We start from the raw sequence: 72089 nt of genomic DNA on the forward strand, positions 1-72089 counted from the left end.
CATCTTGAAGAAGGCACACACTACAGCCATGGAGCGTCATCATCGCTCACCATCAACATCCTGGGGGTCACCATTGTCCAGAAACTTATCTAGACCAGCCGCATAAATACAGTGGCAATAAAAGTAGGTCATAGGCTGGGTATTCTGCGGCGAGTGTCTCATCTCCTGACTCTACAAAGCCTTTCCACAAGGCACAAGTCAGGAGTGTGATGGAATACTCACTATTTGCCTGAATGAGTGTACCACCGGCGCTCTGTGACTCTAGTGTGTGCCATCTTCAAGATGCACTGCAAGCCCGTGACCTCTACCACCTAGAAGGACAAGGACAGCAAGCGCATGAGAACATCATCACCTGCAAGTTCCCCTCCAAGTTGCATACCATCCTGACTTGGAAGTATATCGCCACTCCTTCATCATCAATGTCCAAATCCTGGAACTCCATACCTAACAGCTCTATGTGAGTACCTTCTCAAGGAATGCATCAGTTCAAGAAGGTGGCTCACCACCACCTTCTCAATTAGGGATGGGCAATAAATGCTGGCCTTGCCAGCGACGCCCACATCTCGGAACAAATTTTTTTTTAATTGACTATTTTGTGTCCCCATAAATGAAGCTAGAAAATGTTCAACAAATGGAATAAAGTAAAAGATTACAATTTTAACTACTATTTTGCATGAATTGTATCGATAGACAAGACTCAGTCTGGATACATATTTCACTTAAATTTCTTCCCAATCCCATGGGAACCTTGCTAAAAGTCTCTGCGGTGCTGAACGGCAGCCATGGATTGATGGATTAGAGAACGGTAGCTGAATATTGCAATTTGCCATGTATGCTGTTCCCTCCCCTTCCCCCTCCCCCCAGGACAGTTTCATTTACAGTCCAGCCCAATTCCCCTTCTCTTTCTCTCCCAGCACAATGGAGTCTGTGAACGCTTTCATGCTGAAATCCTGGACGCCGAAAGGCCGAATCTTCGCTGTCTTCACATGCATGCTGGTCTGCCTGGCGTTATGTGTCCTGCAGTTCAAACTGTTCAAAGACAAAAACAAAGACTTCTATTCTTTCCAAGTCCTGAATTCCAAAGGGAAGCCCGTCTCCTTGGAAAAATACAGAGGCAAAGTGAGTTGCATCAGAACCTTGGCTTCTGCATTTTTCAACGAGTTAATCGTTTTTTTTTAATAGAACAATGTGTAATTTAGGCATTCGCTTATATTTTAAGACCGTATATGTTTAAAGTGTATATGATTGAATTGTCTGAATGAAATTAATGTCTGCATTTCATCCTAGCCCCACCCAAGAACTTAACTTTTACTTTGTTAATACGGTTTATCTTTTCTTTTGTTAGTTAAAATGATCCCATTTTCCTTTCGGATCGGTTGCCGTGCATTGGCAGCGGGTGTTACTCTGAACGTGTTTGTCCATCAGTACTGAGTGGAGGGTTTTGTTTTGTGCTACGTCCCAACAGGCGTCTCTGGTTGTAAACGTGGCGAGTAACTGCGAGCACACGGAGAAAAATTACCGGGGCCTGCAGGAGCTGCAGAGAGAGCTCGGGCCCATGCATTTCAACGTGCTGGCATTCCCCTGCAACCAGTTCGGAAAATCTGAGCCCAGTAGTAACTCCCATATCGACAGCTTCTCCAAAACAAATTACGGAATCACTTTCCCCATTTTCGGCAAGATCAAAGTCTTAGGGAACGAGAGCGAGCCTGCATTCCGGTATCTCATAGGTAAGATAACTTCGATTGTTTTATTTTCCCATACCAAAACTTGTCTTAACTCGTGTGCCTATATTTATGTTGGGTGAAGAACTTAAAAGCAAACAATTATTTAATTACACATTTCCTTCCCCTATCTCTTCACAAATGATGCTCTTAAACAATTTTTTTAAATTTCTGTGTTGTATTTACAGGCATAGCTGTGCAAAAGCAATGTATTGAACTTTCAAATCCATTTGACCGTGGCCGGATTTTACATAAGAACGTAAGAAATCGGAGCAGGAATAAGCCATTTGGCCTCTCGAGCCTGCTCCGCCATTCAATAAGCTCATGGCTGATCTGATCCTGGACTTAACTCCACTTCCCTGCCTGCTCCCCATAACCCATGATTCCCTTATCATTCAAAATCTGTCTATCTCTACCTTAAATATATTCAAAGATTCAACCCCCACAGGTCCCAGGGGTAGAGAATTCCAAAGATTCACAACTCTCTGAGAAGAAATTCCTTCTCATTTCTGTTTTAAATGGGCGACCCTTTATTCTGAAACTATGCCCCCTAGTCCTAGATTCCCTCATGAGGGGAAACATTCTCTCTGCATCTACCCTGTCAAGCCCCCTCAGAATCTTACATGTTTCAATAAGATCACCTCTCATTCTTCTAAACTCCAATGAGTATAGGCCCAACCTGCTCAACCTTTCTTTATATGACAACCCCTTCATCTCACGAATCAACTTCGTGAACCTTCTCTGAACTGCCTCCAATACAAGTACAGGTTGGACTCCCTAATCCGGCATCACCCCTTGTCCGGCAGGATTCCGCTGGCCGGAGGCGCAGAATGCGGCCGGCCTCCACCCCGACTTCGGGGCCTGCCGACACTCAGCCCGCCAGGGGCCCATTGACACTCAACCCACCGGGGGCCCATTGACACTCGGCCCGCTGGGGCCGCACCAACACTCGGCCTGCTGACACTTCAGGCCCGCCCGGGGCACCGACCTCCTCCCCCCCCCCCAGCCTACCCCCGACCTCGGGTCTCCTTCCCCGCCTCCGGGGCTGACCTTCCTTTATCTGGCAAAATCCCTTATTCGACACAGGCCAGGTCCCGAGCGTGCCGGATAAGGGAGGCAAAACTTTGGCAGATGGAGTATAATGTTGGAAAGTGTGAGGTCATGCACTTTGGCAGAAAGAAATCAAAGAGCAAGTTATTATTTAAATGGAGAAAGATTGCAAAGTGCTGCAGTACAGCGGGACCTGGGGGTACTTGTGCATGAAACACAAAAGGATAGTATGCAGGTACAGCAAGTGATCAGGAAGGCCAATGATATCTTGGCCTTAATTGCAAAGGGGATGGAGTATAAAAGCAGGGAAGTCTTGCTACAGCTATATAAGGTATTGGTGAGGCCACACCTGGAATACTGCGTGCAGTTTTGGTTTCCATATTTACGAAAGGATATACTTGCTTTGGAGACAGTTCAGAGAAGGTTCACAAGGTGATGGAGTATCGCTGTTTAAAAAAAAATTATGCCTTGTTGAAAGAGGTGTAACTGGGTATTTAATGGCGTACTGACTGCAACGAGACCTGGGTGTCATGGTACATCAATCATTGAAAGTTGGCATGCAGGTACAGCAGGTGGTGAAGAAGGCAAATGGCATGTTGGCCTTCATAGCTAGGGGATTTGAGTATAGGAGCAGGGAGGTCTTATACTGCAGTTGCACAGGGCCTTGGTGAGGCCTCACCTGGAATATTGTGTTCAGTTTTGGTCTCCTAATCTGAGGAAGGATGTTCTTGCTATTGAGGGAGTGCAGCGAAGGTTCAGCAGACTGATTCCCAGGATGGCAGGACTGACATATGAGGAGAGACTGGATCAACTGGGCCTGTATTCACTGGAGTTTAGAGGAATGAAAGGGGATCTCATAGAAACATATAAAATTCTGACGGGATTGGACAGGTTAGAGGCAGGAAGAATGTTCCCAATACTGGGGAAATCCAGAATCAGGGGTCACAGTCTAAGGATAAGGGGCAAGCCATTTAGGACCGAGATGAGGAGAAACTTCTGCACTCAGAGAGTTGTTAACCTGTGGAATTCTCTACTGCAGAAAGTTGTTGAGGCCAGTTCGTTAGATATACTCAAGGGGGAGTTAGATATGGCCCTTACAGCTAAAGGGATGAAGAGGTATGGAGAGAAAGCAGGAAAGAGTACTGAGGTGAATGATCAGCCATGATCTTATTGAATGGTGGTGCAGGCTTGAAGGGCCGAATGGCCTACTCCTGCACTTATTTCCTATGTTTCTATGAATAACCTTTGTGGCCCTGAAAAACTAATTTTATATTTGTGGAATGTCAAATTTTTCCATTAAAATAATTACAAGTTTTTAATTAATTATTTTTAAAGTATGTTTCTGATACTTAATCTGACACTTAATCCTATGTATATGACCCAATCTTTATTCCGCTTTCTGCAGAATTTATAAAGAGTGAATTAGAATCTGTGCATTTTACTTCCTAGTTTGCTTTCTGTGAGAATTCTTCAAAGTGATTGGTTACTTAGCCAGCTTGATGACATCACTGTTTTGGACGCTTCGGATTGGCTTGATTTGGCACCAGATTCAAACAGAGGTCGGGAAAGCTGAGTTTCACGCCACAGAGATCACTAGATCTTTGTGGGCAGATTTCTTCAAGATCAACGTGAGCGCATCGCTTTGTCGCTGACCGCAAAATCTGGGCCAATGTCACGGCGTGAACTTGGGGTGCTTACCCAATAGTTACCCAGTAAGCTCCCCAGAAATAAGTTAGGGCTGGTGCATTTTCTACTGAATAACCAATTTGGCCCTAAAATCTTAATTTTACAAGTGTAGAGTCCCATTCATTCAGAATTTATTCTCCTCCAACTCCAAACTCTCTTGCCGGCGTGGACTGGTTGGGCCAAATGGCCTGTTTCTGCATAATATATCCTATGTAATCATCCATGAGACTTCCTTCCTGTTCCCTCCACTAAATTTCTATTAAATTCTTGATCACCCAATTTATCTTCTTGGACCCCATGCTACCTGATATAGTTTCGGGCCGCGCCTAAAACGGCGCAGCCCAGACCTGGACGCCCGTTTTTCGCGCCACAAAGTCCGCCTAAAAAATACTCACCTATCCTCCGGCTCCCTGCAGGTCCTCTAGAGCTGGGCACGGTGCAGCATGAGCTGTGGGGGGCGGAGCCAGGTCCCTGCGCTAAAAACAGTGCCGGGACCTCTGCTCATGGGCGCTACAGTGGGCGTGCATGTGCAGTAGCTCCAGGCGCCCAAAACTGTGGGAGGGGCCCGAAGCACGCAGCCCCTAGCCCTGGCCGAATGGCCTCACTGGGGCTGCGTGGATAAGGCTCACCTCCCACCCAACCCAACCCGACTTGACCCCCGCTCCCGGGACCGGACTCGACCCCCCGCTCTCTTCCCCCCCCCCCCCCCCGGGTGACCCGCCCCCCGCCCCCCCCACCCGGCCTCCGCTCCCCTCCCCTCCGCCGCCCCCCCCCCCCCCCCCGGCGACCCGACCTCTGCTACCCGCAACCCAACCTCCGCTCCCCCCCCCCCCATCCTGGCGACCCGACCTCCGCTCCCTCCTCCTCCCCCCCCCCCCCCCCCCCTGGCCTCCGCTACCCCCGGCGACCCGATCTCTGCTCCCCTCCCTAACCCGACCTCTGCTTCCGCCTCCGCCCTGGCGACCCAACCTCCGCTTCCCCCCCCCCCCCCCCCCCGATCTCCTTGACTCCTCCCCCCCCGACCCTCCCCCCACCGACCTGCACGACTCCCCCCCGACTCTCCCTCCGCAAACCCCCCCCCGCGCGACTCTCCCCCCCCCAACCTCCTTGACTCACCCCCCCCGACCCTCCCCCTCCGAGACTTCCCCCCGACTCTTCCCCCGCCCCCCCCCCCCCCGATCTCCGCAACTCTCTCCCCTCCCCGGACCCGAGACCCGACGCCACCTACCTGTAAATCAAGTCTTGGGCCCGACCGTTCAGCCTCCTTCTCTCCCTTGCTCCCCTCCCCTCTCTCCTTCCCTCCCTCCTCTCTCCTTCCCTCCCTCCTCTCTCCTTTCCTCTCTCCTCCCTCCCTCCCTCCCTCCTCCTCCCCGCTTCCATATCCCCCCTCCCTTCTCCACCCCCCCTCCTCCTCACCCCTTCCTCCCACCCCCCACTGCCCTCCTTCCTTCCCCTCTTTCCCCCACCCCCCTTCTCCCCCTCCCCCACCCCCCTCCTCTCACTGTCAGAAACGCAGACACTGACAGACAGAGAGTGAGAGACACACAGACAGACAGAGAGATAGAGAAACTGACAGAGACACACTGTGGGGGGGGCCGTCCCAGCACGCTGTTGGAGGACTCCCGGTGCTGCAGTCGGTAAGTAGAAAATGTTTTATTTAATTGATTTTTTTTGTTTTTTTTATTTTTTATTAATTTTTTTTGACTGATTTATTGGTTGATTTATTGATGTATTTATCATTTATTATTGATGATGGCTCTTTATTTTTAAAACTGAAGTGTTTAATGTTTGTAAACTTCCCTTTAAACCCCCCCCCCACTTCCCTACGCCTGATTTGTAACCTACGCCTGATTTTCTAAGCGTAGATAAGGTTTTTCTGAGCGTACAAAAATCTACACTTACTCCATTCTAAGTTAGTTTGGAGTATGTTTTCACTGCCTAAACTTTCAAAACGGGCGTAAGTGGCCGGACATGCCCCCTTTTGAAAATAAAAATCTGTTCCAAAGTGAAACTATTCTAACTGACTAGAACTGGAGCAAACTAAATGCCAAGAATTGCAATTTCTAAGATACTCCGTTCTAAACCAGTTGCTCCAAAAAAACAGGAGCAACTCAGGCCGAAACTTGGTCCCAGTAAATGGTTCCCTCTGTTCGGGCATTGCCTCCACCATTCAAAACTACTATCGTCACGCTCCTCATTTTAAAAAAAACAATCTCCAGGCTCTCTGTCTTCACTAACTAGAACCCCATTCCCAACCTCTCTTTCCTGTACAGGTATTTGAACGTGTTGTTGACTTACAGATCTTTGTCATCGCTCTTTGTTTGAATTCCACCAATCAGGTTTCCACTCCTCCCACAGTACTGAAAAAGCCTGAACTTAAGTGACAAATGATATCCGCTGTAACTGTGACCAAAGTACACTATCCCTCCTTGTCCACCTTGTTCTTTCCACAGCCTTTGATACGGTCACCCACACTATCCACCTCCAACACCTTTCCTCTGATGTCCAGCTGCATGTGACTGCTGTGGCTTGGTTCCAGTCTTACTATCCGATTACAGTCAGACCATCTCTAAAGATGGCTTCAATTCCCATCCCCAAATAGTCACCTCAAGAGATATTCAAAGACCCTTCCTCATGCTCATCTTAATGCTGCCCTTTGGAGATATCATCGGCAGACATGGGGTCAACCTCCAAATGCACGTTGATGGCACCCAGCGCTACATCTTCACTGCCTAATCTCTCCTTTGGCTTAGTGTTGTTTCCTTCAAAGCTATGAAGCTCCTTGGGATGTTTTTCCACGTTAACGGCAAATTGTTACATGCCACCATTTGCGGCGGTGCCTTAGCTCTGGAATTCCCACCCTCAACCTTTCTGCCTTAAGATGCTCCTTAAAATTTACCTCTTTGACCAAGCTTTTGTAAGTACTCATTTTGTGGCTTGGTGTCACACTTTGCCTGATAATCGCTCCTGTGAATCACCTTTGGGATATTTGACTATGTTAAAGGCGCTGCATAAATGCAAGCAGTTGTTATTCTTAGCCAATTTATATTAAATGGGTAGCCCCATTGTTAAAATAGTGGAGTAAGGAATTTGGAACAAGCACTTTTGGTATTTATACAAGGACATTGCTGACAGTAATATTTTATTTTAATATTTTTGATGTAATGTGAGAAAATGTATCAGAAAACACCGCGATTTAATTTTAATTTATGTGTCTGACCTACTGTATGTTACAGTCAGTTCTGGAATAACTGCAATTTAGTAAACAGCATGTGAAAAACACTTTAGCAAGACCACAGTGGACAGTGTAGCTTTTCAAATAACTAGCACCTTGAATCATAGAATCATAAAATGGTTACAGCACAGAAGGGGGCCATTCGGCCCATCGAGCATATGCCAGCTCTCTGCAAGAACACTTCAGCTCGTCCCACTCCCCCGCCCTTTCCCTGTAGCCCTGCAATTTTTTTTCCTTCAGGTACTTCTCCAATTCCCTTTTGAAAGCCACAATTGAATCTGCCTCCACCACCCTTTCAGGCAGTGCATTCCAGATCCGAACCACTCGCTGCGTAAAACATATTTTCGTCATGTTGCCTTTGGTTCTTCTGACAATCATCTAAAATCTGTGTCCTCTGGTTCTCGACCCTTCTGTCAATGGGAACAGTTGCTCTCTTTCTACTCTATCTAGACCCTTCATTATTTTGACACCTCTATCAAATCTCCTCTCAATTTTCTCTGCTATAAGGAGAACAACCCCAGCCTCTCCAGTCTATTCACGTAACTGAAGTCCCTCGTCCCTGGAACCATTCTTGCAAATCTTTTCTGCACTCTATTTAAGGCCTTCACACCCTTCCTAAAGTGTGCTGCCCAGAATTGGACACAATACTCCAGTTGAGGCTGAACCAGTGGTTTATAAAGGTTCATCATAACTTCCATGCTTTTGTACTCTATGCCTCTATTTATGAAGCCCAGGATCTCGTATGCTTTTTTAACCACTTTCTCAACTTGCCCTGCCACCTTGGCAGAAAAAAATCAAAGAGCAAGTTATTATTTAAATGGAGATAGATTGCAAAGTGCTGCAGTACAGCGGGACCTGGGGGTACTTGTGCATGAAACACAAAAGTTTAGTATGCAGGTATAGCAAGTGATCAGGAAGGCCAATGGAATCTTGGCCTTTATTGCAAAGGGGATGGAGTATAAAAGCAGGAAGTCTTACTACAGCTATATAAGGTATTGGTGAGGCCACACCTGGAATATTGTGTGCAGTTTTGGTTTCCATATTTACGAAAGGATATATTTGCTTTGGAGGCAGTTCAGAGAAGGTTCACTAGGTTGATTCCGAAGATGAGTGGGTTGACTTATGAGGAAAGGTTGAGTAGGTTGGGCCTCTACTCATTGGAATTCAGAAGAATGAAGAGGTGATCTTATCGAAACGTATAAGATTATGAGGGGGCTTGACAAGGTGGATGCAGAGAGAATGTTTCCACTGATGGGGGAGACTAGAACTAGGGGGATTAATCTTAAAATAAGGAGCGCCCATTTAAACTGAGATGAGGAGAAATTTATTTTCTCAGAGGGTTGTGGATCTGTGGAATTCGCTGCCTCAGAGAGCTGTGGAAGCTGGGACATTGAATAAATTTAAGACAGATATAGACAGTTTCTTAACCGATAAGGGAATAAGGGGTGATGGGGAGCGGGCAGGAAAGTGGACCTGAGTCCATGACCGGATCAGCCAAGATTGTATTAAATGGCGGAGCAGGCTCAAAGGGCTGTATGGCCTACTCCTGCTCCTATTTCCTTTGTTCTTATGTTCTTCAACGATTTGAGCACATACACCCCCAGGTGTCTCTGTTCATGCACCCGCTTTAAAATTGTACCCTTTAGTTTATATTGCCTCTCCTCGGTCTTCCTACCAAAATGTATCGCTTTGCACTTTTCTGCATTAAATTTCATGTGACATATGTCCGGCCATTCCTTCAGCCTGTCTATGTCTCCTTGAAGTCTGTCATTGTTCTCCGCACTATTCACTATACTTCCAAGTTTTGTGTCCTCTACAAATTTTGAAATAATGCCCTGTACACCCAAGTCTAAGGGCTGGATTTTGATCAAAAGCCGCCACCACCGGTTTATCGCCCAAAAAACCGCTATGATTATTCAATTAAGAACGGCAGAAAATTAATCAAAAAATAGAAAACAATCCGCCCGGCGGAAAAAATTGGCGTCGCACGTGAATTCTCGGTGGAAACGCGATCCTCGTCAAATTTATTCCGAGGCTATGAGTTGGGCCTAGGGAGGGGCGGGGCGGGGGGGTGGAAACACAAAAACTATTTTTCAAAGAAACAAAAAATAAAACATCTCAAAACATTCACAGGACCCTTTTCCAGTGAATCGCTGCAAAATAATTTTTTTTAAACTTTAACTTACCTTTTTTTGCAGGGTTTCATACCTGCCGCCGATCGAAGGGCTCCTCCGGCTGGTTTCTCCTTGGCGTTTTTTTTTTTCACCAACTACAGATCACCGCCACCACTAAACGCGGGCAGAAGCATTTCTTTCAGTGTTGCATGCCAGCGGTCCGCTCCCCAGCGGTATTTCGAAACTGCCGGCGGAACACTGATGAAATTCCTACCGGGTGGTTTTCTCCCAAAAACGAGGAATACCGCCGAAAAGCGCAGCTGATCAAATTCCAGCCCCTAGTCATTAAAATATATCAAGAATATCAGTGGTCCTAGTACCAACCCCTGAGGAACACCGCTATATACCTTCCTCCGGTCCAAAAAAACAACCGTTCACCACTACTCTCTTTTTCTTGTCACTTAGCTAATTTTGTATCCATGCTGCCACTGCCCCTTTTATTCCATTGGGCTTCAACTTCGCTGGCATACCTATTATGTGGCACTTTATCAAATGCCTTTTGGAAGTCCATTTATACCACATCAACCGCATTGCCCTCAACAACCCTCTCTGTTACCTCATCAAAAAACTCAATCAAGTTAGATAAACACAAATCCGTGCTGGCTTTGCTTAATTAATCCACACTTGTCCAAGTGACTGTTAACTTTGTCCCTGATTATTGTTTCTAAAAGCTTCCCCATTACTTGAGGTTAAATTGACTGGTCTGTAGTTGCTGGGTTTATCCTTACATTTTTTTTGAACAAGGGTGCAACATTTGCAATTCTCTAGTCCTCTGGCACCATCCCCGTACCTAAGGAGGATTGGAAGATTATGGCCAGTACCTCCGCAATTTCCTCCTTAACTTTCCTCAGCATCGTAGGATGCATCCCATCTGGTCCTGCTGATTTATCAACTTAAAGTCCAGACATCCTTTCTAGTAACTCCTCTTTATCAATTTTTATCCCATCCAGTGGCGAAGACCGATGCAAAGTACTCATTTAGTACCTCAGCCATGCCTCCATGTGTAAGTCTCCATTTTGGTTCCGAATCTGCCCCTCCCCTCCTTTTACTGCCTGTTTACTATTTATATGCCTATAGAAGAATTTTGAATTCCCTTTTATGTTATCTGCCAATCTATTCTCAAAGTCTATCTTTGCCCATCTTATTTTCTTTTTCATTTCCCCTCTGAACTTTCTATATTCAGCCTGATTCTCACTTGTATTCACTCCTTTTCTGCTTCATCTTACTCTGTATCTCTTTCATCATCCAGGGAGCTCTGGCTTTAGTTGTCCTACCTTTCCCCCTTGTGGGAATGTACCTCGAATGTTCCTGAACCATCTCCTCATTAAAGGCAGCCCATTGATCGATTACAGTTTTGCCTGCCAATCTTTGATTCCAATTTAGCTGGGCCAGATCTGTTCTCAACCCACTGAAATTCACCTTCCTCCAATTAAGTAATTTTACTCTAGATTGCTCCTTGTCCTTCACCCCTCTTCGTTCTGCTCTCCCACTACTTCAATCCTCTCTCCTCCCCCCGCCCCATCTGATCCCATGACTTTCTCCACACAGTACCAAACAGGAGCACATGCTCAGAGGGACCAGAATACCATGGAAATAATCAGTGTCATTTTGTTGCCTTTTGTCGCACAGCCTGGACACCCTTGCCGTCAGTGTTCCCTCCAATTTGTTTTTCTGCACAGTGCCTTTAAGTGGCTGCGCGGCCCATTCAAATTTTGGAGAATGCGCGGTTTCTTCCATTTAAGAGCTGGTGAACAGCCTGCGCGGGACCTCCAGAGCTTAGCAGGAATGTTGCTTGCCATGGTACAGTACCGAGAATTGTATACACTACTCCAGATGTGGCTGTACCAGTGCCTTGTACAGACTCGCTTTCACCTTGAATTTATGTTTTGTTCCTCTGGCTGTACAAGATCAGATAGCTGGCACACTGCACTGTTACCTTCAGTGAGTTCTCTACAAATACCTCCAGATCCTGCTGTTGTACGTTGTTATAGCCTAGGGCCATTTAGTTTATATTCGCACTGTTTTATTTCCCTTCCATAGTTTCATTAGCTTGTGTTTGTTGACAGTAGGTGCCATTTCGCACTCATCAGCCTCATTCAGCTCACTGAAAGGAGCACTGCAGTACACTAGCTGTCTGATCTTGTGTAGTCGGAGACACAAAACATGAATTCAAGGTGAACAAGGCACTGGTACAGCCACATCTGGAGTACTGTGTACAGTTCTGGGTACTGTACTACAGCAAGGGTATCTGTTATAATCAATTACTTAGATGAGGGGACCGAGTGTAACATATCCAATTTTGCTGATGATACAAAGTTAGGTGGGAAAGTAAGCTGTGAGGTGGATGCAAAGACGCCGCAAAGGGAAATAGACAGGCTAAGTGAATGGCAAAGACATGGCAGATGGGATATAATGTGGAAAAATTTGAAGTTATCCAGTTTGGTAGGGAAAAAAAGCAAAGCATAATTTTTCAAACGTGAGACACTGCGAAATTTTGATATTGAAAGGGAACTGGGAGTACTTGCACACAAATCACAGAAAATTAACATGCAGGTACAGCAAGCAATTAGGAAAGCAAATAGAAACATAGAAAATAGGTGCAGGCATTCGGCCCTTCGAGCCTGCACCACCATTCAATGGGCCCAAGTTTCGAGCCACGCCTAGAACAGCGCAGTCCCGACCTGGACGCCCGTTTTTCGCGCCACAAAGTGCGCCTAAAAGAACCCTCCAGATTCTCCACCTCCCTGCAGGTCCTCTGGCCCTCAGCGCAGCAGGAGCTGTAGGGGGCGGAGCCAGGTCCCTGCGCTGAAAACAGTGCCGGGACCTCTGCACATGCGCGCTACAGTGGGCGCGCATGTGCAGTAGCTCCAGGCGCCCAAAACTGTGTGGGAGGGGCTGAAGCACGCAGCCCCTAGCCCTAGCCCTGGCCGAATGGCCTCACTGGGGCTGCGTGAATAAGGCTCCTCCCACGGCCAGCTCCTGCTTCCTCCTGACCCGACTCGACTCCCGCCTCCGGAACGGACCCGACACCGACCTGACTCCCGCTCTCTTTCTACCCCCCCCCCCCCCCCCCGGACCCGACCCGACCCGACCTGACCCCCCCCCCCACCTCCCCCCGGACTGGACCCGACCCAACTCCCGCTCCCCCCCCCCACCTCCGACCCCGACCCGACTCTCCCCCGTGCCTGACTGGACCCGACCCGACTCCCGCTCCCGCCCCCAGACTGGATCCGACCTGACCTCCCTCCCCCCAACCTGACCTCCCTCCCCCCGACCCGAACCGACCTCCCTCCCACCACCCCCCCCGACCCGACCCAACGCCACCTATCTGTAAATCTGGTGCTGGGGACGGGCCCTGCCCGAAGTCTCGGGCCCGGCCTGTTCAGCCTCCCTCCCCCTTCTCCTTTCTCCCCCCCCAATCTCCTTTCCACTCCCCCCCCCAATCTCCTCCCCCCCCCCCCAATCTCCTTCCCCCCCCCCAATCTCCTTCCCCCCCCCCAATCTCCTTCCCCCCCCCAATCTCCTTCCCCCCCCCCCATCTCCTTCCCCCCCCCCCATCTCCTTCCCCCCCCCCCATCTCCTTCCCCCCCCCCCATCTCCTGATTTATTGGTTGATTTATTGATGTATTTATCATTTATTATTGATGATGGCTCTTTATTTGTAAAACTGAAGTGTTTAATGTTTGTAAACTTCCCTTTAAACACCGCCCTCACCCACCATTCCCTACGCCTGATTTGTAACCTACGCCTGATTTCCTAAAGTGTAGACAAGGTTTTTTCGAGCGTACAAAAATCTTCACTTACTCCATTCTAAGTTAGTTTGGAGTAAGTTTTCACTGACGAAACTTTGAAAACAGGTGTAAGTGGCCGGACATGCCCCCTTTTGAAAAAAAAATTCTGTTCCAAAGTGAAACTATTCTAACTGACTAGAACTGGAGCAAACTAAATGACGAGAATTCCGATTTCTAAGATACTCCGTTCTACACCAGTTGCTCCTAAAAATCAGGAGCAAATCATGTGGAAACTTGGGGCCATAATGATCATGGCTGATCATGCAACTTCAGTACTCCATTCCTGCTTTTTCTCCATACCCCTTGATCCCTTTAGACGTAAGAGCCACATCTAACTCCCTTTTGAATATATCTAATGAACTGGCATCAACAACTTTCTGTGGTAGAGAATTCCACAGGTTCACAATTCTCTGCGTGAAGAAGTTTTTCCTCATCTCGGTCCTAAATGGCTTACCCCTTATCCTTAGACTGTGACCCCTGATTCTGGAATTACCTAACATCAGGAACATTCTTCCTGCATCTAACCTGTCCAGTCCCATCAGAAATTTATATGTTTCTATGAGATCGCCTCTCATTCTTCTAAATTCCAGTGAATATAAGCCTAGTTGATTCCGTCTTGCTTCATATGTCAGTCCTTCCATCCCAGGAATTAGTCTGGTGAACCTTCGCTGCACTCCCTCAATAGCAAGAATGTCCTTCCTCAGATTAGGAGACCAAAACTGAACACAATATTCAAGGTGTGGCCTCACCAAGGCCCTGTACAACTGCAGTAAGACCTCCCTGCTCCTATACTCAAATCCTCTCACTTTGAAGGCCAACATGCCATTTGCCTTCTTCACCGCCTGCTGTACCTGTATGCCCACTTTCAATGACTGATGAACCATGACACCCAGGTCTCGTTGCACCTCCCCTTTTCCTAATCTGTCACCATTCAGATAATATTCTGCCTTCCTGTTTTTGCCACCAAAGTGGATAACCTCACATTTATCTACATTATACTGCATCTGCCATGCATTTGCCCACTCACCTAACCTGTCCAAGTCATCCTATAGCCTTTGAGCATCCTCCTCACAGCTCACACTGACATCCAGCTTAGTGTCATCTGCAAACTTGGAGATACTACATTCAATTCCTTCGTTTAAATCATTAATGTCTATTGTAAATAGCTGGGGTCCCAGCACTGAATCTTGCGGTACCCCACTAGTCATTGCCTGCCATTCTGAAAAGGACCCGTTTATTCCTACTCTTTGCTTCCTATTTGTCAACCAATTCTCTATCCATGTCAATACATTACCCCCAATATCATTGCTTTAATTTTGCACACTAATTTCTTGTATGGGCCCTTGTCAAAAGCCTTTTGAAAGTCCAAATACACTACATCCACTGGTTCTCCCTTGTCCACTCTACTAGTTACATCCTCAAAAAATTCTAGAAGTTTTGTCAAGCATGATTTCCCTTTCATAAATCCATGCTGACTTGGACTGATCCTGTCACTGCTTTCAAAATGCGCTGCTATTACATCTTTAATAATTGATTCCAACATTTTCCCCACTACCGATGTCAGGCTAACCCTGTTTTCTCTTTCCCTCCTTTTTTAAAAAGTGGGGTTATATTAGCTACACTCCAATCCATAGGAACTGATCCGAGTTTATAAACTGTTGGAAAATGACCACCATTGCATCCACTATTTCTCAGGCCACTTCTTTAAGTACTTTGGGATGCAGACGATCAGGCCCTGGGGATTTATCAGCCTTCAATGCCATCAATTTCCCTAACACAATTTCCTGACTAATAAGGATTTCCTTCAGTTCCTCCTCACTAGACCCCCGGTCCCCTAGTATTTCCGGAAGGTTATTTGTGTCTTCCTTAGTGAAGACAGAACCAAAGTATTTGTTCAATTGGCCTGCCATTTCTTTGTTCCCCATTATAAATTCACCGATTCTGACTGCAAGGGGGCTACATTTGTCTTCACTAATCTTTTTCTCTTCGCATATCTATAGAAACTTATCCAGTCGATTTTTATGTTCCCTGCAAGCTTACTCTCGTATTCTATTTTCCCCCTCCTAATTAAACCCTTTGTCCTCCTCTGCTGAATTCTAAATTTCTCCCAGTCCTCAGGTTTGCTGTTTTTTCTGGCCAATGTACATGCCCCTTCATTGGATTTAACACTTTCCCTAATTTCCCTTGTTAGCCACGGTTGAGCCACCTTCCCCATTTTATTTTTACGCCAGACAGGGATGTACAATTGTTGAAGTTCATCCATGTGATCTTTAAATGTCTGCCATTGTCTATCCACCGTCAACCTTTTAAGTATCATTCGCCAGTCTATCCTAGCCAATTCACGTCTCATACCATCGAAGTTACCTTTCTTTAAGTTCAGGCCCCTAGTCTCTGAATTAACTGTGTCACTCTCCATCTTGATGAAGAATTCTTCCATATTATGGTCACTCTTCCCCAAGGGGCCTTGCACAACAAGATTGCGAATTAATTCTCTCTCATTACACAACACCCAGTCTAGGATGGCCAGCTCTCTTGTTGGTTCCTCGACACATTGGTCTAGAAAACCATCCCTTATACACTCCAGGAAATCCTCCTCCACCGTATTGCTGCCAGTTTGTTTAGCCCAGTCTATATGTCGATTAAAGGCACACATGATAACTGTTGTACCTTTATTGCACGCATCCCTAATTTCCTATTTGATGCCATCCCCAATCTCACTACTACTGTTTGGTGGTCTGTACACAACTCTCACTAGTGTTTTCTGCCCTTTGGTGTTCCGCAACTCTACCCATACAGATTCGACATCATCCAAGCTAATGTCCTTCCTTACTATTGCGTCACTCTCCTCTTTCACCAGCAATGCTACCCCATCTCCTTTTCCTTTCTGTCTATCCTTCCTGAATATTGAATACCCCTGGATGTTGAGTTCCCAGCCTTGGTCACCCTGGAGCCATGTCTCTGTAATCCTAATTACATCATATCCATTAACAGCTGTCTGCGCAGTTAATGCATCCACCTTATTACGAATGCTCCTCACATTGAGACACAGAGCCTTCAGGCTTTTTTTTTTAAACACTCTTTGTCCTTTTAGAATTATGTTGTAATGTGGCCCTTTTTCACTTTTGCCTTTGATTTCTCTGCCCTCCACTCTTACTTATCTCCTTTCTACCTTTTGCTTCTGCCTCCATTTTACTTCCCTCTGTCTCCCTGCATAGATTCCCATGGTATGTTAGCTCTCACAAAGGGATTGGAATATAAGAATAAAGAATTCTTACTACAATTATATCGGGTCTTGATGAGGCCATACCTGGAGTCCTGTGTACAGTTTTGATCTCTTTATCTAAGGAAGGATCTACTTGCTTTAGGGGAAGTGCAATGAAGGTTCACTATACTGATTCCTGGGATGAGGGGGATTGTCATAGGAGAGATTGAGTAGACTAGGCCTATGTTCCATAGCATTTAGAAAAATGAGAGGTGATCTAATTGAAATATATAACATTCATAAGGGGCTTGATGGGGTAGATGCTGGGAGGATGTTTCCCCTGACTGGTTAGTCTAGAACTAGGGGTCACAGTCACAGAATAAGGGATTGGCCATTTAAGACTGAGATGAGGAATTTCTTCATTCAGAGAGTTGTGAATCTTTGGAATTCTCTACCCTAGAGGGCTGTGGATGCTCAGTCTTTGAGGATATTCAGGATAGGAGATCGATAGATTTTTGGATATTAAGGGAAGCAAGGGTTATGAGGATGGGGCGAGAAAGTAGAGTTGAAATAGAAGATCAGCCATAATCTTATTGAATGGCGGAGCAGACTCAAAAGGCCGAATGTCCTGCACCTGCTGCTAATTCTTATGTTCCCAACCTACCCAGATCCCTCTGTATTTGGCTTGCCTTTTCCATATTGTTTGAAACACCACCCCCCACCCCCCTCCCAATTTGGTGTAATTCATAAACTTAGCTTTGTTTCTGTCCCCTTCTTCAGATCATTTATATATACTGCAAGCAGCAGTGGCCACAGCATTGATTACTGTGGCACCCTGCGTATGTCCCCATGACATTTCAACACTACTCCATTGCATTTTCTGGTTTAGCCAATTGTAAGTTCTCAGAAATTTGCCACCTGGTCCATACCTTCATAACCTCAAAAACGAATTTGCGCATTACCTCCATTATTTTGTGTTTTTTTAAACTTTAGATATTACAAAGATGGAACCCCGATGGAACTTTTGGAAATATCTGGTTAACCCAAAAGGTCAAGTGATAAAGGTCTGGCGAACTGAAGAGCCCATGGCATCCATCAGACAAGAGGTGTCAGAATTAGTGGCAAATATTATAATGAAAAAAAGAGACGAATTCTGAAACAGAACAGCAGTGTCTGACAGCTTGCTTTTTTGAATTTCAAGAGTCACCCGTCTTAAAGCTCATACACCCTCTTGCAGTTTAACTTGGCAGTGAACCTCCCTTAGATCTGAAATATCCAGCTACATGGAGGTATTGTGGGATCTGACATTGAATATTTCAATCTAAAACTATCTGAAAAGCTGATCGCCTGACTAATCATTTACTTCCAAATATTTATATGTGCTTAAGTTACAATAGAAACAAATCATCATTTAATAATGAACTAAAACCTCTTGAAGTTTATATGACCTGCTTTGCTAGTTATAGACATGTCTTAATATTTTTGAAAGATTACAATCCAGCATTGCGGGTTAATGTGAAATACTATTACATGTACTCACATGCTGTGGTAATCCTAAAGTCGATTTAAATTGTTTATAGGTGTAAGATAAAATAACCACTAAGACTGAACAATTGGTTTACAATGTATTTACAGTAATATAAATCAGATGTGATTTAAAATGAACACCTTTCTGGTCTCACATATGGAAATGCATTGTATGCCTTTCATTTACAGATGCGTTGGAGTGTTTAGTACATAGGCTCAGATCCTGGATCGGACAAAATCATTGTCACAAAAACCCAGATTCCGAGTCACCATGTTGGCTGTTGGAAATGTTTGCATTGGAGCAGATGTGCTACCTGCTGTAGAGCAAATGGCTGCGCTGCTTATTTGACATAATTACCCACATCTTTGAAAGAAAAATAGTTTAACAGCATATATTAGTTGGTAATATGGTTGCCATCAGCGAATGCGTCATTGTACACTTCTGTTTACAAACCTGACAAAGCAACACGCAAGTCATCTATTATTTTTAGGATGACAATGCCCCTTCAATATCTAGATACACCAGTTAAGTTAAAGTGATAGTTGTTCACAGTTTTTACACATGTCAGCATCACACCTGTACAATACACTGATCTCTGGTTTGAGTTCATGTTTTCCACTGCAACATTAACTTGCAATTGTACTGTCATATTTTTAATTCAGGTGATCTAATTCATTCGTACTTCTGCACTATTACTGGTTAGTGATACTGCGATGTTGTAAAATAAATCTTTGTGATACGCTCCTTCTTGCACTATCGCAATGAGAGCACTTTTTTCATCGTAACGCTTGTTTTGTCCTTTTTCCTATGTGATGTAATTCCCCAACAAATAATTGAGTTATGTTGTATATTATATAAACAAGCAGCTGGCCAAGAGTGTGTGAAAAGATTAACACACATTCCCAGTGTTCTGATGATTTTCATAAAACTGCTCACATTTCACTCATGATTTATGTTGAGGACCTATTTCTACCTAGCATGTACTTCATATCACATGGCCTTAGGACTTTTTCATTGATTGCAATTGGACCTGATTATTCTGTCACATGATACAACTGCAACATCACCAGTTGTCAGTGTGGGTAATGGTGACCTTTTGTTGCTTGTGAAACACTTTTGTTACTCTTCCATTTCTATTTTCCTTTTTATTAGTGTCTGTTACTTTTCTGTGTCAATTATTTTCTGTCTCTGTACTTCTCTCTTCATTACTCTCTTCTGGACCAAAACGATGAAGGAGTGCAAGCAGAAAGGAGAGCTACAAAGAGAATAAGTATGGAGTGGTTGTAACCAGCATTGGATTGAGCTACGGAGTCATCAGTTATGTGCCTGCTATTGATCTGCTACATGTGCACATGTATTGTTCACATTGACCCTGGATTACAGAGATGAGGATATGATCTTCATTGAGAAATTACTTCCTGATGAAATTTTCTAGATGTTTCAATAACTAGCACATTTCAATCAGATGCTTCTTATTTGAAACAGATTATTTGAAATAGTTGGAATGTAACAATTTTATTCCAAACTTCCTTGGACTTGTACATTCTCGTCCCTGGACCAGTTTACAGAAACATTATACAAAATTCAGGTAAGGATGCACAATATTTTATGCTACTCACAAAATAGGTCTTATGTGCCTGATAAATGGCACCACTGTTAGTTCCTTTCTAAAGATAGCGTTGTCCTTTCTATCTGATTTTAATCACTCCACCATTGATGGCTGTGCCTTCAGCTGCCAAGGCCCTATCTAAGCTCTGGAATTACCTCCCTAAACCTCTCCACCTTTCTACCACTTTTTCTTCATTTAAGATTCTCCTTAAAACCTATCTCTTGTCATCCATCCTAATATCCCCTTATGTGGCTTGATGTCAAATTTTGTTTGATAACGTTCCTGTGAAGCACCTTGGGATGTTTTACTATGTTAAAGGCGCTACATAAATGCAAGTAGTTGTTCTGATTTAAGCACACCAGAGAAATTACTGTGGCTAAGTTATGTACTTTTACTATATTGAATTTTGAAAGACCCATTGATATTTTAAAATGCGAGAGATTTAGTTCATGTGCTGTGTGTTCGAGAACTTTCACTGCTTCTGTTCAATGACAGTAATTGTCATTGACATTTCAGTATTCCAAATGCTCACATTATATAGCTGTGATGATCAAAATAGAACAAGAACCAAGAAGGGCAATACATCTCCAGTTTATTAAAGGATCAAATATTTGATCTAAAAAAAAACTCTCAGAGCCCTGTTGCGCATGATTCTGTTCGGAGAAATTGTATATTTGTGTGTATCTCAATGTGACTACAATCTGTGAGCTTTGAATACTGTCTCTGCAAAAAGTCAATAAAGATACTTTATTTTGGATGCTTTTTGTGTTTTGAGTACTAACATGGATTTAAATGTTTCCCTTGACCAAGGGAAACATTTGTACACTTACCAATACACTGGTAGATGTGTACTATTATGTTGCAGTTTGCAGTAACAAAATTGATCCCACAACTCGCCGTACTATCAAACTGCCTATCCAACATCAAGTTGTGGGTGAGCCCAGAGTTTCTTACTACTCAACAGAGGCAAGGCCAAAGTCATCCTATTCAGCCTCCAGCTGAAATTCCATGCCCTAATCCATGATTGCATTCCTCTTCAGCAATGTCGCTTAAACTCAGCCTAATAGTATACAACTCCAGCATCATGCTCAACCTTTATCTGAGCTTCTAACCCCACTCAGACTATCATCAAGTCTGCCAACTTCCACCTTAGATACATCACCCATCTTCCCATCTTTTCTCCTTCAACCCCACTGTTGCTGAAACCCTTATCCACACCTCTGATATATCTACATTCAACTTTTCCGATAGCCTCCTCACTGGCCTCCGGAGTTTCACCTAATATAAATCAATTATCAAGACCTCCACTACCCACATCTATTCCTGCTCATAGCCTGGAATGTTGGGGGATCAGCGGGCTGGAAACGCACTGTGAACCCACCGCCATGCACCTTTCCCATGGTCGGGTCTGTAAGCGCTGAGCAGACCCGACAAACAGCGGCGGGGGGCCTAATTCTGGTAATTAGTGGCTTGTTTCGAGCTACTTAAAAATTATTTTCAATTTACCTTTTGCATTTGACAGCTCGTCTGACCTCATTATCTCTCTCACGGTTGACAGATCGCTTCTGTCATCTCTACTTCACCTGCCATCTATTCCATCAGTATGGGTGCCCTTTATACTCTCTCACTTTGATCCTCCATATGATCAGCCCCAACATCAGCAGCACCAATAACAACAACCTTCTCCGCAATCAACTGATGCTTCACAGGACAGAGGGCATCAGCACCCAACTACATTGCTGCCCAGGAATGGCCTCACCATGGCTGGATTTACTTCACTTGAGGCTGCCACATGATGCACCAGGTTGGCACCACACCAACACCATAAAGCATTCCTACAATGCCCAAGCTATTTCTTTCACACTCATGACCATTGCAGGGGATACCGTTGCATCTCACCATTCACTGCAACTCACAAAGCCACTTCCAAAGGTGCACACAAATTTGTCCAAGAACACAAAGTGTTGAAAATAAAGGATTCAATGTTTGAATCCACATTAACTGAAACCTGACGTGAACATTGCATAAAACACCCAGATGCCCCCTTATGTGTTAGTTGGTATGATTGATAAGTGTGAGGGGTAGCTAGTGAGATGGGAATGTGATAATGTAGATAGCGAGGAATGGATGCAGGTGCAAGGTATGTTAGTGTGAGGCAGCAGCAGCCAAGTTCATGGCACCATGGGTGGCTCTGCTGCACAGGAGGGCAGGAAAAAGATTGGGAGAGCTATAGTGGTAGGGAATTATATTTTAAGGAGAATAGATAGGCGTTTCTGGGGTCGCAACCGAGACTCCAGGATGGTATGTTGCCTCGCTGGTGCAATGGTGAAGGATGTTTCGGAGCGACTGCAGGACATTTTGGAGGGGGAGAGTGAACAGCCAGTTGTCGTGGTGCATATAGGTACCAACGATATAGATAAAAAAACGGGATGAGGTCCTACAAACTGAATTTAGAGAGCTAGGAGTTAAATTAAAAAGCAGGACCTCAAAGATAGTAATCTCAGGATTGTTACCAGTGCCATGTGCTAGTCAGAGTAGGAATCACAGGATAGCTCAGATGAATACGTGGCTTGAGCAGTGGTGCAGGAGCGAGGGATTCAAATTCCTGGGACATTGGAACCGGTTCTGGGGGAGGTGGGATCAGTACAAACCAGTCGGTCTGCCCCTGGGCAGGACCGGAACCAATGTCCTATGGGGAGTGCTTGCTCGTGCTGTTGGGGAGGGGTTAAACTAATATGGCAGGGAGAAAGAAACCTATGCAGGGAGACAGAGGGAAGTGAAATGGGGGCAGAAGCAAAAGATAGAAAGAAGAATAGTAAAAATGGAGGGCAGAGAAACCCAAAGCAAAAATCAAAAAGGGCCACATTACAGCAAAATTCTAAAGGGACAAAGTGTGTTAAAAAGACAAGCCTGAAGGCTCTGTGCCTCAATGCGAGAAGTTTTCGTAATAAGGTGGACGAATTAACTGCGCAGGCAGCTATTAACGAATATGATATAATTGGGATTACGGAGACATGGCTCCAGGATGACCAAGGCTGGGAACTCAACATCCAGGGGTATTCAACATTCAGGAAGGATAGACAGAAAGGAAAAGGAGGTGGGGTAGCGTTGCTGGTTAAAGAGGAAATTAACGCAATAGTAAGGAAGGACATTAGCTTGGATGATGTGGAATCTGTATGGGTAGTGCTGCAGAATATCAAAGGGTAGAAAACGATAGTGAACCAAACAGTAGTAGTGAGGTTGGGGACAGCATCAAACAAGAAATTAGGGATGAGTGCAATAAAGGTACAGCAATTATCATGGGTGACTTTAGTCTACATATAGATTGGGCTAACCAAACTGGTAGCAATACGGTGGAGGAGGATTTCCTGGAGTGTATAAGGGATGGTTTTCTAGACCAATATGCCGAGGAACCAATTAGAGGGCTGGCCATCCTAGACTGGTTGATGTGTAATGAGAAAGGACTAATTAGCAATCTTGTTGTGCGAGGCCCCTTGGGGAAGAATGACCATAATATGGTAGAATTTTTCATTAAGATGGAGAATGACACAGTTAATTCAGAGACTGGGGTCCTGAACTTAAGGAAAGGTAACTTCGATGGTATGGGACGTGAATTGGCTAAAATAGACTGGCGAATGATACTTCAAAGGGTTGATGGTGGATAAGCAATGGCAGACATTTAAAGATCACATGGATGAACTTCAACAATTGTACATCCCTGTCTGGTGTAAAAAATAAAACAGGGAAGGTGGCTCTACCGTGGCTAACAAGGGAAATTAAGGAAAGTGTTAAATCCAAGGAAGAGGCATATAAATTGGCCAGAAAAAGCAGCAAGCCTGAGGACTGGGAGAAATTTAGAATCCAGTAGAGGAGGACGAAAACAGAGAATGAGAGGATGCTTGCTGGGAACATAAAAACTGACTGCAAAAGCTTCTATAGATATATAAAGAGAAAGAGATTAGTGAAGACAAACGTAGGTCCCTTGCAGTCAGAATCTGGTGAATTTATAATGGGGAACAAAGAAATGGCAGACCAATTGAACAAATACTTTGGTTCTGTCTTCAGGAAGGAAGACACGAATAACCTTCTGGAAATACTAGGGGACAGAGGATCTAGTGAGAAGGAGGAACTGAAGGAAATCCTTATTCGTGAGGAAATTGTGTTAGGGAAATTGATGGGATTGAAGGCCGATAAATCCCCAGGACCTGATAGTCTGCATTCCAGAGTATTTAAGGAAGTGGCCCTAGAAATAGTGGATGCATTGGTGATCATTGTCCAACAGTTTATCGACTCTGGATCAGTTCCTATGGACTGGAGGGTAGCTAATGTAACACCACTTTTTAAAAAAGGAGGGAGAGAGAAATCAGGGAATTATAAACTGGTTAGCCTGACATCGGTAGTGGGGAAAATGTTGGAAGCAATTATTAAAGATGAAATAGCAGCGCATTTGGAAAGCAGTGACAGAATCGGTCCAAGTCAGCATGGATTTATGAAAGGGTAATCATGCTTGACAAATCTTCTAGAATTTTCTGAGGATGTAACTAATAGAGTGGACAAGGGAGAACCAGTGGATGTGGTGTATTTGGACTTTCAAAAAGCTTTTGACAAGGTCCCACATAAGAGATTGTTGTGCAAAATTAAAGCACATGGTATTGGGGGTAATGTATTGGCGTGGATAGAGAACTGGTTGGCAGACAGGAAGCAGAGAGTTGGGATAAACAGGTCCTTTTCAGAATGGCAGGCAGTGACTAGTAGGGTGCCGTGGGGCTCAGTGCTGGGACCCCAGCTATTTACAATATACATCAATGATTTAGATGAAGCAATTAAGTGTAATATCTCCAAGTTTGCAGATGAACTAAACTGGGTGGCGGTGTGAGCTGTGAGGAGGATGCTAAGTGGCTGCAGGGTGACTTGGACAGGTTAGGTGAGTGGGTAAATGCATGGCAGATGCAGTATAATGTGGATAAATGTGAGGTTATCCACTTTGCTGGCAAAAACATGAAGGCAGAATATTAACTGAATGGCAGCAGATTAGGAAAAGGGGAGGTGCAATGAGACCTGGGTGTCATGATATATCAGTCATTGAAAGTTGACATGCAGGTACAGTAGGCATTGAAGAAGGCAAATGGCATGTTAGCCTTCATAGCTAGGGAATTTGAGTATAAGAGCAGGAAGATCTTACTGCAGTTGTGCAGGGCCTTGGTGAGGCCTCATCTGGAATATTGTGTTCAGTTTTGGTCTGAGAGTGACTTAGCTTATTCCCTGAGTCCCGGAGAGAAATGCAACAGCAGCTTGTGAAGCTATGTTAAAGGTGCTATATAAATATAATTGTTTTTGTTGCTGTGAGGACATCAGCTGATGTGGTAGTGCATGTAGCTGCTGATTCCTATTTTGCAGCCAGCTAACATTACACTGCCTAATCAACACACATACTCCTAATTACCTCTCATTCACTGTTCTTGATGAAGCCCCAGCAATTGTAAGTAGTTTGCTCTTTAGCTGGATATCTGTCAGTGACAGACATCTGCAGACAGGCATCCAGCTGACAAGAGACACAGGGACTTTATACAAAAAACAGTGAGTAAAAGAGGAGAACATTTAGTTCTAAAACAGTTATCAAACTCTTGACTGAAAATATTTACTAAACTACCAAGCAATTCTTTCTGTTCTTAACGTAAGTACTGATCTGCCATAAATGCAGGTTGTACTCTGAAATCTCATTTGAGTTAGAATTGCACTGTGATATTAGTAATGAACACACTAATGCATAGTATGAATCACCTTCAAACATTATATTAATGAAGCCACTAAACAGTTTAAAATAAATGGGTTAGCACTTTATTAAAGTAGCCATTGATAGAATTGCATGCTAACATGTTCACTAATGTCATATAGAACAATTTCAATCCAATTGAATTTTCAAATGTAGGTGCCTTCAAGGAATGAGGGTAGAGTAAGCATGCACGGTAGGAGGGCAACAGCAAGTTAACCGGTGTCATAGATACAACCAGCTAACGTTACACTGCCTTACCACCATGCACAATAAATATAAAGCACCATTTGTTCTTCTGGTAGTTTCCTTCCCTTGTTTTGAAACAGCAGAAGCATTGACCATGGGGCAGGTGGCGGGGTACTTAGCGGCTGCTGTCCAAACAATATGCAGCCAGCTAACAGTACACTGCCTACCTGACTCAAGCATTTAGGATAAATATTCCAGCTTAAAGATACTATATTTCAGAGATTTGTGTAAAATAAAATATATCACGGTCATACTCCTCCAAATAACATAAAGGCCAGTGTTGGGCCAGATTAATAAACTGTACTTGTATTGATGGCAGGAAAGCAAATCAGTAGAATAGTTCTCAGTCTAGATACGTATGTGTATGTACAATATATTAGATCATGTAAGCACTTTCTTATAGTATCTATGTGAAAGATTTTACAGAAATGTCAACTCCAGCAAACAAAATGTCATATATACAAACATACAAATAAATAATCCAGCCCATCAACGCTTACTCTATCCATTAGATGGGCAATCTTGTGCACAACTATCCTCAACCACAAGTAATGCAAACTATTTGAGGAGACGAAAAATGCAGAGAAAAAAAAAGTTGGGGCAAATTTCAGGAAAAACGCTGGAAGATTCCTCCTCAACTCCTATGGCAATCAAGCAAATTATTCATGAAGCATCATTTGACATACGTAAACTAATCCCTACATTCCTACGCCCATATATCCTAACTTCCTCAGGCACATAGGACTATGCAGGACCAGAAATTACTATTTCCATCCACTGGGCCAGCCCTAAAGGTCACAAACTTCAAATCCTATCTCATCTGTGATACCCTTCAATAGCCCAGTCTGCCAAAAATGTATCCATCATCTTCTTAAAATTTGTGATATCCTCCACTTCCAGTGTCTCTTTGTGTAGGTTATTCTACCTATTTGCTACCATCTACATCAAGAAGTTACGCTGTAATTGTGTATTCACCATTTCTCATCTAAGGTTGAATCCAAAAGTCCCCTTGTCCTAGAGCTGGTGTTAATATTAAACATCATTTTAGGATCTAGTTCATCTATTCCCAGCACAGACACAATGGGCCGAATGGCCTCCTTCTGTCCTGTAAAATTCTATGGTTCAATCACTGCACATTGTGTTATCTTAAAATATATGGCCCTGAAATTTTATAAGGGTTCTCCTGATCTCCTACCATAACCCCCACCCCGGAGAAAGGGTGTAAAAGGCTGAAACTGGCCATTTATACCGTTTCTCCAGCGATTCTGGAACTCTCCCACAGAAGCTGATGGCAAGAAATCAGGTCAATCCACCTGCAGAAATTCAGGGCCCATACATCGTCTCTTATACTTAAGACTTTACTTCCCAATTTATTTGATGCAAATGTGGTTCAATTGGATTTTCTGTGGTTAAAAATAAAATGGAATTTAAAATATATTGGGTACATTGTTGGTTTAATTATTGTAGATAAACACTGACCATAACAGGTTCATGGGGTTCCCTTAGGTATACAGTGCTAGCACATCTGGGGGAAGAAACCCTGATCATGGAAGACCTTTTTTCATAATCCAGCTTTTGGTGGGATGACCAAGGATGGGCTTTGATGGTATCTGTGGAGATGTCTACAGGTTGGACAATACCGTCTAAGGAAGATAGCATGGGTTCAGGGGAGATAAATAGGCACAGGATTGTAAAACTCAGCTTTAAAATGTTGACTTTTTTGTTCCTAGTGCAATTTTAGGATGCAATAGGATGATAATTATATAGGAAAATTACTTTTGTTGGAAAGTATTAAGAGTTGGACTGTAATGTGGATCTGAAATCATCAATAAGACTAGAAAATTAAGGGTTGGAGACATTGATTGGTTTCACACTACAAAACTGCCCATAAATAATTAGCAGTCTCTCTCAGGCCTTATATAAAATATTGGATATTTTGTTCTGACTTTTCCATAAATGACATGAAGCAGCCAATGTAATCAAAGAATGTACTTTCTATGTGGAACTTACTATACCTCAGATGATGCCCCATTTTTGTGTTGGTGAATGAGGCCCTAGTCAAAATATTAGGCGCAAAGGCAGGTATATGGAGTTAGGGAACAGATCAGCCATGATCTTACTGAATGGTGGAAAAGGCTCGAGGGGCTCAGTGGACTACTCCTGTTCCTATGTTAGGTTCCAATTGGAGAACGTATTTAAATTGCATGTGAACCTGGATGACAGGATGGTGCAGTGGGTTAGAGCATGACCTTTTCATATCTCACAACCAGATTGAATCCTGTCCAATAGGTTGGGGGAGTGTAGAAGCAGCTTTGTTCTATAATGAACCAATGCTATACCTACCTCCTCCACCTGTGTGTTTGATGATCACATAAGGTTAGAAAAAGTGTTCCATTCCTCTTGATTGAGATTGCTCAGTTTGATATGATTAAATTCACTGAAATCAAAATTGCTTGAATCCCTGGCTATAAATAGACTGATTATCTTAGAAATGCTTTTGTGCATTGCTTATAGGCCAGTACATACTACTTGTAATCAAGTCCAGGTGATACAATTTCAGAAATTCTATTATACTGAACTGGTCAATAGATGGCCTCTGGGACAAAATGTATAAAGGATTATTTTGAATTGTATTGTGGTCAAAATGCTACCAAAATTCTCTGAATAATCTACCCAATTGCATTTAAACACAAAAGTCCAGCAGTCAATGTGCCTTTGAAGACCGCTGATGATGAAGTGCTCTCAGATGCAGCAGTGTGGAGTGTAGCTAGCAGCTGCTGACCTGTCAGACACAACAGCCAGCTAGCAGTACACTGCCTAACTGCCACATCCTTCTCATTTTTCTTTTCTTTCGTTATAAATGTGACACTTGACAATGTCAGCTGAGGCTCAGTTGGTAGCACACTCACCTCTGAGTCAGAAGGTTGTGGGTTCAAGTCCCACTCCAGGGATGAGCACATAAATCTAGGCTGACACTCCAGTGCAGTACTGAGGGAGTGCTGCACTCGGATGAGACATTAAATCGAGGCCCTGTCTGCTGGAAGTAAAAGGGGAGTTATCCCCAACGTTGTGACTAATATTTATCCATCAATCAACATAACAAAAACAGATTATCTGGTCATTATCGTACTGTTGTTTGTGGGAACTTGCTTTGCTGTGCGCATTTTGGCTGCCACGTTTCCCACATTACAACAGTGAGTACATTCCAAAAGTTCTTCATTGGTTGTAAAGCGCTTTGAGATGTCCGGTGGTTGTGAGAGGTGCTATATAAAGGCAAGTCTTTCTTCTTTCTCTAGAATTGAGTAAAGAACTTCACAAATGTTGTATTTTTAGCCATTCAATGTTAAAAATTTAACACACCTACTTGCAACATTCCATCTTTTTAATTTGTCAGTTAATTAATAAATGCTGGCTATAATAAGCAAAGGATATTTGGTACACCATGAATTTTACACTGTGGGTGAAGCTGAAGCACTTTATAACTCATCTGAGCATCAAACTGAGAATGCTACCTTGAATCATTTGCATATATTCATGTTTAATAATGACCCTGAAATTCTAGCCTCCCCGGGTCCGTACGGAGTGTGTACGGACCTGGGAAGGCATCGCAAAAGCCAGTTTTCGGCATACGCCAAAAAACGGCTTTTCCAATCTGTCAAGTTTCTGGCTTGACAGAACCAACACATCTCGGGAGAAGGACATTCCCACGGCAGAGATGCGCTATTTGCCCATCTCTTGCCCTGCAAATGTCCTTAAAACGCTTGTGCCTAGTAAAAGCAGGCGCATTGCCTACTTTTACCAGCATAAGAGTTTTGAAACATATCAAAAAATATAAAAATTAAATTTAAAAATATATATTTATGTTAAAAACCCTGCCCACTTAAGTAATTTTATTTTAAACCATAATTAAAACTTTTTTTAAAAAATTAGCAAATTTTTTTTTCAAAAACATTTCTATCAACTTTAATTTCTATAATGTATTTATGTGAGGTGTTTTTTAAAATGTTTTATGTAGTGTTTGGGCATTTGAGGTTGTTTCTCATTCATAGTAATAGAAGTTTCGGACTTACGAAATTCTATTACAATGAATGAGAAAATACTTTACCACGATTGGGTGTCCAGGCCCACGTGACTCCTACGGATATCCCAACGTGAACGCACTCCGTTGCACAAGAAGAGGAAGCCTTGAGTCCAAGATTTCTGGTGAGCGTTCGACCAAAAGGTAAGTGCGCATCTTTTCTCTTATTTTTAGTCGAACGCCCGTGGGAAGAAGAAACCAGGATTTCAGGACCATTATATATAAACTGCAGACTTGGCAATTTCATTCAGCATTTGTTTCATTTGTCTCGTGGCCGGTTTAATGGCAGGTATGAATGGCCTTGAGGCTTCATGTAGTTGCTACATGAGGGCATCCATCTTTCACCTTCCATAAACTTGGACTCATCCAAAACTCTGCCGTCTGTATCCTAACTCGAGCCAAATCCCGTTCATCCATCACCCCTGTGCTCACTGACTTACATTGGCTCCCGTTCACGCAACACCTCGATTTTTAAATTCTCATCCTTATTTTCAAATCCCTCCATGACCTTGCCCCTCCCTATCTTTGTAACCTCCTCCAGCCCTACAACCCTGTAAGATCTCTATGCGCCTCAAATTCTGACCTCTTGTGCATCCCCAATTTTAATTGCTCCAAGATTGGCAGCTGTGCCTTCAGCTGCCTGGGCCATGAGCTCTGAAATTCCCTCCTGAAGCCTCGCTACCTCTCTCCTCCTTTAAGACACTCCTTAAAACCTCTTTGACCAAGCTTTTGGTCACCTATCTTAATATCTCTATATGTGGCTCAGTGTCAAATTGTGTTTGATAATGCTCCTGTGAAGCACCTTGGGACGTTTTACTACGTTAAAAGCACTATATAAATGCATGTCGTTGTTGTTGAAGGATTAACAACAATAATGCAATCCTTACAAGCTGATCAAGTGATGCTATGCAATTGATTACTATTATAATAACTATTATTATAGTCTGTCTGTAATCTGAATGTTTTTAGTGGCAACTTGTTTAAGCAATCATTTTCGGTCCCAGTTCTGAAGATATGGCTAAGACGTTTGACATTATAAAAAGATACCTTAAACAGTCGGTGTACGTATTGCTGTGAACTCCACTTTGTTTCATTGGCAAGTTTCTTCATTATTTTCTCCTGTAAAATATAATGGTAATAATTTACAAAATACGGGCTTCTTTTGTGTACTTTGCACAGGTTAGAGCACAAATAGACCAAGTTTTTTCTCATTCAGCAACCTGCTTCCTTTTGTAGTTTTAAACTAGGGTTATTTACTCGCAGACTGTAGTAAATTTGATTTCTTAATCCAATCTGTAAATGAATGTGTAATCAGATAAATTAATGTCATTAGATACTGTCCTGTTAACAGCAGCCTGTTACTTTCGTTGATACTTACCTTGTTTTTTTTAACATTAAGATCGCTCACCCGAACTCCCATCTTCACTTTCAGCCCAGTTTCCTAAATATTCATTCCCCAGTCATTACCGTGCTCAAATGAGGAAGGTTAAAGCTAAGCGACACTTACCCATTGCGTCTCCTCGCCTGTCTTGGTTTTACGGGGGAATTTTTTTTCTAATTCCCACTCCATTCTCCAACATAGAAAGTTAACGAGGGTTGAGCTACTACATTTAAAACAGATCAACAGAAACGCTATTCTTGCAATTTATCTCAAAGCGATTCCTTTTCTCTGCCCTTTTCTTTCCAGTATAACCAAGTACTCTCACTGACTGACTCTAGAAGTACTTGTCTATGCTCAGCCCTGGATCAGTTCCTTCTTCTCTGAGTTTCACTGCCTCACAGCTTTTGTTTTTAAAGCTTGAACGAGCGCCGTGGCGAGCGGGAAACACCTAGCCTCTCACTTGATAGGTGGAAAGTGGGGAACGCCCTCTGTTCTGTGACGTCAACCGAAGGGATTCCCTCACCGAAACCCGCGGCATTAGGTGTGGAAATGCGCCCTGATCGATAGACAGTCGCGGGCCCGCCACTGGCAACAGAGGAATGGCGGGGATTGAGAAACAGAAATAACTGACAGGATCAGAGGGCAGTTTAAGGCGGGAATAGGGACGGAATGGGAGGAAAAAAAGTATCAGATCATTTAAACATATATCAATTTAAGATTAATTAAATGTATCAATATACTGAATATAGGAAGTAGGAATTATTGAAATAGTGATAAACCTCAAAATGCAGTTACTCAAACTTTTTGATTTTAAAGTCATACAATTAATAAATCCAATAAATAACCTTCCCTTACACAGACAGAATAAAACTATTACTATCGTTGTATATCCCCCGCGCAAATAATACTATAGTAGTTTCATTGTTTATAGATGAAAAATATGCATTCATCAATGGTTTTAACACAAAACACGAACCAGAGCTCATCTGTAACTGACAGTCTGTTCCCATAAAGACACACTATGATAAAGTGACATGACTTTACTAAAACTAAAGTCTGACAGTATTTTTATTCAAAAACAATATACCTTTTTTCAGTGTATTGCTTACAACGAGGAGTTTGGACTAAACAAGAAAATAACTTGTTTCCGGAGAGGAAATGTGAGTGCAAGTAATGAGTTCTGATTAATATTCTGAATTGAATTCTATTTTAAAGTGTTCATTGAGCACGTTTAAAACTGAAAATAGAAAATGGATGTTATGGAAAACGTTTTTTTAATTTTTGATGGTAACTGATTTAGATAATTGGAGTTATAACTGTTCTGGTGTCATAGGTTACACTGAACGCCAACAATATATTTTATTTATATTAAAGTGAAGTCACGCGATTCAGTGCCGCTGCCCCAATTGGATTGAATAAAGATGTGATCACTGCAATTTTAGATAAATAATTCTGGTTGCTGCGGATTAATGTATGCTTGAATTAAATGGGGATTGGGGATGAGCGCGAAGTTGAGTTCCAGGGGCGCCAGATTTTTTAATAGTTCACCAGAGACCAACACCATGTCCATAGCCGGGTCTGATTGCAGCAACACATGGAACGTTGTAATGCAGTTTGAGATAAGCTTGACTGCGCATTGTATATAACCCTCCAACGCGGAATGGCTTGCAGTAGCTTTTAATGCTTTGTTTAAGGAAGTATATAAATTCCCCTTTGTTTCAATTATTCATTTTCTTAATTACTTAGATACATTTAATGCCACTTTAGTTAGTTACTGACTCTCCGATTTCTGAACTAGCCTAATACTCGCAGTGATTGCCTTTGAAACCTCTGGCATTGATCTAATGACAGAAGTACAACAAATGCAAAGTCTGGACATCTGAAATAAAAGCTGAAAATGTGCACAAGAAATACACAGCAGGGCCATCTTATGGCATTATGTGGTCACCAAGGACCGCGACTCAGTCAAGCCACATACACCTTCCACAACTTTGATTTGTCTTTTCAATCTTGCTGAATTGCTAACTAATTCTACCTGCTGCTGTCAGTATTGCCGAAGCCTCTCATTTTGTTGGAAAGTTGCAGTACAGGCCACCTTCAGAGTATTGTGTGCAATTTTGGGAACGCCGTTATAGAAAAGACGTGGTACAAGTGGTATGGTTTCTGTACCTGTTAGCATCATAACTTATTTGAATATTATTGCGTTTCTATAATATTAGCAAATCCTTTGCAGTCCCTTGGCCAACATTACTGTGTTGCACTAGGTCACTGTCGGGGTCCTCAGACCCGGGATGATCTGCAAGGAGATACCAGGCGAATTTGTGGTCATCCTATTTCTGTTTGTCCTGTCGACAGCTTTCTGTATTTGTTGACTTTTTATTGATGTACTGTTATTGTTGTACACTAATAATCACTGTTTTTCTTCCATGATGGCATCTTTTCTTTTGGGTAACTGCCACTGCCTTTCAGAAATAAACACAGGTACCCGAGCAGTGACAGGATCGGTCCAAGTCAGCATGGATTTATGAAAGGGAAATCATGCTAGACGAATCTTCTGGAATTTTTTGAGGATGTAACTAGCAGAGTGGACAAGGGAGAACCAGTGGATGTGGTGTATTTGGACTTTCAAAAGGCTTTTGACAAGGTTCCGCACAAGAGATTGTTGTGCAAAGTCAAAGCACATGGTATTGGGGGTAATGTACTGACGTGGATAGAGAACTGGTTGGCAGACAGGAAGCAGAGAGTCGGGATAAACAGGTCCTTTTCAGAATGGCAGGCAGTGACTGGTGGAGTGCCGCAGGGCTCAGTGCTGGGACCACAGCTCTTTACAATATACATTAATGATTTAGATGAAGGAATTGAGTATAATATCTCCAAGTTTGCAGATGACACTAAACTGGGTGCCGGTGTGAGCTGGGAGGGGGACGCTAAGAGGCTGCAGGGTGACTTGGACAGGTTAGGTGATTGGGCAAATGCATGGCAGATGCAGTATAATGTGGATAAATGTGAGGTTATCCATTTTGGGGGCAAAAACACAAAGGCAGAATATTATCTGGATGGCGGCAGATTAGGAAAAGGGGAGGTGCAACGAGACCTGGGTGTCATGGTTCATCAGTCATTGAAAGTTGGCATGCAGGTACAGCAGGCGGTGAAGAAGACAAATGGTATGTTGGCCTTCATAGCTAGGGGATTTGAGTATAGGAGCAGGGAGGTCTTACTGCAGTTGTACAGGGCCTTGATGAGGCCTCACCTGGAATATTGTGTTCAGTTTTGGTCTCCTAATCTGAGGAAGGACGTTCTTGCTATTGAGTGAGTGCAGCAAAGGTTCACCAGACTGATTCCTGGGATGGCTGGACTGACATATGAGGAGAGACTGGATCAACTGGGCCTTTATTCACTGGAGTTTAGAAGCATGAGAGGGGATCTCATAGAAACATATAAGATTCTGACGGGACTGGACAGGTTAGATGCGGGAAGAATGTTCCTGATTTTGGGGAAGTCCAGAACCAGGGTACATAGTCTTAGGATAAGGGGTAGGCCATTTAGGACTGAGATGAGGAGAAACTTCTTCTCAGAGAGTTGTTAACATGTGGAATTCCCTGCCGCAGAGAGCTGTTGATGCCAGTTCATTGGATATATTCAAGAGGGAGTTAGATATAGCCCTTACGGCTAAAGAGATCAAGGGGTATGGAGAGAAAGCAGGAAAGGGGTACTGAGGGAATGATCAGCCATGATCTTATTGAATGGTGATGCTACCCCTTTCCTGCTTTCTCTCATACCCCTTGATCCCTTTCGCCGTAAGGGCCATATCTAACTCCCTTTTGAATATATCTAACATGCCCAGTGAATGTCCTTCAAACTTTTACGGCTGGTAAAAGCAGGTGCATAGCTTACTTTTACCAGCGTAACACTTTTAAAACATATAAAAATTAAATGTAAACATTCATATTTATATTAAAAACCCTGTGCATAAAGGTAAGTTTATTTTAACATTATTAAAACACATTACAAAAATTCCCCAAAATATATATATTTTTTAAACATTTAATGACATTTAATTTCAATTAATTTTAAATATGTGAGATGTTTTATTTATTATGGTGTGTTTCGGTGTTTTAGGGGGTTATTCTCATTGATAGTAATGGGACCTCATACAAACAATGAACCATCCCTGGCTAACTAAGCAAGTAAAGGATGGTATCAGGTTGAAAACAAAGGCATACAATGTTGCAAAGGACAGTGGAAGAGCCAGGGATTGGGAAATTTTTAGAAACCAGCAAAGGATGACTAAACAAATGATAACGACAGAGAGGTAGCATATGAGAGTAAACTAGCAAGAAATATAAAAATAGACAGTAAGAGCTTCTACAGGTATATAAAAAGTAAACGTTGGTCCCTTAGAGGATGGGACTGGCAAATTAATAATGGGACTCCGAGAAATGGCAGTGACTTTGAACAAATATTTTGTATCGGTCTTTATGGTAGAGGACACTAAAAACATCCCAATAATTGATAATAAAGTAGCTATTGCTGGGGGGGGGGGGGGGAAACAGGACTTAAAACAGTCACTATCATTTGAGATAAAGTACTAGGCAAACTAATGGGATTAAAGGTGGACACGTACGCTGGGACTGATGGCATGCATCCTAAAGTCTTAAAAGAAATGGCTGCAGGGATAGTGGATACATTGGTTGTAATCTACCAAAATTCCCTGAATTCTGGAGAGGTCCTAGCGGACTGGAAAACTGCAAATGTAACGCCCCTATTTAAGAAAGGAGGGAGACAGAAAGCAGGAAACTATAGACCAGTTATCCTAACATCTATCATTGGGAACATGCTGCAGTCCATCATTAAGGAAGAAGTAGCAGGACATTTAGAAAATCATAATGCAGGCAAGCAGAGTCAGCATGGTTTTATCAAAGGGAAATCATGTTTGACAAATCTGTTGGAATTCTTTGAGGATAAAATGAGCAGAGTGGATAAAGGAGAACCAGTTGATGTTATATATTTGGATTTCCAGAAAGCATTCGATAAGGTGTCACACAAAAGGTTACTGCACAAGATAAAAGCTCATGGGGTTGGGGGTAATATATTAGTGTGGATAGAGGATTGGCTAACGAGCAGAAAACGGAGAGTTGGGATAAATGGTCATTTTCAGGTTAGCAAACTGTAACTAATGGGGTGTCACAGGGATCAATGCTGAGGCCTCAACTATTTACAGTTTATATTAATGACTTGGATGAAGGGACCGAGTGTAGCGTAGCCAAATTTGCTGATGATACAAAGATAGGTGGGAAAGCAAGTTGTGAGGATGCTGCAAAGAATCTACAAAGGGATATAGATAGGCTGAGCGAGTGGGCAAAAATTTGGCAGATGGACTATAATGGGAAAATGTGAGGTTATCCACTTTGGCAGGAAAAATAAAAAAGCTAATTATTATTTAAATGGGGAGCAATTACAAAATGCTGTAGTACAGTGATCTGGGGATTCTTCAGCATGAAATGCAAAAAGTTAGCATGCAGGTACAGTAAGTAATCAAGAAGGCAAATGGAATGCTGGTCATTATTGCAAAGGGGGTGGAGTATAAAAGTAGAGAAGTCCTGCTCCAATTGTACAGGATGTTGGTAAGACCATACCTGGAGTACTGCATACAGTTTTGGTCTCCTTATTTAAGGAAGGATATACTTGCATTGTAGGCAGTTCAGAGAAGGTTCACGAGATTGATTCTTGCAGTGAAGGGATTGTCATATGAAGAAAGGTTGAGCAGATTGGGCCTATACTCCTTGGAGTTTAGAAGAATGAGAGGTGATTTTATTGAAACATGTAAGATTCTGAGGGGGTTTGACAGGGTAGATGCAGAGAGGATGTTTCCCCTCATGGGGGAATCTAGAACTAGGGGGCATAGTTTCAGAATAAGGGGTCGCCCATTTAAAACAGAAATGAGAAGGAATTTCTTGTCTCAGAGGGTCATGAACCTTTGGAACTCTCTATCCCAGAGAGCCGTGGAGGCTGGGTCTTTGAATATATTTAAGGTGGAGATAGACAGATATTTGAATGATAACAGAGTCATGGATTATGGGGAGCGGGCAGGGAAGTGGAGTTGAGGTCAGGATCAGATCAGCCGTGATCTTATTGAATGGCGGAGCAGGCTCAAGGGGCCAAATGGCCTACTCTTGCTCCTATTTATGTTCTATGTTCAAATGGAGTTCCCATTTTTATCAATGAGAATACTGCATAGTGATTGGTGATCCAGGTCCACGTGACTCCAGCATGTACGTACGTACTTGAAATACATCTTCCCATGCACTGTGCAGCGAATCTAGGCCTCCAACCGGAATCCTATATTCCTCCGAGACCACCAGGTACTTTCATAGATTTTTTTCAGGTCAGAGGCGTTTTGTATGAAGGAAGCCACCGACTGCAATTTTCACCCCATTAAAAAAAATTTCCCCACCCCCCATTTTTTTTTCTAAAATGTTTAATTTAATTCAATTTCAATTAATTTTAAATATGTGAGGTGTTTTTTATGTTTTGTGTTTCTTTGTTTTTGGGGGTATTCTCATTGATTGCAATGGGAGGTCGGTACAAATGGAACTCACCATTACTATCAATGAGAATACTCCATGCTCATTGGTGGTTCAGACCCACATGATCCTAGAATGCCCGTACGTTCTCTGGATGCATGGGCCTCTGCGCTGGGCTGCGCATCAAGCCTCAGGGCCGAAGTGTTCGTTCTTCCAGGTCCACCAGGTACTTTCGTAATTTTTTTTCCGGTCGGAGGCATTTTCCTGCAGGAAGCCTCCGATTGTAATTTCTGGCCCAATAATAGGATTGGGCAAAGTCAACAGGGACTTATGAAAGGAAATCATGTTCGACAAATCAGTTAGAGTTTTTTGAGGTTGTAACTAGTAGAATAGATAAGGGGGAACCAGTGGTTGTGGTATATTTGGATTTTCAGAAGATAAGGTGCCACACAGAGGTTATTAAACAAAATTAAGGCTCATGCGATTGGGGGCAATATACTAGCATGGATTGAGGATTGGTGAACAGACAGAATTGAGTACGAATAAACAGGTCATTTTCGGTTTGGCAGACTATAACTAGTGGTGTACCGCAAGAATCAGTGCTTGGGCCTCAGCTATTCACAACCTATATCAATGATTTGGATGAGGGGACCAAATACAGGTTGAGTGTCCAAAATCCGGAGTTCCAAAACTTGAAATGTTCCGAAATCCAGACATCGTGCTGATCCGTGGAGGGGTCGTCCGGAATCTGGAAAATGTTCTGAAATCCGGACATTTTTTTAAATCGATTACCGCTGCGAATTGGGCCTAGGGAGGGGAGAACCCCACCCCCCCACCCCAAAAATTCCAAAAAAACAAAATATAAAAATTCCAAAACATTCACAAAACCCTTACCTAATAAATCTCTGAAAAATTATTTTAAAATGAAAACTTTAACTTACCTTTTTTGCAGGTCTTCAACGCAGATTTTTCTCGGCCGCCACCGCTGTCACCCCCGGACCCACCGACCCCATCCGCTGCCTCGGACCCTCCGCTGCCCCGGAGCCTCTGCCAACCATCCCTCTGCCGCCTCCCCCCCCCCCCGCCCCCGCCCCCCACTTCCGCCGCCCCGGAACCTTCGCTGACCCTCCGCCACCCCACGCCCTGCCCCCGCTGCCCTGGACCCTTCACTGATCCTCCACCGCCACCCCCTCCGCTGACCCTTCCTCTGCCGCCCCGGACCCTCCGCCGACCCTCCATTGCCTACCCCTCCACTACCCCCCCCTCCACCGCCCCTCCACCGCCCCCCCTCCCCCCTGCCGATCCCCACTCCGCCCCGGACCCTCCGCCAACGCTCTGCCACCCCGGACCCTCGGAAAGACGTCCCGAAATCCGGAAATACCCGAAATCCAGAACGGATATATACCTGTATATCCAAGTTTGCTGATGATACAATGCTAGGTGGGAATGTAAGTTGTGAGGAGGATGCAAAGAAGCTTCAAGAGGATATAAACAGGCTAAGTGAGTGGGCAAGAATATGGCAAATGGAATATAATGTGGAGAAACATGAAGTTATACACTTTGGTGGTAAAAATAGAAAAGCAGAGTATTTTTTAAATGGTGAGAGATTGGGAAATATTGGTGTTCAGAGGGACCTGGGTGTCTTTGTACACAAATCACTGAAAGTTAACATGCAGGTACAGCAAGCAATTCAGAAAGCAAATGATATGTTGGCCTTTATTACAAGAGGATTTTAGTATAAGAGTAATGACATCTTAATTCAATTATATGGGCCCTGATAAGACTAGGCCTATGTTCACTAGAGTTTAGAAGAATGGGCTCAAGTTTCGGCCTGAGTTGCTCCTATTTTTTTGGAGCAACTAGTTTAGAATGGAGCATCTTAGAAATTGCTCCAGTTCTAGTGAGTGAGAATAGTTTCATTTTAGAACAGATTTTATTTTCAAAAGGGGGCGTATTCAGCCACTTATGCCTGTTTTGCAAGTTTAGGCAGCAAAAACTTACTCCAAACTAACTTAGAATGGAGTAAGTGTAGATTTTTGTACGTTCAGAAAAACCTTGCCTACACTTATAAATCAGGCATAGGGAACGAGAGATTGGGAGGGAAGTGGGGGGTTACAAACATTAAACACTTCACTTTTACAAATAAAGAGAGAGGGGGAGAGGGAGGGAGAGAGGGAGGGGAGAGAGGAGTGGGGGGAGAGAGGAAGGGGGGAGGGGCTGACTGGGCCGCCGCCGCTGACCCTTCGGGTGGGCGGGCCCCGCCGACAACGGGGGGGAGGGGGGGGTGAAGAGGAGGGAGGGAGGCAAGGCTGAACTGGACGGGGGGGGAGAGGCTGAACGGGCCGCTGCCGATGACGTGGAGGGAGGGGGGGTAAGGCTGAATGGGAGGGAGGGGAGCTGAATGGGAGGGAGGGAGGGGGGGAGCTGAACGGGAGGGAGAGAGTGGGGGAGCTGAATGGGAGGGAGGGAGGAGGGGGGAGCTGAACGGGAGGGAGGCCCGAGTCCCGATCTTCGCCCGGGGAGCCCATTCGGCCAGGGCTAGGGCCAGCGTGCTTCCTCCCACGCAGCCTCGGAAGCGAGGAGCTTACTGCACATGTGCGCACACTTTAGTGCGCATGTGCAAAGGTCCCAGCATTGTTTTCAGTGCCGGGACCCGGCTCCGCCCCCGACCCCTTGTGCTGCGCCACGCTGAGCACGAAGAGACCGGAGAATCCCAAGATAAGTTTTCAGTGTCCTTTTTATTCCAGAAAGTCGGCGCACCTTATGGAGGTGCGTCATTTTTCAAGAAGGCGGAAACTTGGACCCACAGAGAGGTGATCTCATTGAAACATACAAATTTCTTACAGGGCTTGACAGGGTTGATGTAGCGCAGGGAGGATGTTTCCTCTGGCTGGGGAGTCTAGAAACAGGGGGCACAGTCTCAGAATAAGGGGTTGGCCATTTCGAAAGAAAGACTTGGATTTATATAGCACCTGTCACGATCACCAGACGTCTCAAAGCGCTTTACAGCCAATGAAGTACTTTTGGAGTGTAGTCACAGTTGTAATGTAGGAAATTTAAGACTGAGATGAGGAGAGGCTTCTTCATTCAGAGGGTGGTGAATCTTTGGAATTCTCTACCTCAGAGAGCTGTGGAGGCAATGGGCTAGAAATTCGGTTCCCGACAATAATGATATTTTTTCGCCCAAATTATCGTTATGGCAACGCTATCGCTATGAGGCAGTAAATTCAAGCTTCAATTTGCGCAGCGGTAAAAATCGGCGCTGCATAATGATTCGTGGCACAAACCACGACTTTTCTGCAACTTTACTTCGAGGCCGATACCGCTGCGAGTTGGGAAAATACCAAAAATAAATAGCAAAAAACAAAAAATAAAAAATCACAAAACATTCACAAGACACTGAGCTAGCGAATCACTGCAAAATAATAAAAAAATAAAAACTTTAACTTACCTTTTTTGCAGGTCTTCATACTTACCGCTGATCCAAGGGCTGCAACGCAACTTTTTCCTTGACGTTTTGTTTTCGTCCTAAATACTGGTGCACTCAGAGCCAAATATTTGGCGAAAGTGATATTTTGAGTCTTGCACGGTGGCGCTCCTCTTTCCAGCGGTATTTGAAAAGCGCTGGCGCAAGACTTCTCCAAATTACCGCCGCACCGTTTTTCACCAAAATCGGCGAAATATCGCCAAAAAATCAGTCGCAAGGTCGACTAATTTTTAGCCCTTAGTCTTTGAGTATATTCAAGACAGCGATCGCTAGATTTTTGGATATTAAGGGAATCAAGGGATATGGGGATAGTGCAGGAAAGTGGAGTTAAGGTAGTAGATCAGCCATGATCTTATTGAATGGCGGAGCAGGCTAGAGGGACTGAATGGCCAACTCCTGGTCCTAATTATTATGTTCTTACCCCTGGATATTCACCTCTATTGCTCTATCTGGGAGTCTATTCCATACGTTGGTGACTATTTGCATGAAGAAGAATTTCCTGATATCAGCCCTAAATTTAATTTTGTTTAATTTGTACTTGTGTTCTCTTGTTCTACTCTCACAATTGAATTTATAGTATTCCAGATCTACCCTGTCCCTCAACTTGTATATCTCTGTAAGATTATCCGTCAGATGCCTCCTTCCCTGGGCAAAAAGCCAAGCTTTCTTCTGTCTTTCCACATAACTGGCCTTTGACACGAGGGATGAACTGCTTGATTGTCTTGCTTGTTCTGGTCAGACTTTTTGTGACTTGAAATTTTTGAAAAAGTAACTCGGGGCAAAATTGCCCCTTTTTTTGCATCCCATTAGCATCTCCAGGGGGCAGTAACAGGGTGCAATGCAGTTTTTGGCCTGAGGAGGGGAGCGCTACCGCCTCCCGGGATATTGCCCCGGAAGTTTTGGGGGCGCTGTCCCGGCAGCACTGCGCCCCACGTTTAGCGCCCCGGGTGGGCGCGCAACCGACGATGACATCATTGCCGTGCCCAATCAGGGCGAGGGACTATTTCGCCTCCACTAAATTTTTGAAAAAGTAACTGTCCTAGGCAGGGGGAGGGATCTACAAGAAACGTAACCAGCCTAAATATGAACAAAAGAGGAAAAGAGAGTATAGGAAAAAATAAAGCAAAGGAGGACATTGATGGTAAGGGAATAAATAGAGTTATAGAACAGGAGTCTAAAAAGATGGTTAAACATAAAGTGAGAGGAAATCCTATTAAAAATTAGTTAAGCTGTCTGTACAGCAACGCACATAGTGTCCGTAATAAAATAGGGGAGCTGAGGTAATCATAGCTGCTGATAGCTGCATCACTTTTTCTACTGCCAATTTTTGAAGAGGTAGCAGAGAGAGTAGACAATGATAATGCAGTAGATGTAATTTATCTAGATTTTCAAAAGACCTTCGATGAGGTACCCCATAATAGACTGATGAATACGGTTAGAGAATGTGGAGTCAGGGACAAGTAGCAGAATGGATATCTAGCTGGCTTCAAGACAGAAAGCAGAGAGTAAGGGTAAATGGTAGCTGTTCACAGTAGAAGAAGGTGGGTCGTGGTGTTCCACAAGGATCAGTGCTGGGACCACTGTTATTCACAATTTATATTAACGATTTAGATTTTGGAATCAAAAGCACAATTTCGAAATTTGCGGATGGCACCAAATTGGGGAAGGGATAGTCAATACTGAGGAGGACTGCAACAAATTACAGGAGGACATTAATAAACTTGCAGAATGGACATATAATTAGCAAATGAAGTTCAACACAGGTAAATGTGAGGTATTATATTTTGGTAGGAAGAATAGTGAGTTCACTTAACACTTGAAGGGTGCAACTCTCGGTGGGGTAGAGGAACAAAGGGATCGCGAAGTACAAATACACAAATCACTAAAGGTTGCGACACAGGTTAGCAAGGGGGAAAAAAGCAAACCAAGCACTAAGGTTTATTTCTAGAGGTATAGAATTGAAAACTAGAGAAGTTATGCTAAACCTGTATTGAACCTTGGTTAGACCACACTTAGAGCACTGTATACAGTTCTGGTTGCCATGTTATAAAAAGGATATAGAGGCACTGGAGAGGGTGCAGAGAAGATTTACAAGGCTGATACCAGATATGCGAGGGTAATCATATCAGGAAAGGATGAAGAGGCTGGGTCTCTTTTCTCTTGAAAAAAGGAGTGACTTAATAGAGGTCTTTAAAATTATGAACGGTTTTGATAGAGTGGATACAGAGAGAATGTTTCCACTTGTGGGGAAGAACATAACTAGAGGCCATCAATATAAGATAGTCATCAAGAAATCCAGTACGGAATTCAGAAGAAACTTCTTTACCCAAAGATTGGTGAGAATGTGGAACTCGCTAACACATGCAGTGGTTGAAGCAAATACTATAGATGTATTTAAGGGGAGGCTTGACAGGCGTATGAGGGAGAAGGGAATAGAGGGTTATGCTGAAAGATTTAGATGAGGAAAGACGGGAGGAGGTTCAAGTGGAGCATAAACGCTGGCATGGACTGGCCTATTTCTGTGCCGTATATCCTATGTAATCCTATGTTTTCAAGACCCTTTTCAATGAGCTCAAACCTATAATGTTTCAAGTTAAACCCTAGGAATGGATAAGAAATTAAATGAAGGATAACAAAATCAGTACTTATTTGAAGAGTTATGTATGAGTGGGGGGTAAGTACTGTGTGGGTGCACCAAGGCTCAGTGTTGTGACCACTAATGTTTCTAATGTACATCATCAATGACTTGGATTCAAAAACTCAATGCAAAGTAGTCAAATTTGCTGATAACACCAAACAAATTTGACAAATTCATTGATGTAAATTCTGGTCCAGTGACCAGAACTGGACACAGTATTCAAGTTGTAATCTAACCAGAACACTATGCACTTTGATCAAAACTTACTCTGACTTGTATTCTTTGTTTTAACTATGTAATGAATTTAAATAGTGGAGTGTGTCCCTACAAGAAGCATTTTATATCGACAAATAGAAATTGTAACGTAAAAAAAATTATCAATGGTATATAAAACAGAAAATACTGGAAATACTCAGCAAGTCAGGCAGCATCTGTGGAGCGAGAAATAGAGTTAACGTTTCAGGTCGATGACCCTTCGTCAGAACTCTGATTCTCTCTCCACAGATGCTGCCTGACCCGCTGAGCATTTCTAGCATTTTCTGTTTTTATTTCAGATTTCCAGCATCCGCAGTATTTTACTTTGTTTTAGATTTTTTAATGGCCTAAAGATAGTGTTGAGTTTCCACATGTCAGACACCCAGATGAGAAAGAAAACCAAAGGTCTACAATAACTACTATTTCTTTCAACAGTATTGTGCTTTTGGGTAAATTCATGTTGAAGTTTCATTGACTCATTCCAGTCCACATTGGTTTGGATTTCATGCATCCCAATGTGTCATTTCAATTCATGTATCCTTTAGTCCTTATAGGCAATCATGCAACATTTTGAATAAGTCTGAATCTCAGAAGTAAATTCACCCATTTTATTTTAAATAAATTAAAGCCAGTTTTTATTATTATTAACTACTATTGTGCAATAACTAATTGCATGCAGTATCTATCGCAGATGATCATACTATTCTATCTTACAGCCTAAGTTTGTTATAGGCACTAGTTGCAGAATCCTGAGAGCCGCTGCCAGCCCGCGATCGCCCCCTCCTGTTCTTCTCCCCCACCCCGGGCTTACTTTAGGGCTGCTATCAGTGAGCCAAGCGGATCGGTCCATTATGGACAAGCTGCCTCTGGAGGTGCATCGTATGTTGGCAGCTTATTCCAGTTCACAATTATTAAAATCACACCCAAGGCTCAATTTTGGGCTAGCCTTGGGCCTTCCTGTTCAAGCACGCACTGGAAGCCTGCCGTCAAATTTACGCCGGAAAGCAGACCATAATGAATTGCTGCCCCCATGTCTCCTCATTGTCTATGTTTACAATTGTTGCAATATTGTAGTCATTCTGTTCATTATTTTAAAATATGTACAACATTTATGGAGTAGTAAATAAAGGGATGCTGTTTAAAGAATGCATTAACTATATTTTTAGTTTAATAATATGTATGTTAATTCTTTTAACAAATGATCTAAAGCTGCCTGAAGAACTCACCAATCAAACGATCCTGCACAGGGTCAAACTCTGGATTTGTTGGCCAGTGTAATCAGGCCGTTAAGTGACAATGTAATTTTCAGGCTTATACGCCAGATAGGGGTTCGTTAAATTTGTCCCATCCAATGCAAATAAACTCTGGTTATAACACAGTTAAAAATCATCTATATTTTCAATGGAGCCATTATATAGTGTACTGCATAAGCCTTTCTTAATGTTCCACAATTACTGAACATTTTAATTATATGCAGTCCAATTCCCTTTGAAACTGTTGAAATGTTTTTTTAAACTATACAACTCCAGGAAAAGGTAGTAAAGAATGAATTAGAAAACCTGCTGGTGCTTTCCTTATTTGATTCAGCAGATGCCACTACCATATGGTACCATATCTAGTGCTCTATCACTTAGTAATTATACTGTCGAATTCACATGGCAATTAACGATTCCATTTTTCTTCCAGGCAGATGTTTCTTACATACTAGTATTTTTAAAGACTGTCTAACATAATAGTGCAAATCAGTTTTAGTTGTTCAAGTGTGGAACATGGAATACAAAATTGAATTGAACAGTCGAAAATAACGTTGCACAGTAAGGTTATATGGGCATAAAACAGCTGTGGCTGTTCTTGAGTGAAATACACCATTACGATCATATTCCTGAAACAATAAAATGCATGTAACCAATTCAAAAACTAAAATATCACATGTTATATTAGATCACTGATGAAACACCAACAATATTGTGAATGAATATTACTGTGTTATAATCTCCCTTCCCTCCACCCACAGTAAAATTATATTGCAAATATTTTCGGTATGCTTCCCACTCTGTCTTTGTGGCCCTCACACAATTTAACTTTATCTTTCTGTATGGCTTTCAAGGTGATTTTAATACTACTCACTCAGCAGAAACCTGGCGGGAGGGCAATTAATATTGCCCTGGCTCTTCACCTGTCCAAAAGCCATCATGATTGCAACATCTTCAACTTTAACCTGATCTCATGAGCAAGCAGTAAGGACACACACCCAGCGCCAACAGGTTCCTTCTTTATATATGCATGTTGTGGCCATAACATAATTGAGAATTGACTGTAATTTTAACTCAGGCCTGACCGGGGAATCTACCTGGAGTTAAAATTGGGGCCATATCCCCCTATTTCTTTTTGTCTATCTCTCACTCTCTCATTTTCATCTCACCTATGCATGGGGGTAAATTTAACTTTCATTAAAAGGTGAAAAACAGGTAATTGCAAATTAGCAGTCTGTTTAATACCACATCTCATTTTCCTTTCCATTGATTTTAATGAAAAAGATCATTGGGCAAGGTGTAAAACCAATTCGCTATCACTCATTTTTTGTCCGACAATAAAAGGTAAAATGACCCCATGGAGAGATGGAGCCAAATTCAGGACTCTGACTGCTAATAGCCACAGAAATAATATAAGCTTGTCCTGGATATAAAGGGAGGACCTGGGATATGAGGATTTCCTGCCTGAAAAACGGGCAGCTGGCAGTTGAAAATGGGGGGGGGGGGGGGGAGAGGGGGGGGGGGGCTATGGAACCTCAGCCATGCCATTGATGCCCAAAGCAATTGTCAGCAGGATCTGTAAATGGGCATTGTTATGTATGAATAAAGGGCCGGACTGGATACTGAGGGCTCGAAGTAAAGTGTGACTGTAATCTTTGATTGCAGGTCTCCAGAGTGCCTCTCCAGCCTGTGAGGCCTCCTTAAGTACCTGTGCTCCCAAGGGATTCTGGGATCCCTTGGGACTCCAGGGGATGAACCCTCTGGTGGCTATACAAGGTATATACAAGTTTACATATACAACAACACTTCCCCCCCCCCCCCAAAAGTCAACAGTGTAACTATTTACAAGGTGAGTCGATCTTTCTTTCTTTCCCTGGTTGATCGTCTCGGTCAAATGCTGGTTTTGGTGAATCGTTTGTTGGGCCCTCGCTGGACTGCTGTGCAGCTGGCCTTGCTGGACTGCCTGGTGTGGTGAGTCCTTTGGGTTGCTGCGGGTGATGGGTTCTGCTTCGTGGCCAACCACAGTGTCGGTTGCCACTGGTGTGTATGTTGGGGGGGGTCAAAGAAGGTAGGGTCCAAAATGGGTTGCTCAGGATAGTCCGTGAATCTGAGTTTGATTTGGTCCAAGTGTTTCCGGTGAATGAGTCCATTTGAAAGTTTGACCTGAGACACCCTGCTCCCCTCTTTGGCCACAACTGTGCCGGGAAGCCACTTGGGACCTTGTCCATAATTCAATAAAATACAGGATCATTGATTTCAATTTCGCGTGACACATTTGCGCTATCATGATATGTACTTTGTTGAAGCCGCCTGCTCTCTACCTGTTCATGTAGATCAGGGTGAACTAACGAGAGCCTTGTCTTAAGTGCCCTTTTCATGAGCAGTTCAGCAGGTGGAATCCCAATGACTAAGTGGGGTCTCGTGCGATAGCTAAGCAGGACTCGGGATAGGCGAGTCTGCAGTGAGCCTTCAGTTACCCTCTTCAAGCCCTGCTTGATAGTTTGCACTGCTCTCTCTGCCTGACCATAGGATGCTGGTTTGAACGGGGCAGATGTAACATGTTTGATCCCGTTACAGGTCATGAATTCTTTGAACTCGGCACTGGTAAAACATGGCCCGTTGTCACTCACGAGGACATTAGGTAATCCGTGCGTGGCAAACATGGCCCGCAGGCTTTCAGTGGTGGCAGCGGATGTGCTTACCGACATTATCTCACATTCAATCCATTTGGAGTACGCATCTACAACCACAGGGAACATTTTACCCAAAAACCGGCCTGCATAGTCGACATGGATCCTGGACCATGGTTTGGAGGGCCTAGACCATAAACTTAGTGGCGCCTCCCTGGGTGCATTGCTTAACTGCAAGCATGTGTTACATCTGTGCATGCAGGACTCTAAGTCCGCATCGATACCAGGTCACCACATGTGGGATCTGGCTATCGCTTTCATCATTACGATGCCTGGGTGGGTACTGTGGAGGTCACTGATGAAGGTGTCTTGCCCTTCTTGGGGACCACTACCCGATTTCCCCACAGAATGCAGTCTGCCTGTATAGACATTTCATCTTTGCGCCGCTGGTACGGCTTTATCTCTTTCTGCATTTCCACTGGGACATTGGACCAGCTCCCGTGAAGCACACAATTTTTAACTAGGGACGGTAAGGGGTCCTGGCTCGTCCAGGTTCTAATCTGTCAGGCTGTGATGGGTGATTGCTCACTCTCAAACGCTTCCATAACCATGACTAAATCTGTGGGCTGCGTCATTTCCATCCCCGAGGTGGGTAATGGCAGCCTACTGAGAGCATCGGCACAGTTTTCTGTGCCTGGCCTGTGACAGATGATGTAGTTGTATGCGGACAACGTGAGCGTCCATCTCTGGATGCGGGCCGATGCATTAGTATTTATCCCCTTACTCTCAGAAAACAGGGATATTAATGGCTTATGGTCAGTTTCCAATTCAAATTTTAGCCCAAACAGATATTGATGCATTTTCTTTACCCCATAGACACACGTTAATACTTCTTTTTCAATCATGCTGTTGGCTCTCTCAGCCTTAGACAGACTTCTGGATGCATAAGCAACCGGTTGCAATTTCCCAGAATCATTAGCTTGTTGCAATACACACCCAACGCCGTATGACGACGCATCAATGCTAGTACCAAATACTTACATGGATCATACAACACAAGCAATTTGTTTGAGCATAACAATTTTCTAGCTTTTACAAAGGCATTTTCTTGGCTTTTGCCCCATACCCATTCGTCTCCTTTACGCGGTAAGGCGTGCAGTGGTTCTAACAGTGTACTGAGACCCGGTAAGAAGTTACCAAAGTAGTTCAGGAGTCCTAGAAACGACCACAGCTCCGTCACGTTCCGTGGCCTCGGTGCATTCTCGATTGCCTCCGTCTTCGAATCGGTGGCCTGATGCCGTCCGCCACGATTCTCCTCCCCAGGAACTCCACTTCAGGCGCCAGGAAAACACACTTCGCGCATCTTAACCTGAGCCCCATGCGATTGAGTCGACTAAGGACCTCCTCCAGGCTCTGCAGATGCTCTATTGTGTCCCGACATGTAACCAAGATGTCATCCTGGAAGACCACCGTGCGCAGGACTGACTTCAGTAAGCTTTCCATGTTTCTCTGGAATATCGCCACGGCTGATTGAATTCCAAACAGGCATCTGTTATAAATGAAGAGACCTTTGTGCGTGTTGATGCAGGTGAGGCCCTTCGATGATTCCTCCAGCTCCTGCGTCATGTAGGCCAAGGTCAAGTACAGCTTCGTGAATGTCTTCCCGCCAGCGTAGCAAAAAGGACGTCGGCTTTTGGTAGTGGGTATTGATCCTGCAGGGAGAAACAATTGATAGTTACTTTGTAATCACCACAGATTCTGACGGTGCCGCCTCCCTTGAGGACTGGAATGATCGGACTGGCCCATTCATTGAATTTGATCGGCGAAATGATGCCCTCTCTTTGCAGCCGGTCTAGCTCAATCTCTTCCCTTTCTCTCATCATATACGGTACTCCTCTCACCTTGTGATGGATGGGTCACACCCCTGGAATTAGGTGGATCTGTACTTTTGCTCCTTGGAACTTCCTGGTTCGAACAGCGAAGGGAACTTGTTTAAGACCTGGGCACACAAAGTGTCGTCAGCGGACGAGAGCGCTTGGACGTCGTCCCAGTTCCAGCATATCTTTCCTAGCTAGCTTCTGCCGAGCAGCGTGGGACCGTCGCCCAGTACCACTCAAAGTGGTATCATAGGAGGCCTTTATAGTAGCACTGCCGATTATGGGAATCAGTTCCTTTGTGTAAGTTCTCAGTTTCATGAATGGGAGTCAAGACTGGCCTTGAGGCCTTGCTGCATCACAATTTTTTGAAAGTCTTTTTGCTCATAATGGACTGGCTTGTGCCCGTGTCCAGCTCCATTGACACCGGGAATCCATTTAATTCAATCTTCAGCATTATCGGGGGACATTTGTGGTAAATGTGTGCACCCCATATACTTCTGCCTCCTCGGTCTGAGGCTCTGGTTCGTCGTGATCCACCGTGAATCTGTCCTCTTCTGCAACATGGTGGTTTGCAGGATTAACATGGTTTGCAGCTCGCCTGCACATACGTTGGAGGTGTCCCATTGTTCCACAGCCCTTGCAAACGTACCCTTTGAAGTGGCATGAATGGAAACGATGATCACCCCCGCAGCGCCAACAAGATGTTAATGGCCTTGATGGTGGACTCTGAAACATTTGCGGACGTGCAGTTACAGGCATGTGGGGCCTGCCTTGTACATTGCGATTTGAAAACAACATCACTTTGTTCACAGTAGTTGTAGCAGCACTCGTGTGCTGAGAGATTTGCTTAGTATTGTCACTGGTGCAATGAACACCTGGGCTATCGCTATGGCCTTACTCAAGGTTCGGGTCTCTACAGTCAAAAGTTTGCGAAGTATCATTTCATGGCCAATGCCAAGTACAAAAAAGTCTCTGAGCATGTGCTCCAAATGTCCTTCAAATTCGCAATGTCCTGCAAGGCGTTTTAGCTCAGCGACATAACTCGCAACTTCCTGGCCTTCAGACCTTTTGTAGGTGTAGAACTGGTACCTCACCATCAGAACGCTTTCGTTCGGGTTCAGATGCTCTCGGACCAGTGTGCACAAATCATCGTACGGTTTCTCTGTGGGTTTCGCTGGAGCAAGCAGATTTCTCATGAGGCCATACATTGCCTTGCAGACGGTGAGGAGAATCGCCCTTCGTTTGGCAACATTCACTTCTCCTTCCAGCTCGTTGGCCATGAAATATTGGTCGAGTCGCTCCACGAAGGTTTCCCAATCATCTCCCTCCGAGAATTTCTCCAGGATGCCCATCTGCAGTGTTGGGTTCATCATCTGTATCTCGTCGCCATTTGTTATGTATGAATAAAGAGTCTGACTGGATACTGTGAGCTCAAAGTAAAGTGTGACCTTAGTCTTTTATTGCAGGTCTCCAGAGTGCCCCTCCAACCTGTGAGGCCTCCTTAAGTACCTGTGCTCCAAGGGATTGTGGGATCCCTTGGGATTCCAGGGGATGAGCCCTCTGTTGGCTGTACAAGGTATAGACAGGTTTACATATACAACAGGCATGTAAGAGCTCACTTGCTTGTTTCTGACAGGAGTCTTCTTAAATATGTGCAAATATGGGCCCTACGCCAGATATACGACCCCAATTGCAATTTTCAGGTACAAATAGGCAGAGTATATGCCATACATACTCTGTCCATTTTTACCAGTTGTTGACTTGCCTAACCAACTAGAAGTCAGTCAAAATTGTCCGAAGAAACTTCTGTGTGGACACTGCTGGCTCTGACGAGCCTCGACCCCCGCCCCTCTTTCCAGGATCCCAACCTCCAGGCCTGACCTGGCAGCGGGCTCAGTATTGGAAATGGCTCTGCAAAGAAAGGTAAGTTAAAGATTCTTTATTTATTTTTTTAAAATAATAAAACGCCGATTAGGTGTAAAAGTGTCTTGGGAATGTTTTTTTAACTTTTTTTTGGTGAAATTTTTTTTTAAAGTTTTCCCCCCTCCCTAGGCCCAACCACAGCCGTGGACTAAATTTTTTGAAAAGGCCCGTTTTACTTAGTTTCCCCTTAACTGCCGACAAAACCGCCGAGAATAATGGCGCAAGATCCAATTTGTGACAGGACATTTGCTCTTAAATGTTATCCAATGGATTATGGAATCATAGAATCATAGCAATTTGCAGCGCAGAAGGAGGCCATTTGGTCCATCGTGTCCGTGCCGGCTGACAAAGAGCTATCCAGTCTAATCCTACTTTCCAGCTCTTGATTTGTCGCCTTGTAGGTTACAGCACTTCAAGTACACATCCAAGTACTTTTTAAATACTATGAGCATTTCTGCCTCTACAACCCTTTCAGGCAGTGAGTTCCAGACCGGCACCACTCTCTGTGTGAAAAAAATTCCTCTCAAATCCCCTCTAAAACTCCGACCAATTACTTTAAATCTATGCCCCCTGATTATTGACCCCTCTGCTAAGGGAAATAGGTCTTTCCTATCCATTCTATCTAGGCCCCTAAAAATGTTATACACCTCAATTAGGTCTCCCCTCAGCCTCTTCTGTTCCAAAGAAAATAAACCCAGCCTATCCAATTTTTTCGCATAGCTAAAATTCTCCAGTCCAGGCAACGTCCTCGTAAATCTCCTCTCTACCCTCTCTAGTGCAATCACATCTTTCCTGTAATGTGGTAACCAGAACTGCACGCAGTACTCTAGCTGTGGCCTAACTAGTGTTTTTCCAGTTCAAGTATAACCCCTCTGCTCTTGTATTCTATGCCTCAGCTAATAAAGGCAAGTATCCCATATGCCTTCTTATCACCTTATCTACCTGTCCTGCTACCTTCAGGGATCTGTGCACACACACTCCAAGGTCCCTCTGTTGCTCTATACTTCTCAGTGTCCCACCATTTAATGTGTATTCCCTTGCTTTGTTAGCCCTCCCCAAATGCATTACCTCACACTTCTCCAGATTGAATTCCACCCACCTGATCATTGATAGCTTCCTGCAGTCTACAGCTTCCTTCTTCATTATCAAACACATGGCCAATTTTTGTATCATCTGCAAGCTTCTTAATCATACCCCCTACATTCAAGTCTCATCATCATCATAGGCAGTCCCTCGTATCGAGGATGACTTGCTTCCACGCCAAAAAGGGATGAGTTCACAGGTGTTTCAAAGCAGGACCTAATATTCCAGGTCCCGAATGACATGTTGAAGGGTGGAAGATGCCTGTGCATGGATTTTTTTAATGTGTGGTGGCCGTTGCACACCAGCCACCAGACAGGCTTGACAGAGCTAGGTCTTGGTCCAGTGGCAAGGATTAGTCAAAATCATTGATATATAGCTCAAAAGCGAGGGACCTAGTATTGAGCCCTGCGGAACCCAATTCAAAACAGCCTTCCAGTTACAAGATCACCCATCGACGATTACCGTTTGTTTTTTGCAACCATTATCTGAGGAATTGCGAATAGCACTGAACACTGTGCGGTCATCAGCAAACATCCCCACTTCTGACCTTATGATGGCAGGAAAGTCATTGTTGAAGCAGCTGAAGATGGTTAGGCCTAGGACACTGCAGCAATGTCCTGGGGCTGGGATGATTGACCTCCAACCACCATAACCATCGTCCTTTGTGCTAGGTATGACTGCAGCCAATGGAGAGTTTCCCCCCTGATTCCCATTGACTTCGGTTTTACTATGGCTCCTTGATGCCACACTCGGTCAAATGCTGCCTTGATGTCAAAGGTAGTCACTCTCACCTCACCTCTGGAATTCAGCTCTTTTGTCCATGTGTGGACCAAGGCTGTAATGAGGTTTGTAGCTGAGTGGTCCTGTCGGAACCCAAACTGGGCATCGGTGAGCAGGTAATTGGTAAGCTTCGCTTGATAGATACCTTCCATCACTTTGCTGATATTTGAGAGTAGACTGATGGGGCAGTAATTGGCTGGATTGTATTTGTCCTGCTTTTTGTGGACAGGACATACCTGGGCAGTTTTCTACATTGTCGGATAGATGCCAATGTTGTAGCTGTACTGGAACAGCTTAGCTAGATGCACGGCCAGTTCTGAATTGGAAAATGATGGCCGGAGCCCCTGTATTTCCTCTCTTGCTTCTCATCAGTCTAGGATACATTTCAACCGGGCCTGGGGATTTATCCACTTTCAAAAATGCTAAACTCCTTAATACTTCCTCTCTCTATGTTTATTTCATCTAATATTTCACTATCCTCCCCCCGGATTGCAATGTCTGCATAGTCCCTCTCTTTTGTGAAAACAGACGAAAAGAATTCGTTAAGAACCATACCATGTCTTCTGCCTCCACATATAGGTTACCTTTATGGTCTCTAATTGGCCCTATTCTTTCTTTAGTTTCCCTCTTGCTCTTAATGTATGTATAAAACATCGTTGGGTTTTCCTTGAATTATATTGCACACCTAAAGCAAAACAATGGAATTCCCCAATGTTCTCATAAGTCATGCTGCACTTCATTGTGAAACAGCGTAGGCTACAAAAGGAGAGAACATTCTGCTTTCACTGATAAACGTTGTACCAATTTTGTGATATCTTCCACTTTGTACCACAAACTATACAGCACTTGCTGTGATTTATTTAGACGTGCCAGACCTATAAAATCTCACGTCAGAAACAATCCATATGGACAACCGTGTTGTAAAATAATTGAGTGCAAAGAGTAAGCTAGTAACCAAACCTGTTACCTCTTCCAAAAAAAAACATAAAACATGTAAGTTTAACTTTGAAGGGATAATTGCAATGCTTGGTGGTTTTATATGCGTTTAAACAGATTCGCACAACGATTGAATTATTTAGAGTAAATTCATTAAGAATGGAATTTGTTTCTAAAGACGTGAACATAATCCAGACGAGGTGTTATTTTTGGAAGATTCTTGCATAACAATATCTTTTTTGCTGGGTTGTTGGTTGCGATCAGGACTACCTTTAACTGGCATTTGCAGTGTCACAAGTGACCCTTTGTAGTCTGCAACAAGACAGCCACACACGGCCGCATAACGAAAGGACCTCAGTCGTAAAATATTCTTTACTGTTGAACAGCCTTTCGATTTATTGAATCGGGTTTTTTTTTATTTGTCAAAGCAGTGTTTATTTTCCTACTTTAGTGTGTGCACAGTCCCTGGGTCTCCTCGCTTTCTCTCCACCCTTCCTGTCGCCTGCCCCCGGAGCGCGGGCTGAACTTGGCGCGGACGGTTGCCCTGGAGACCGCGGACGCCCCGCGCCGACTGCAGCTTCTGCGGTTCCTGGACCGGGAAAGCGAGCAAGGATCGAGCGCCAATCCCGCATCCTTGGCGCTGGCACAGCACCCGTCCCAACTGCCAGTACTCCTCCTAGTAACAAACACGCCTATCGGGGGGGGGGGGGGGGGAAACAACACAATGAAAAGGATAAATACCCCTGGTAAATTTGCCGAACAATCGCATTTTTGTTCGGAATTCAGCTACAGGTGACTGAATGCTGACACCACTGGACACCTCACCTAAACAGTTGGTTTAACGTGCCTTTTATCATCATTATAGGCAATCCCTCGGAATCGAGGAAGACTTGCTTCCACCCTTAGCATGAGTTCTTAGGTGGCTGTACAGTCCAATATGAGAACCACAGTCTCTGTCACAGGTGGGACAGATAGTCATTGAGGGAAAGGGTGGGCAGGGAGCCTGGTTTGCCGCACGCTCCTTCCGCTGCCTGCGCTTGATTTCTGCATGCTTTCGGCGACGATACTCGAGGAGCTCAGCGCCCTCCCGAATGCACTAGGGCGGTCTTTGGCCAGGGACTCCCAGGTGTCAGTGGGGATGTCGCACTTTATCAGGGAGGCTTTGAGGGTGTCCTTGTAACATTTCCTCTGCCCACCTTTGGCTCGTTTGCCGTGGACGAGTTCCGAGTAGAGCGCCTACTTTGGGAGTCTCGTGTCTGGCATGCGAACAATGTGACCTGCGTAACGGAGCTGATCAAGTGTGGTCAGTGCTTCAATGCTGGGATGTTGACCTTGTCTTACTACAAGGAGTATCCGTAATAAAGTGGATGAATTAACTATGCAAATAGATGTTAACAAATATGATGTGATTGGGATTACAGAGACGTGGCTCCAGGATGATCAGGGCTGGGAACTCAACATCCAGGGGTATTCAACATTCAGGAAGGATAGAATAAAAGGAAAAGGAGGTGAGGTAGCATTGCTGGTTAAAGAGGAGATTAATGCAATAGTTCGGAAGGACATTAGCTTGGCTGATGTGGAATCTATATGGGTAGAGCTGCAGAACACCAAAGGGCAAAAAACATTAGTGGGAGTTGTGTACAGACCTCCAAACAGTAGTAGTGATGTTGGGGAGGGCATCAAACAGGAAATTAGGGGTGCATGCAATAAAGGTGCAGCAGTTATAATGGGGGACTTTAATATGCAAATAGATTGGGCTAACCAAACTGGAAGCAATACGGTGGAGGAGGATTTCCTGGAGTGCATAAGGGATGGTTTTCTAGACCAATATGTCGAGGAACCAACTAGGGGGGAGGCCATCTTAGACTGGGTGTTGTGTAATGAGAGAGGATTAATTAGCAATCTCGTTGTACGAGGTCCCTTGGGGAAGAATGACCATACTATGGTGGAATTCTGCATTAGGATGGAGAATGAAACAGTTAATTCAGAGACCATGGTCCAGAACTTAAAGAAGGCTAACTTTGAAGGTATGAAGCGTGAATCGGCTAGGATAGATTGGCGAATGATACTTAAGGGGTTGACTGTGGATGGGCAATGGCAGACATTTAGAGACCGCATGGATGAACTACAACAATTGTACATTCCTGTCTGGCGTAAAAATAAAAAAGGGAAGGTGGCTCAACCGTGGCTATCAAGGGAAATCAGGGATAGTATTAAAGCCAAGGAAGTGGCATACAAATTGGCCAGAAATAGCAGCGAACCCGGGGACTGGGAGAAATTTAGAACTCAGCAGAGGAGGACAAAGGGTTTGATTAGGGCAGGGAAAATGGAGTACGAGAAGAAGCTTGCAGGGAACATTAAGACGGATTGCAAAAGTTTCGATAGATATGTAAAGAGAAAAAGGTTAGTAAAGACAAACGTAGGTCCCTGCGGTCAGAATCAGGGGAAGTCATAATGGGGAACAAAGAAATGGCAGACCAATTGAACAAGTACTTTGGTTCGGTATTCACTAAGGAGGACACAAACAACCTTCCGGATATAAAAGGGGTCAGAGGGTCTAGTAAGAAGGAGGAACTGAGGGAAATCCTTATTAGTCGGGAAATTGTGTTGGGGAAATTGATGGGATTGAAGGCCAATAAATCCCCAGGGCCTGATGGACTGCTTCCCAGAGTACTTAAGGAGGTGGCCTTGGAAATAGCGGATGCATTGACAGTCATTTTCCAACATTTCATTGACTCTGGATCAGATCCTATCGAGTGGAGGGTAGCCAATGTAACCCCACTTTTTAAAAAAGGAGGGAGAGAGAAAACAGGGAATTATAGACCGGTCAGCCTGACCTCAGTAGTGGGTAAAATGATGGAATCAATTATTAAGGATGTCATAGCAGCGCATTTGGAAAGAGGTCACATGATAGGTCCAAGTCAGCATGGATTTGTGAAAGGGAAATCATGCTTGACAAATCTTCTGGAATTTTTTGAGGATGTTTCCAGTAGAGTGGACAAGGGAGAACCAGTTGATGTGGTATATTTGGACTTTCAGAAGGCTTTCGACAAGGTCCCACACAAGAGATTAATGTGCAAAGTTAAAGCACATGGGATTGGGGGTAGTGTGCTGACATGGATTGAGAACTGGTTGTCAGACAGGAAGCAAAGAGTAGGAGTAAATGGGTACTTTTCAGAATGGCAGGCAGTGACTAGTGGGGTACTGCAAGGTTCTGTGCTGGGGCCCCAGCTGTTTACACTGTACATTAATGATTTAGACGAGGGGATTAAATGTAGTATCTCCAAATTTGCAGATGACACTAAGTTGGGTGGCAGTGTGAGCTGCGAGGAGGATGCTATGAGGCTTCAGAGTGACTTGGATAGGTTATCTTCAAATGCATGGCAGATGAAGTATAATGTGGATAAATGTGAGGTTATCCACTTTGGTGGTAAAAACAGAGAGACAGACTATTATCTGAATGGTGACAGATTAGGAAAAGGGGAGGTGCAACGAGACCTGGGTGTCATGGTACATCAGTCATTGAAGGTTGGCATGCAGGTACAGCAGGCGGTTAAGAAAGCAAATGGCATGTTGGCCTTCATAGCGAGGGGATTTGAGTACAGGGGCAGGGAGGTGTTGCTACAGTTGTACAGGGCCTTGGTGAGGCCGCACCTGGAGTATTGTGTACAGTTTTGGTCTCCTAACTTGAGGAAGGACATTCTTGCTATTGAGGGAGTGCAGCGAAGGTTCACCAGACTGATTCCCGGGATGGCGGGAGTGACCTATCACGAAAGACTGGATCAACTGGGCTTGTATTCACTGGAGTTCAGAAGAATGAGAGGGGACCTCATAGAAACATTTAAAATTCTGATGGGTTCAGACAGGTTAGATGCAGGAAGAATGTTCCCAATGTTGGGGAAGTCCAGAACCAGGGGTCACAGTCTAAGGATCAAGAGTAAGCCAGTTAGGACCGAGATGAGGAGAAACTTCTTCACCCAGAGAGTGGTGAATCTGTGGAATTCTCTACCACAGAAAGTTGTTGAGGCCAATTCACTAAATATATTCAAAAAGGAGTTAGATGAAGTCCTTACTACTAGGGGGATCAAGGGGTATGGCGAGAAAGCAGGAATGGGGTACTGAAGTTGCATGTTCAGCCATGAACTCATTGAATGACGGTGCAGGCTAGAAGGGCCAAATGCCCTACCCCTGCACCTATTTTTCTATGTTTCTATGTTGACGAGGACGCTAATATTTGTGCGTCTGTCCTCCCAGGGCATTTGCAGGATCTTGCAGAGACATCGCTGGTGGTATTTCTCCAGCGACTTGAGGTGTCTACTGTACATGGTCCACGTCTCTGAGCCATACAGGAGGGCGGGTATTATAACGGCCCTGTAGACCATGAGCTTGGTGACAGTTTTGAGGGAATGATCTTCAAACACTCTTTTCCTCAGGCGGCCGAAGGCTGCACTGGCGCATTGGAGGCGGTGTTGGATCTCATCATCAATGCCTGCTCTTGTTGATAGGAGGTTCCCGAGATAGGGGAAGTGGTCCACGTTGTCCAGGGCCACGCCGTGGATCTTGATGTTTGGGGGGCAATGCTGTGTGGCGAGGACAGGCTGGTGGAGGACCTTTGTCTTACTAATGTTTAGCATAAGGCCCATGCTTTCATACTTCGACTATGTCCTGGAGTTCAGCCTCTGTGTGCACAGATGCAGGCGTCGTCCACCTACTGTAGCTCGACGACAGAGGTTGGAGTGGTCTTGGACCTGGCCTGGAGACGGCGAAGGTTGAACAGCTTTCCATTTTATATTGGTCAGAGGTGTCACATAACATCGTGGACTAGTAATTAGAAGTGAGTTCAGAAATTCATGATTACTAATCTACCATTAAATGTTTACACCAATGGTTTTTTTCTCTCTTCCCAACTGTATTTCCTTTTCATTTTGTAGAATTTCCTTTTATTTTCAGATATCTGGAATGAACCATTTTAATCTTAATTCTTCAGTTGCATTGTCCATTGTTCGTTATATTCGGACAATTGTGGGTATAATTACAGCTTTGCTTCGAAGCCAAGAAGTAAGAGGAATTAGGAAAGGCATTTAAAACTTAAAGGGTACAATAGTTTAAAAATACAAGCGTGACTCACCAAAGACACTATCAACCACATCAGAATATTAACAGAGTTATGCACTGACATCTATGTACATAACTAGACTGGCAGTTTAGACTTGGGGGCCGAAATTGTCCCTTTTTATAGTTCTGTTAGTGCCTCTGGGGGGCGCTAATGGGGCACAGTGGCATTTTCTCCTGGGGACGGGGTGCTTCTGGGGAAATTGCTCAAGAGGTTTGTGAGATGCTGTCCCGGCAGCACCGCATCGTGGGCCAGCGCACAACCGGCGACGACATAATCGCTGTGCGCGCCAACCCTCACCGCTCCACGCTGATCCCTTTGTGCCCCGCAGACTGCAAGGCTGGCGGACATCCATTGCCGCAGCGCCCCTTAAAGGGGAGGCCTTCAGCGCTCTGGGCCTTCATTTTTATTTGTCGGATGAATCTTACGTCAGCCTGACAATGGCTGCCATCGACCAGGCTGCCATCGTACAGCTCAGCACTCCGCTTTGGGTGCTGGGCTGCTAGCCCGGTCGATCGTCTCCCTGATGGCTCAGTGGAGGCCACCAAAGGACCTGCAGAGTGCGCAGTGGCCCTCCCCTTTAATTGAAGGGGAGGGGCGTTGTAGCACATCAGCGCTAAGCGGAGCATCCACATAGCGCTGGCCTCCTCTGCTCCTGGGGCGGCAGCATGGCGCTGAGTCCAGCCCCATGCTGCCGCCCCAGGAGTGCCCCTCCAAGGAAGTGGAGCACCGGAGACAGCGCTCCGCTTCCTTTGAGGGGCGCATGGCCCAATTCTGAGTTGGGGCGGGAATTCCTTTCTTTGCACCAGTCTGGTGCCTGCTGAAAGTTTTTGCAGCCTCATTGCTGTGCGATGTCCAAGCCCTCCACTCTCTGAGAATGATCGGGGCTGTAATAGCAGTCACGCAAGTCCACTGGCCACACAGAACTGACTACAAGAATGTTGTAAACGATCATTGGCCCTAACCTTTAAGTGAGGGAAAGAGCTACTGATGCCGGTAGCACTGCACTGCATATTCTTCAGCGCTCTGCCACTACCACCCCTCTCACACACTATCACTCTAAGAGATGTGGTTAGCACTTGATTTAGTGCTCCACTTCCCTCTTGGAGCGCTAAAGCTGAATTTCCCAGGAGCAAAAAAGAATTATCTTCTGCCAATACTTTTCAGAGATTTTAAAAGTTAGCGCTGTAAATGGGGCACAACAGAATTTCTGGCCCATTTGTGATTAATTTCCAAGCGGGTAATCTGTTTGCGTACAAAGATTTAGTTTTCCCTGTTAGTCTTTACCATAACAGCTTGATCTTGATGATTACATAGTATTTACAGCATAGAAACAGGCCAGTCGGCCCATCAGGTTCATGACGGTGTTTGTGCTCCATACAAGCCTCCTCCCACCTCCTCACACATGAGGGAGAAGGAATAGAATATCCTTCTATTCCTTCTCCCTCATGTGTTTATCTAGCTTCCCCTTAAATGCATCTATGCTAGTCGCCTCAACTACTCCTTGTGGTAGTGAGTTCCACAGACTAACCGCTCTGGGCACAGATATTTCTTCTGAATTCCCTATTGGATTTATGTTGTTATAATTTCAAAACCAAAAATTGACAGATTTTAAAATATATTTTTTCGATATTTTCAATATGTTGTGCACCAGCCAGATGACTCAACAGAAACAAAACTTGCACTGCACAGATCCCCAAATTCTGTTGTACCTCTGAGCATCTCTCTAAATAAATACAAGACTACCCAGCAGAGGGCAGTGGAAATCTATATTTAAACACTGCTTGGCAAAAGGGCGGATTTTAGCTCGGATCAGGCTTCCAGAGGGAGACCCACTCCAGCGAGTTAATTTCCTGTCCAGTAGAGGCAGCAGGAGGAGACGTGATTTTAACCAGTGGGCCTCATTTAAATGCCTCCGGTCCACTTCTTGCTGGAAACGGCTGTGAAGAGAGTGAAGAGCGGCTGCCAGTAGGCGAAGATCAGATGAGCGAAGGCCATCTGCCTACTTCCAGGTGAGTGGCAGGAAGGAGGTTTCGGGAGGCTCTCACGGGTGGGAAGTGGGGCTAAGTCCGTGACAGGGGAAATTTTTATACTTACTTGAAGGGCCTTTTCTCTCTGCAGACCAGCTTCTGCCTAGCGGGAAAGTCATGGTTTCCGCTGGGCAGATTAGGCTAAAATGGACCCTATTTATTTAATAAGTCTGTTTAAATGATAAGCACAAGTTTTCAACAAATCTTTCTGACACTTCAGGGGTTTTTGCTTCTATTGTTGCTACTTGATCAGGAAATTGATGCACAGCAGCAACTTTCACATTCTGGCAGATGCTGGTAGGAGTCTGGTGTGACAGCCTGAAACTCTACTAGGACCCTGTTGTACAGCTGTGTCTCAGCGGTAACACTTATGCCTCTGAGTCAGAAATTTGTGGATTCAAGCTCCACTCCAAAGATCTGAACGCATAATCTATGCTGACACTCCAGTGCAATGCTAAAGGAGTGCTGCACGATAGGAAATGCTGTCTTTCAAATGAGATGTTAAACCAAGGCAACATCTGCCTCTCAGGTGGACATAAAAGATCTCATGGCATTATTCAAAGAAGAGCAGAGGAGCTCTCTCCAGTGTCCTAGCCAACAATTAATATCACTTAAACAGTTTATCTGATAATCACCTCGGTACTGCTTGTGGGACCTTTCTGAGTACAAATTGGCTGCCACTTTACACTTGCACTTCAAAAAGTACTTAATTGGCTGTAACAACATCTTGTATTTATATAGCGTCTTTAACGTAGTAAAACATCCCAAGGCGCTTCACAGCAGTGTTATAAGACAAAACAGATAAATGTGACACCAAGCCACATAAGAAGAAATTACAGCAGATGACCAAAAGCTTGGTTAAAGAGGTAGGTAACGAGCTTTGGGATGTCCTGAGGTAGTGAAACGGGCTATATAGATACAAGTTCTTTCTTTTATGCTGGGAGTTTATACTTGTCCTTGGAAGGGATGGAGCCTCCGAAAGTCCTTTGCAAAGCCAATAGTGCAAAGGGGGAGAATTGAGGTCTTGGAACCCGGGTGGGGACTCCCTAGGCTGCGAGCTTCCACCTTCTTTGGCAGCTCCTACAGTGGTACCCGGCATATGTTTGAAGGCCAACATACCAACATACCAAGTGAGATGAGATGTACCAGTTTCCTTTTTTTTCACGGAGATCAACAGGACCATGATGCTATGCTTTCTAGGGGGAGTCCACCACCTGCTTGGGCCAGTCAGCTTCCCCCTAAGTTTCCAGGAACTTTGACAGGGTCACCGTCACTGGTGACTGCTGGGATCAAGCCCTGCGGATGTTTTTTATAATCTATCGTTAGCCAATATGGCTTGTAACAGTGTAAAGGCCTAATTTTCCTAATCTTTCTAATTTTCTCTCTTTGTGTCTTCTCTCCTGAAGACAGTGATTACCAGTAAGATATGGTTCTTCAGGTGCTGGATGCTGGTACCTTGGTCAAATGAGGCTAACAAGTGAGTATTGGCAGTCTATTGAATCAAGGCAGTATCATAGCTAAGCCCAGTCCTGTGTGACATCCACACATGGGTATTTTCCAGCAGGAGATACTGGATCGTGATCAGGAGCAGGAAACAAGGCTCCTATTTCATTCTCTAGCCCAGGGAAAAGGAAGACAATTGTAACAGTCCAGTACCACCCTAGCTGAAATCAACTAATTCCACAAAGACTAGGGATCAAAATTAGGACCTTCCTAACATGTATGGTTCAGTACCATAATATACAGAACTTTTACTCACTGAGCCTAAGGGCAGCCCTATGTTACACTATCATCCTTTGCACAAAATATGCCGCTTCAATTGTTATAGTTCACGCTCATGTATCAGGAAGTGTTTATGAATTAAAATATACTCTGACATAAGTTCCCTGTTTTGAGGGCGGTGAAAGTGTGTGATTTATTTGCATTAGCTTAATGAAAAACCATTTACCTAGAGCTATTTTATTGTTTTGTTTTTGGATTTTAAAAGTGCCAAGCCAAATTGATATTTCTATTGAATTATCTGTCAGTGGTGTTTGTGTGCGTTGTAATGAATGTTAGTTTCTGGGTGTGATGTGTAAGGAATGAGTGAAACTGTTGGGCTGTGTTAAATTCATCAGATTAAAGTTTGTTTACAGAAAGACCTTTCATTTATTCATGCTATTTGATTTTTAAAGTCACCATCTTATCATTGATTTTTAATGCTGGAACTAATTTGTATCAATCTTAAAATCCAATGGCAAATAAATATAAATAAAGATAAATTCAAAATTATAATTTGTCTGTATATTTTCTTTTAATTCATTCTCAAGATAAGAGCGTCGTTGGCAAGGCCAGCATTTATTGCCCATCCTAGTTTGGGCACTTTATATCAGGACTGCATGAGAAGATTTATCCAGACAAAATTGCTCTAATTATGAGGTATGCTAAAATTAGGATGTTTTGCACAGGCTTGTTATTCATCAAGCATTGTGAATTAATAATGGTAAACTTTCTATTGTTCTCATTTAGGGAAGTTACAGGTTTGCTGACTGTTGGTCCATTTTTGTTTATATATCGTGTGACAGGACACTCTAAGAACTAAAGCGAGGTCAGGTGACTGACACAATTTACCCGAGGGTTCCTGGAAACATGGACTAGGTAGGTGCCAGGTAGAAAGACCAGAACCTTTTCAGTTGGGGCCAGAACCTTTTCAGTACCGAAGAGCTATTGATAGTAATTAACGGCATTATTTTTCCTATCATGCTTAAAGAACCTAGAAACATAGAAAATAGGTGCAGGAGTAGGCCATTCGGAACTTCAAGCCTGCACCACCATTCAATAAGATCATGGCTGATCATTCACCTCAGTACCCCTTTCCTGCTTTCTCTCCGTACCCCTTGATCCCTTTAGCCGTAAGGGCCATATCCAATTCCCTCTAGAATATATCTAATGAACTGGCATCAACAACTCTCTGCGGAAGAGAATTCCACAGGTTAAAAACTCTCTGAGTGAAGAAGTTTCTCCTCATCTCGGTCCTAAATGGCTTACCCCTTATCCTTAGACTGTGACCCCTGGTACTGAATGCCCCCAACATCGGGAACATTCTTCCCACATCTAACCTGTCCAGTCCCATCAGAATTTTATATATTTCGATGAGATCCCCTCTCATTCTTCTAAACTCCAGTGAATGCAGGCCCAGTCGATCCAGTCTCTCCACATATGTTAGTCCTGCCATCCCGGGAATCAGTCTGGTGAACCTTCGCTGCACTCCCTCAATAGCAAGAACGTCCTTCCTCAGATTAGGAGACCAAAACTGAACATAATATTCCAGGTGAGGCCTCACCAAGTCCCTGTACACCTGCAGCAAGACCTCCTTGCTCCTATACTCAGAGTTGTTGATGCTAGTTCATTGGATATATTCAAGAGGGAGTTAGATATGGCCCTTACGGCTAAAAGGATCAAGGGGTATAGAGAGAAAGCGTGAAAGGGGTACTGAGGTGAATGATCAGCCATGATCTTATTGAATGGTGGTGCAGGCTCGAAGGGCCGAATGGCCTACTCCTGCATCTATTTTCTATGTTTCTATCCCCTAGCTATGAAGGGCAACATGCCATTTGCCTTCTTCACCGCCTGCTGTACCTGCATGCCAACCTTCAATGACTGATGTACCATGACACCCAGGTCTCGTTGCACCTCCCCTTTTCCTAATCTTCCGCCATTCAGATAATATTCTGACTTCATGTTTTTACCACCAAAGTGGATAACCTCACATTTATCCACATTATACTGCATCTGCCATGCATTTGCCCACTCACCTAATCTGTCCATGTCACCCTGCAGCCTCTTAGCATCCTCCTCACAGCTCACACCGCCACGCAGCTAAGTGTCATCTGCAAACTTGGAGATATTACTCTCAATTCCTTCATCTAAATCATTGATGTATATTGTAAATAGCTGTGGTCCCAGCACTGAGCCCTGCGGCACCCCACTAGTCACTGCCTGCCATTCTGAAAAGGACCTGTTTATCCCGACTCTCTGCTTCCTGTCTGCCAACCAGTTCTCTATCCATGTCAATATATTACACCCAATACCATGTGCTTTAATTTTGCACACCAATCTCTTGTGTGGGACCTTGTCAAAAGCCTTTAGAAAGTCCAAATACACCACATCCACTGGTTCTCCCTTGTCCACTCTACTAGTTACATCCTCAAAAAATTCCCGAAGGTTTGTCAAACATGATTTCCCTTTCATAAATCCATGCTGACTTGGACCGATCCTGTCACTGCTTTCCAAATGCGCTGCTATTTCATCTTTAATAATTCATTCTTACTGATATCAGGCTAACCGGTCTATAATTCCCCATTTTCTCTCTCTCTCCTTTTTTTAAAAAGTGGTTATGCGTTAGCTACCCTCTAGTCCATAGGAACTGATCCAGAGTCGATAGACTGTTGGAAAATGATCACCAAAGCATCCACTATTTCTCGGGCCACTTCCTGACTAATAAGGATTTTCTTCAGTTTCTCTTTTTCGCTAGACCCTCGGTCCCCTAGTATTTCCGGAATGTTATTTGTGCCTTCCTTCGTGAAGACAGAACCAAAGTATTTGTTCAATTGGTCTGCCCATTGGTCTGTCAAAGGGAGACACAAATAACCTTCCAGATGTACGAGGGGTCTGAAGGTCTAGTGAGAAGGAGGAACTGAAGGATGTCCTTATTCGGTGGGAAATTGTGTTAGGGAAATTGATGAGATTGAAGGCCAATAAATCCCCAGGGCTTGATAGTCTACATCCCAGAGTACTTAAGGAAGTGGCCCTGGAAATAGTGGATGCATTGGTGATAATTTTCCAACAGTCTATCGATTCTGGATTAGTTCCTATGGACTGAAGGGTTGCTAATGTAACACCACTTTTAAAAAAAGGAGGGAGAGAGAAAACGGGTAATTATAGACCAGTTAGCGTGACATCAGTAGTGGGGAAAATATTAGAATCAATCATTAAGGATGAAATAGCAGCACATTTGGAAAGCAGTGATAGGATTGGTCCAAGTCAGCATGGATTTATGAAGGGGAAATCATGCTTGACAAATCTTCTGGAATTTTTTGAGGATGTAACTAGTAGAGTGAACAGGAGAGAACCAGTGGATGTGGTGTATTTGGACTTTCAAAAGGCTTTTGACAAGGTCCCACGCAAGAGATTAGAAAATAGGTGCAGGAGTAGGCCATTCGGCCCTTCGAGCCTGCACCGCCTTCAATGAGTTCATGGCTGAAATGCAACTTCAGTACCCCATTCCTGCTTTCTCGCCATACCCCTTGATCTCCCTAGTAGTAAGGACTTCATCTAACTCCTTTTTGAATATATTTTAGTGAATTGGCCTCAACAACTTTCTGTGGTAGAGAATTCCACAGGTTCACCACTCTCTGGGTGAAGAAGTTTCTCCTCATTTCGGTCCTAAATGGCTTACTCTTGATCCTTAGACTGTGACCTCTGGTTCTGGACTTCCCCAATATTGGGAACATTCTTCCTGCATCTAACCTGTCTAAACCCGTCAGAATTTTAAACGTTTCTATGAGATCCTCTCTCATTCTTCTGAACTCCAGTGAATACAAGCCCAGTTGATCCAGTCTTTCTTGATATGTCAGTCCCGCCATCCTGGGAATCAGTCTGGTGAACCTTCGCTGCACTCCCTCAATAGCAAGAATGTCCTTCCTCAAGTTAGGAGACCAAAACTGTATACAATACTCCAGGTGTGGACTCACCAAGGCCCTGTACAACTGTAGTAACACCTCCCTGCCCCTGTACTCAAATCCCCTCGCTATGAAGGCCAACATGCCATTTGCTTTCTTAACCGCCTGCTGTACCTGCATGCCAACCTTCAATGACTGATGTTCCAATGACACCCAGGTCTTGTTGCACCTCCCCTTTTCCTAATCTGTCACCATTCAGATAATAGTCTGTCTCTCTGTTTTTACCACCAAAATGGATAACCTCACATTTATCCACATTATGGGCCCAAGTTTCGAGCCACGCCTAGAACGGCGCAGTCCCGACCTGGACGCCCGTTTTTTGCACCACAAAGTGTGCCTAAAAAAAACCTCCAGATTCTCCACCTCCCTGCAGGTCCTCTGGCCCTCGGCGCAGCGCAGCAGGAGCTGTAGGGGGCGGTGCCAGGTCCCTGCGCCAAAAACAGTGCTGGGACCTCTGCACATGCGCGCTATAGTGGGCGCGCAAGTGCAGTAGCTCCAGGCGCTTGAAACTGTGTGGGAGGGGCCCGAAGCACGCAGCCCCTAGCCCTGGCCGAATGGCCTCACTGGGGCTGCGTGAATAAGGCTCCTCCCACGCCCAGGTCCTGCTTCCTCCCGACCCAACTCGACTCCCGCTTCCCGCCTCCAGACCGGACCCGACACCCGCTCCCCCCCCCGCCCCCGGACCGGACCCGACACCCGCTCCCCGCCCCCGGACTGGACCCAACACCCGCTTCCCCACCCCCGCCCCCGGACCGGACCCGACACCTGCTCCCCCCCTCCCCGCCCCCGGACCGGACCCGACACCCGCTCCCCCCACATCCCCCCCGCCCCCGGACCGGACCCGACACCCGCTCCCCCCCCCCCCCCCCACGCCTCCGGACCGGACTCAACACCCGCTTCCCCCCCCACACCCCCGCCCCCGGACCGGACCCGACACCCGCTCCCCCCGCCCCCGGACTGGATCCGAGCTGACCTCCCTCCCCCTGACCTGACCTCCCTCTGACCTGACCTCCCTCCCCCCAACCCGAACCGAACCGACCTCCCTCCCACCACCCCCCCGACCCGACCCAACGCCACCTACCTGTAAATCTGGTGCTGGGGACGGGCCCTGCCCGAAGTCTCGGGCCCGGCCTGTTCAGCCTCCCCCCCCCAATCTCCTTCCCCCCCCAAATCTCCTTCCCCCCCGCCAATCTCCTTCTCCCCCCCAATCTCCTTCTCCCCCAATCTCCTTCCCCGCCCCAATCTCCTTCCGCCCCCCCAATCTCCTTATACCCCCCATCTCCTTTCCCCCCATCTCCTTTCCCCCCCAATCTCCTTTCCCCCCCAATCTCCTTTCTCCCCTTTATCACCTTCTCCCCCCCTCCCCCCTTCTCCCCCATCCCTCCCCCTTCTCCCACATCCCTCCCCTTCTTCCCCTTCCCTCCCCCTTCTCCCCCCTTCCCTCCCTCTGCTCCCCCCCCTCTCCCTCTACCCCCCTCCTCCCCCTCCCCTCGCTGTCAGAAACACAGACACTGACAGACAGAGAATGACAGACACACAGACAGACAGCGAGATAGAGACACTGACAGAGACACACTGAGGGGGGCATCCCAGCACGCTGTTGGAGGGCTCCCGGTGCTGCAGTCGGTAAGTAGAAAATGTTTTATTGATTTTTTTTTAATGATTTCTTATTAAATTTTTTTGATTGATTTATTGGTTGATTTATTGATGTATTTATCATTTATTATTGATGATGGCTCTTTACTTGTAAAACTGAAGTGTTTAATGTTTATAAACTTCCCTTTAAACACCCCCCCCCCATTGCCTACGCCTGATTTGTAACCTACGCCTGATTTTCTAAAGTGTAGACAAGGTTTTTTCGAGTGTACAAAAATCTTCACTTACTCCATTCTAAGTTAGTTTGGAGTAAGTTTTCACTCACGAAACTTTGAAATCAGGTGTAAGTGGCTGGACACGCCCCCTTTTGAAAAAAAAATTCTGTTCCAAAGTGAAACTGTTCTAACTGACTAGAACTGGAGCAAACTAAATGACGAGAATTCCGATTTCTAAGATACTCCGTTCTAAAAATCAGGAGCAAATCATGTGGAAACTTGGGGCCAATACTTCATCTGCCATGCATTTGCCCACTCACCGAACCTATCCAAGTCACTCTGCAGCCTCCTAGCATCCTCCTCGCAGCTCACACTGCCACCCAACTTAGTGTCATCCGCAAATTTGGAGATACTACATTTAATCTCCTCGTCTAAATCATTAATGTACAGTGTAAACAGCTGGGGCCCCAGCACAGAACCTTGCGGTACCACACTAGTCACTGCCTGCCATTCTGAAAAGTATCCATTTACTCCTACTCTTTGCTTCCTATCTGCCAACCAGTTCTCAATCCACGTCAGCACACTACCCCCAATCCCATGTGCTTTAACTTTGTATATTAATCTCTTGTTTGGGACCTTGTCGAAAGCTTTCTGAAAGTCCAAATACACCACATCAACTGGTTCTCCCTCGTTCACTCTACTGGAAACATTCTCAAAAAATTCCAGAAGATTTGTCAAGCTTGATTTCCCTTTCACAAATCCATGCTGACTTGGACTTATCATGTCACCTCTTTCCAAATGCGTTGCTATGACATCCTTAATAATTGATTCCATCATTTTACCCACTACTGATGTCAGGCTGACCAGGACTTTCCCTGATTCTGACTGCAGGGGACCTACGTTTGTTTTTACTAACCTTTTTCTCTTTACATATCTATAGAAGCTTTTGCAGTCCGTTTTAATGTTCCCTGCAATCTTCCTCTCGTACTCTATTTTCCCTGCCCTAATCTTTCCCTGCCCTAATCAAACCCTTTGTCCTCCTCTGCTGAGTGTGCAAAATTAAAGCACATGGTATTGGGTGTAATGTATTGACGTGGATAGAGAACTGGTTGGCAGACAGGAAGCAGAGAGTCGGGATAAACGGGTCCTTTTCAGAATGGCAGGCAGTGACTAGTGGGGTGCCGCGGGGCTCAGTGCTGGGACCCCAGCTCTTTACAATATATATTAATGATTTAGATGAAGGAATTGAGTGTAATATCTCCAAGTTTGTAGATGACACTAAACTGGGTGGCGGTGTGAGCTGTGAGGAGGACGCTAAGAGGCTGCAGGGTGATTTGGATAGGTGAGGCGAGTGGGATGGCAGATGCAGTATAATGTGGATAAAAGTGAGGTTATCCATTTTGTGGTCAAAAACACGAAGGCAGAATATTATCTGAATGGCGGCAGATTAGGAAAAGGGGAGGTTCAGCGAGACCTGGGTGTCATGGTTCATCAGTCATTGAAGGTTGGCATGCAGGTACAGCAGGCGGTGAAGAAAGCAAATGGTATGCTGGCCTTCATAACAAGGGGATTTGAGTATAGGAGCAGGGAGGTCTTACTGCAGTTGTACAGGGCCTTGGTGAGGCCTCACCTGGAATATTGCGTTCAGTTTTGGTCTCCTAATCTGAGGAAGGATATTCTTGCTATTGAGGGAGTGCAGCGAAGGTTCACCAGACTGATTCCCGGGATGGCAGGACTGACATATGTGGAGAGACTGGATCGACTGGGCCTGTATTCACTGAAGTTTAGAAGGATGAGAGGGGATCTCATAGAAACATATAAAATTCTGACGGGACTGGACAGGTTAGATGCAGGAAGAATGTTCCCAATGTTGGGGACGTCCAAAACCAGGGGTCACAGTCTAAGGATAAGGGGTAAGCCATTTAGGACTGAGATGAGGAGGAACGTCTTCACTCAGAGAGTTGTTAACCTGTGGAATTCCGTACCGCAGAGATTTGTTGATGCCAGTTCATTGGATATATTCAAGAGGGAGATCGATATGGCCCTTGTGGCTAAAGGGATCAAGGGGTATGGAGAGAAAGCAGGAACGGGGTACTGAAGGAATGATCAGCCATGATCTTATTGAATGGTGGTGCAGGCTCGAAGGGCTGGATGGCCTACTCCTGCACCTATTTTCTATGTTTCTATGCCATTTCTTTCTTCCCCATTATAAATTCACCTGATTCTGACTGCAAGGGATTGGCCAAAGGGTGAAAACAGGCAATAAATGGATGCTGTGCGAATAAGGCATGCCTGTTTGAAAGTCGGGATTTAGCACAATTGCTGATTACCATAATTTAAACTTGCCTGGAGGTGCTAAACCAGACACCTGCAGATATAGCATCATTATAGGCAGTCCCTCGGAATCGAGGAGGACTTGCTTCCACTCTTGACATTAGTTCTTAGGTGGCTGAACATTCCAATACGAGAACCAAAGTCTCTGTCACAGGTGGGGCAGATAGTCGTTGAGGGAAGGGGTGGGTGGGACTGGTTTGCCGCACGTTCTTTCCGCTGCC

At 44.5% G+C, this 72089-nt stretch overlaps 1 protein-coding gene across 1 annotated transcript; it reads left to right on the forward strand.

Annotated features, from left to right (window-relative positions):
- The first annotated feature begins 917 nt into the window (after positions 1-917).
- Positions 918-20751, forward strand: LOC139231678 (probable glutathione peroxidase 8-B). Its single transcript, XM_070862525.1, has 3 exons — positions 918-1119; positions 1466-1727; positions 17853-20751. The coding sequence occupies exons 1-3, from the start codon at positions 919-921 to the stop codon at positions 18014-18016; spliced, it is 627 nt and encodes a 208-aa protein (XP_070718626.1). The 5' UTR covers position 918; the 3' UTR covers positions 18017-20751.
- The last annotated feature ends 51338 nt before the right edge of the window (positions 20752-72089 follow it).

Source organism: Pristiophorus japonicus, chromosome 2 (assembly GCF_044704955.1).
Source record: "Pristiophorus japonicus isolate sPriJap1 chromosome 2, sPriJap1.hap1, whole genome shotgun sequence".
Classification (NCBI taxonomy): Eukaryota; Metazoa; Chordata; class Chondrichthyes; family Pristiophoridae; genus Pristiophorus; species Pristiophorus japonicus.

Excerpts from the sequence above, each read along its gene's own strand:
- LOC139231678 (XM_070862525.1), top strand. The coding sequence starts at position 919 with ATGGAGTCTGTGAACGCTTTCATGCTGAAATCCTGGACGCCGAAAGGC. Across the intron at positions 1,120-1,465 it reads TGGAAAAATACAGAGGCAAA|GCGTCTCTGGTTGTAAACGT; the intron begins GTGAGTTGCATC and ends ACGTCCCAACAG. Across the intron at positions 1,728-17,852 it reads TGCATTCCGGTATCTCATAG|ATATTACAAAGATGGAACCC; the intron begins GTAAGATAACTT and ends TTTAAACTTTAG.